The 72089-nt window shown below is 35.7% G+C and overlaps 1 protein-coding gene and 1 pseudogene across 1 annotated transcript; one reads left to right on the forward strand and one right to left on the reverse strand.

Moving 5' to 3' along the window:
* Nucleotides 1-24832: 24832 nt before the first annotated feature.
* Uprt (uracil phosphoribosyltransferase homolog) lies at nucleotides 24833-46242 on the forward strand. Its single transcript, XM_026405584.2, has 7 exons — nucleotides 24833-25379; nucleotides 36103-36145; nucleotides 39034-39103; nucleotides 40152-40214; nucleotides 42394-42555; nucleotides 43187-43285; nucleotides 45658-46242. The coding sequence occupies exons 1-7, from the start codon at nucleotides 25009-25011 to the stop codon at nucleotides 45762-45764; spliced, it is 915 nt and encodes a 304-aa protein (XP_026261369.1). The 5' UTR covers nucleotides 24833-25008; the 3' UTR covers nucleotides 45765-46242.
* Nucleotides 46243-61108: 14866 nt separating this feature from the next.
* Nucleotides 61109-62998, reverse strand: LOC113194476 (serine-protein kinase ATM pseudogene; annotated as a pseudogene).
* Nucleotides 62999-72089: the final 9091 nt, after the last annotated feature.

A 72089-nucleotide genomic window follows, 5' to 3' on the forward strand; every position in this document is an offset into this window, starting at 1 on the left:
TAAAAAGGAAAATCTAGGTCAGCATAACCTTTAGACATTTGTAGAAGAGTTGCCTGGGTACAAGTTTAGGAAATAGTTACCATAGTGTCAGTCTCTATAGGAAAAATTGCTGGAACAGCTTGCCATCTAGTACAGATAAATTAATGAAGCATTACATTTAAAAATTACAAAAGTAGGAAGAAAAGCAAAGGACAGAACTGACTGAGAACCAGAGTCCAAAGCTAGGTTGAAACAGGCATGGAGGAATACATAGAAGCAAACTTGAGGATTAAATTGATACAAGAAATAAAAGAGTAAATAGGTGAACATGTGGACAAAAATGGCTCTGAATGTGGAGGGGGCTTCATAAGAGCTTGCCTGAGAGCCAAAAATCCCTCATAACTGAATTCCAAATTAGATGGACATATTCATAGATTCCAGACAGTGATCTTTCTCAACATTCCCCAAACTCACCATTTTTTTTCATGCTTTTGCACATACATTTTCCCTGCATTCCTTAATATTTGTTCCTTTTTCAACCTTATTTTTACTCTTCATCTACCTGGTTCACATTATTCCTCCTTTAAGACCTAGTTCAAGTGACACATCCTTGTGAAACTTTGAGTAGACTCAATGCCTCATTTCTTAGTTCAAATATCTTCCTTAGTAGTTTATATTGCAATGATCTTCCTCCCTCATTAGATCTTTAGCTACTTGTTAATAAAGACTCTATTTTATTTATCCTATATTCACAGTACTTGGCATAATACCTCAAATATAGATTACAGGAAATTGAATTATCAATTACCTAATTCATTTTTAAGAAAACTTTGGCTTCAATTTGCCTTATTTTAAAGAGATCTTATTATTGTCATTGATATTAATCTTCACTTAGACATTCTCCAGCAGGTGAAATATGGTATACTCTGTTATCACATTGTCTTTGAAATCATATTAATTGGTGGATAATTCCAGATGTTTCCAATTTATCTGTTGCGAGGGTTATACAAGAAATATTGATTTTTATACCTGGTGAGTTCTCAGAAAGTTTGGGTGAAAAATCAGTGGTGGGATACTAGTGATAAAAATAATAGTTCTGGGCTGGGGTATGTGAATATTCAATTCCCCAGAGTTTTGTTTCAGATCCATACCTGCTCCAAACCACAAGGTCCTTGAGACAGCTATATTGAAATAGGAATTCAGAGTGTTTTGAACCATGATTATCTTTCCTCTTTAATCAGAGGTCTGAGTGATCATGGTGGTAATAATCAACAGATTGGGTTTAGCAAGATAATTCTCTGAAGTCTACTTAACAGTTGTGGTGCTAATGGTGGAACCAGGAAATACTGAGGATAAAAAAGATAATTCCGTGGAATAGTATGTTCTGCACTGCAAATTAGTGTTTTGTTTTTGAGAGAAAGTTGTGCATTAGAGATGATGACATTCATTTTTTAAAGTTTGAGTAACACTGAGATCTAGTTTGGATATGCATTTTGGTGTATTCTGTTTGACCATGCACCTGAAACTAATCTGCTGAGGTTAATAAAACTTGCTCCTAGAGAGGAAAATATACGTATTTTCACAAAATAATTAGAAGATGGTGACCTTGATTGGAGAAGATCTGGTTCAAGACCTAGTGGTGCATTTTTGGGACATTTTTGTAGCCAAAGTGATGTCTTAAAGGGGAGGAAAATTTCATTTGTTTAATGTATTGAGTAGCATAAAGAAGAGTTTTATTACAGGCTGGGGTTGTGGCTCAGCAGTAGAGCGTAGCCTAGCACATGTGAGGCCCTGGGTTCAATCCTCAGCACCACATAAAAATAAATAAAGGGATTGTGTCCAACTACAACTAAAAAAATAATTAAATACTTTTTTAAAAAGGAGTTTTATTACTAAAATTACTATAAGTGGAGTTTTAGCATAATAAAATTCATATTGTAGCACAAGAAGTTAAGGCCTCAGAGTTTTTGAAAAGACTTTCTGCTTGCTAATTGAATACTCTGCCTAGTGGCACATTTCATTTGCCTTTAAATGGAGTTTGATATAATTAATGATCAATAATCAACCATAAGTGTCTTGGAGAAGCTAAAGTAATTGAAGGGAAAGTTCATGGCATAGACATATGATATGGATTTATGTTTCCCCAGGGTAAAATAAAAGAAGGTGCAGAATTGGGACTTTGGTACTGTATGAGGCTGAGCATAAAAACAGAAGGTAGGCTTGCATATACAAGGGTCTGATGTTATCCTTAGATGAGAAAGGCAAAATTCTTTTGTTCAGTTTCAGCAACAGATAGACAGTGATAAGTGGGTTTCATCAAATATTATCTTTTGTTTTAGCCCCAAATTACAGAATAACTTACTCTACACTATAATAAATATAAATAAATATGAAAATTAAACCATGAATGTTTGACATTCAGGACATTCTTCCTCTTTTAGATAAGAAAGTATTTTAATGAGCAAGTGTGTACACTACTTTCAGAATATTTCTGTAACATATTGGTTGGTGAAAATACTTGTCTCCAAGTTATCGATTGCAGGGACCAGATAATTATTGATTTCCTTACCTGTGACTTGGTAGACTCACAAGATTTAGGTGAAAATCAATATCAAATGGTTCTAGAAAAAACACTGAATAATTCTATTCACATCAAGACACTTTGAGAATAATGAATTCACAGTAAGACAACATGCTGAAGCAATTCTGACACATCTACATTCTGGGCATTGATCAACATTTACAACCTGCTATATATATGCCACACATTATAATAAGCCCTGAAGATATAACATAAAAAACATGATATTTGCAATTGAGGTGCACATAGTCTAAGTAATGACATTCCAGACAAACCTTGAGATAGGCCACTACCATGAGTTCATTAATTAATGTAGGCAACTTTTTGAGAAATCTGACAATTCATGTTGGCCAGTTTTCTTTAATCATTTGCTTTAAGACATCATTCCTTGTCTCCACATCATTCTTTTGGCATGCCCATTTGCTTGAGGATGGTAAGGCACAATAATGACAAGGGATGGAAACAGAATTTAGGATTACTGAATACCCACAATTTACTAAGAACTATGCTAGGTACTTGATATATTATATTTTGTTTAATTCTTATAATAAACCCGTGAAATAGGGGAAGTTATATGATTCTCAATATTCAGATAAGGATAAGGAGCCTCAAGAAAATTATTTTGGTTACACAATTTGGAAGGCATTGAAAATAAAATCTAGTTCTACCTACAGAGCTCATTTATTTCTGTTACATTAAATTGTGAAGCAGGTGATGGAAATGTGAATCATATTAAAAGCCAGGCAGCCTGTGAGTAAACTGGAGTATGTCACAAATAGTTCAGAAATGAGGCATGTCTTCTGAGAATGCTACAGTTGCAAATAAGATGATTTAAAAAGAACTCTAATCCCACATTTTAATTTTTCTCTTGAATATTTACAGCATTGATTGTCTTCAAAGAATCAGCCTTTTCTTTTATTGGTTTTACTCTATTGTTTTTGTTTTTAATTGCACTACTTTCTGTGCTTATCTTTTATTATTTCCTTCCTTCTGCTTGCTTGGATTTATTGTTGTCTTCTTTTTCTAGGTTTTTTGAATTGAGAATTTAAAAGCATTGATTTGAGACATTTATCCTTTTCTAATGTAATCATTTCTTTAAAAATTTTAAGTTGTTTTAATTAGTTATACATGACAGTAGAATGCATTTATGCACTTTGATATATCATACATAGATGGGATATAATTTCTCATTTTTCAGAGTGTACATGTTTTAGAATCACATTGGTTATGCAGTCATATATATGTACATAAAGTAATAATGTCTGTTTCATTCTACTGTCCTTCCTATCCCAACATCCCCTCCCCTCCCCTCCCTTCACTTCCCTTAACCTAATATAAGGTAACTCAATTCTTCTCTAGTGCCTTACCCCCTTATTGTGAATTAGCATCTTCATATTAGAGAAAACATTTGGCCTTTGGTTTTTTTTGGGGGGGGGGATTGGGTTATTTTGCTTAGCATGATATTCTCCAACTCCATCTATTTACTGGCAAATGCCATAATTTCATTCTTCTTTAAAGCTGAATAATATTCCATTGAATATATCTACCACATTGAAGGACATGTAGGTTGGTTCCATAGTTTAGCTATTGTGAATTGAGCTACTGTAAACATTGATATGAGATACTATAAACTTTGATTGATACGTAGTATGCTAATTTTAAGTTCTTTGGGTATAAACCAAGGAGTGGGGAAGCTGGGTCAAATAGTGGTTCTACTCTAAGTTCTCTGAGGAATCTCCATACTGCTTTCCATAGTGGTTGTACCAATTTGCAGTCCCACCAGAAATGTATGAGTGTGCCTTTTTCCCTACGTCCTCACCAACATTTATTGTTGCCTGTATTTTTGATGATTGCCCTTCTGACTGGAGTGAGATGAAATCTTAGAGTAGTTTTGATTTGTATTTCTCTAATTACCAGAGATGTTGAACACTTTTTCATATATTTGTTGATTGATTGTATGTCTTCTTCTCTGAAGTGTCTGTTCAGTTCCTTAGCCCATTTATTGATGGGGTTATATGCGTTTTTTTGTTGCTAATTTTTTGAGTTCTTTATATATCTTAGAGCTTAATGGTTTATTGAAGGTGAATGTAGTAAAGATTTTCTCCCAATCTGTAGGCTTTCTCCTCACGTTATTTTTTCCTTGGCTGAGAAGAAGCTTTTTCATTTAAATCCATCCTATTTGTTGATCTTTGAATTTAATTCTTGTGCTTTAGTGGTCTTGTTAAGGAAGTCAGATTCTATGCCAACATGATGAATATTTGGGCCTACTTTTTCTTCTATTAGGCACAGGGTCTCTGTTCTAGAGCCTAAGTCTTTGATCCACTTTGAGTTGATTTTTGTACAAGGTGAGAGATAGAGGTTTCATTTCATTTTCCTACATATGAATTTCTAGTTTTGCCAGAACCACTTGTTGAAGAGGCTATCTTTTCGTCAGTGAATATTTCTGGCACCTTTGTTTAGTATGAGATAACCTTTGATTTATTTATGTGGGTTTGTCTCTGTGTCCTTTATTCTGTACCATTGGTCTACAAGTCTATGCCATTTTTGTTACTATAGCTCTGCAGTATAGTTTAAGGTCTGGTAATGTGATGCCTCCTGCTTCACTCTTCTTGATAAGGATTGCTTTGGCTATTCTGGGTCTCTTATTTTTCCAAATAAATTTCATGATTGCTTTTCCTAGTTCTACAAAGAATGTCATTGGGATTTTAATACGAATTGCATTAAATTTGTATAATGCTTTTGGTAGTGTGGCAATTTTGACAATATTAGTTCTGCCTATCCAGGAGCATGGGAGATCTTTCCATCTTCTGAGGTTTTCTTCAATTTCTTTCTTTAGTGTTACATAGTTTCCATTGTAGAGGTCTTTCACCTCGTTTGTTAGATTGATTTCCAGGTATTTTATTTTACTTGAGGCTGTTGTGAATGGGGTAGTTCTCCTAATTTCTCTTTCAGTGTGTTACTTGCTGATGTATAGGAATATGTTTGATTTGTGGGTATTGATTTTATATCCTGCTACTTTTCTGAATTCATTCATTAGTTCTAGAAGTTTTCTGGTGGAACTTTTTGGATCTTCTAGATATATAATTAGGTCATGAGTAAATAGTGATAGTTTGAGTTCTTCTTTACCTATTTGTATTCCTTTAATTTCTTTCTTCTAATTACTCTGGCTAGAGTTTTAAGGATGATGTTGAACAGAAGTGATGAAAGAGAACATCCTTGACTTGTTACAGTTCTTAGAGGGAATGCTTTCAATTTTTTTCTCCAGTTAGAATGATGCTAGCCTTGGGTTGAGCATATATAGCTTTTACAATGTTGACTTATGTTCCTACTATCCTTCGTTTTTCTAGTGTTTTGAACATGAAGGTGTGCTACATTTTGTCAAATGCTTTTTCTGCATCTATTGAGATGATCATATGATTCTTGTTCTTAAGTCAATTAATATGATGAATTATATTTATTGATTTCCATATGTTGAACCAACCCTGCATCCCTGGGATGAACCCCACTTGATCATGGTGCATTACCTTTTTAATATGTTTTTGTATGCAATTTGCCAGAATTTTATTGAGAATTTTTGCATCTATGTTCATCAGGATATTGGTCTGAAATTTTCTTTCCTTGATGTGTCTTTGTCTGGTTTTGGTATCAGGGTGATATTAGCCTCATAGAATGAATTTTGAAGGGTTCTCTCTTTTTCTATTTCATGGAATACTTTGAGAATTATTGGTGTTAATTCTTCTTTGAAGGTCTTGTAGAACTTGGCTGAGAATCTGTTTGGTCCTGGGCTTTTCTTGGTTGGTAGGCTATTGATGGTATTTTCTATTTCATTACTTGCAATTGATTTGTTGAAATCATGTATGACCTCCTCATTCAGTTTGGGTAGGACTCATGTACTCTAGCAATTTGCTGATATCTTCTATATTTTCTATTTTATTAGAGAATAAATTTTCAAAATAGTTTCTAATTATCTTCTGTATCTCAGACATATCTCTTGTGATATTTTCTTCTTAATCTTGTATTTCAGTAATTTGAGTTTTCTCTCCTTTTCTTTTTATTTGCATAGCCAGGGGTTGATCTGTTTTATTTATTTTTTCAAATAAACAACTTTTTGTTTTGTCAATTTTTTCAATTATTTCTTTTGTTTCAATTTTATTGATTTCAGCTCTGATTTTAATTATTTCCTGTCTTCTACTGCTTTTGGTGTTGATTTATTCTTCTTTTACTAGGGCTTTGAGATGTAGTGTTAGGTCATTTATTTGTTGACTTTTTATTCTTTTAATGAATGCGCTCAATGTAATAAACTTTCCTCTTAGTACTACCTTCATAGTGTCCCAGAGATTCTTTTAAAAATATTTTTTAGTTGGTTGATGGACCTTTATTTTAGTTACTTGTATGTGGTGCTGAGAGTCGAACCCAGTGCCTCATGCATGCTAGGCTAGTACTCTACCACTGAGCCACAACCCCAGCCCCATGTCTCAGAGATTTTATGTTGCATCAGTGTTCTCATTTCCCTCTAAGAATTTTTTATGTCATCCTTGATTTCTTATACTATCCATTCATCATTCAATAGTGTATTATTTAGTCTCCATTTGTTAGAGTAACTTCTATTTTTTACTTTATCATTGATTTCTAATTTTATTCCATTGTGATCTGATAGAATGCAGGGTATTATCTCTGTCTTTTTGTATTTACTAAGATTTGTTTTTTGGCATAAGATATGGTCTATTTTAGAGAAGGAGGTATGTGCTTCTTAGAAGAAAGTATATTTGCTGGTTGATGGATGAAGTATCCTATATATGTCTATTAAGTCTAAATTATTAATTGTATTATTTAGTTCTATAGTTTCTTGAGTTTTTTTGGAAGATCTGTTCAGTAGTGAGAGACATGTGTTAAAGTCACCCACTATTACTGTGTTGTGATCTATTTGATTCTTGAAATTGAAAAGGGTTTGTGATGTATATAGATGCTCCATTGTTTGGGGCATAAATATTTATATTTGTTACATCCTGCTGATACATACTTCCCTTAAGAAGTATGAAATGTCCTTCTTTGTCTCTTCTGATTAACTTTGGCTTGAAGTCTACTTTATCTAAGATGAGAATAGAAACCCCTGCTTGTTTATGTAATCCATATGAGTGTTATGTTTTTTTTCTCATCTTTCACCTTCATCCTGTGGATGTCTTTGCCCATGAGGTGAGTCTCTTGAAGACAGCATATTGTTTGGTCTTGATTTTAAATCCAATCCACCAATCTATGTCTTTTGATTGATCAATTTATGCTGTTAACATTCAAGGTTATTATTAAGATATGATTTGTATTTCCTATTATTTTGACTTATATCTGGTTTTTAATTTGACTTAGTTTCTCTGTTGGTTGAATATTCCTTTAGTGTAGATCCTCACTTTGCTGCTTTTTGCTTTTTCTTTTTTACCTCATCCTCATGGAATATTTTGTTGATAATGTTCTGTAGTATAGGCTTTCTAGTTGTGAATTCTTTTTTGTTTCTCATGGAAGGTTTTAATTTCATCTTCAAATCTGAAGCTTAATTTTGCTAAATATAAAATCCTTGGTTGGCATCCATTTTCTTTCAGAGCTTGAAATATATTATTCCAGGACTTCCTAGCTTTGATGGTCTGGATTGAGAAATCCTTTGAGATCTGAATTGGTTTCTCCCATATGTAATTTGATGAAAGTCAAGATTCCCTACTTACCTTTTGCTAATGAGTGTGGTCTCAGTTTTCCCAGTGATGTTTGACTGGACTAGACTGTCTGGCTAGACTCCCCACTCCCTGACTAGAGAAAATAGACTTTTATTAGGGCTTTTTGGTTTGTATCTATTGATGTTTCTGAATTGTTTACCCCTCTAACACTTAGTTATATGAGGTAAAAAGAAATTCAAAGCTGATCACAGCAGCACACACCTGTAATGCCAGCTACTTGAGAGGCTGAGACAGGAGAATTGCATGTTCAAAGCCAGCCTCAGCAACTTAGTGAGGCCCTAAACAACTTAATGAGGCCAAAGTACACTGTTATATTGAGTTCATGAATGAATATGTAACAATGAATCCCACTGTTGTGCATAATTATAATGTACTAATAAAAAGGCAAAAACATAAAAAATGCAAAAGCCACCAGCTGCTGAAATGATGTTCCAGACGTTGGCCCACTTACCTCCTGAAAGTTGACCAATCTTTAAACTCCAATCTTCCCCAAAACATATACGACATAAGCAGGCTGTTGTGTTAGATTGTGCCCAAATGGCATAAATCTGTTTTACCACAAAAAGCAATAAATTCAAAATTGTCTTTTTTTTAATGACCTTTCTTTAGGGGTTGGTGATGTAGTTCAGTTGTAGGGGACTTTCCCAGCATGTGTGAGCCTCTAAATTCAACCTGGTTCCACAAAAATGAACAAAATAAAAAGCCTTCCCTTAGTATTTCTTGAATGTTGAGTCTTCAAGCAATAAGTTTTCTAAATTTTTGTTTTTCTGGGTAAGTCTATTTTTTTAATTTAGTTGCAGATGAACACAATATCTTTATTTATTTATTTTTACGTGGTGCTGAGGATTGAACCCAGTGCCTCACATATGCTAGGCAAGCGCTCTACCACTGAGCCACAACTCCAGCCCTGAGTAAGTCTATTTTGACTTTATCTTTTTAATAGCCTTACTGGATATAGGATAATTGGTTGAGTTTATTCTTTGAGGACTTTGAATATATTATCCCACTGTCTTCTGGCCTCCATTGTTTCTGTCTGTGAAGCCAGCTGTAAATTTACTAGGGTTCCCACATAAGTGACATGTGTTTTTTCTTCTTGTCGTTTCAAGATTTTCTGGTTTTGATTTTCAGCATTCTTAATATGCTGTATCTGTTTGTTAATATACTTGCATTTATTCTACTTGGAGTTCATTGATCCTCCTGAATGTGTAGGATAGTGTCTGCCAATAAATTTGGAAAATTTTCAGCTATTATTTCTTCAGGTATTTTTTTTCAACTTTATCTTTTTTCTTTTATATTCTTCATTTTGTATATGTTTGTGTGATTAATAGTATCTCACATTTCTCTAAGCCTGTTTAATTTTTTCCTCTCTATTGCATAATCTCTACCAATATCTCTCCAAGACATTAATACCATTAGCAATTTTCTTCTACCAGTTCAAATCTAATATTGAGGCCCTGTGGTTTTTCCCATGTTCTACATTTTATTTATTTATTTATTTGGTGCTGGGGATTGTACATGTGAGGCAAGCATCCTACCAACTGAGCTATATCCCAGCCCTTATTGTGCTTTTAAACACAGAATTTTTATTTGGTTCTTTTAAAAACTTTATTGATATATTATACTTGATGCAACATTGTCATTATATCTTCATTTGCTTCTTTATCAAACTTTACTTTAATTCTATGGATATATTAGAATGAGTATTTTGAAATCCCTTCCTGTTGAATCCAGTATCTGTTCACTCTCAAAGGCAGTTTCTGTTCCCTGGTTGTTGTTTCTTTCCCAATGTGTGGGTTATACTTTCCTGTTTCTTTAAGTGTCTCATAGTTTTTGTTAAAAACTGGACATTAGAAAATATTTTGTAACAACTCTGGGCCCTCACAATTTTTATTATTTATTTCCTTATTTCTTTAAAGACTAGCTTAAGTATTTAGGTGGTTTATTTGCCCTTTCTCCTTGTTGTTTCCCACAGTGAAGTGTCTGATGTTGTTCCTCAGTGGGGGTGTAGCTTTGGGTATGCCACAGTTGCCTTAGGGATAACAGTGGTACTAGTAGAAGTCTTTTCCACTCTTTCCCTGACCACATCCAGTAGTTAAGTCCCTATCATTACTGTAATGTCTTGGGGTATAAATTCCACTACAAAATACAGTAGTCTTCCTTTATCTACAGTTTTGCTTTCCATGGTTTCAGTTGTGTGTGTGTATGGTCCAATGCAGGCTGAAAATATTAAATGGAAAGTTCAGAAATAATTTGTGCATTTTAAATTGCATACTATTCTGAGTAGCATGATGAAATCTCTATCTTGTCCAGGATGTGACTTGTCCCTTTGTCAAGCATTTCTATGCTGTACATACTACCCTCCCACTAGTCACTAAGTAACCATCATAGTTATTATATCAACTTTTAGGTATTGCAGTGCTTATGTTCAAGTAATCCTTACATAGTAGCTATGTAAAGCCTACATCTTTCATCTTACTTCATTTCATCACATAGGCACTATATAAGATATATATAAGAAGAAAAATGGTGAGTACAATATTTTGTAGATATTTTTGAGAGACAGAAAGATCAAACTCATGTAACCTTATTGCAAGTATGTTGTTATAATTGCTCCATTTTATTAATCCTGTTAATCTCTTACTGTGCTTAATTTATAAATTAAACTTTATCAAACTCCTGTCAAAAGGAAGAGGTTATGACAAAGGGAATTTAGAGAAGACTGTTGGATCTAAAGAAAATACAATTTAGACTATACATAGCAAGTGTGCAGGAGAGAACCAGGGGAAAAATAGCTGCAGGACCCTGTTTGAGTTTAGAACAAGTAACAAATACTGAGTTCATAAAATATTTCTTAGGAGCCACAATCTGATTAATTACAGTAATCCCCCCCATTCATAGGGGGTGTCATAGTCAGCTTTTTTGCACTGTGACTAAAAGATCCAACTAGAACAATTGTGGAGGAGGAAAAGTTTATTTGTGGGCCCATGGTTTCTGAGGTCTCAGTCTAAAGACAGCAGGCTCCATTCCTTATTTCCAAGTGAGTAAGGACATCCTGGAAGAAGAGTGTGGCAGAGGGAAGCAGCTCACATGTTGATCAGAAAGGAGAGAGAGAGAGAGAGAGAGAGAGAGAGAGAGAGAGAGAGAGAGAAAGCTTTTTTTTCTTTTCTGCAATACTAGAGTACTAGGGGTTGAATCCAGGGGTGATCTTCCCCTAAGCTATATCCTTAACCCTTTATTTATTTATTTTTTAAATTTGAGACAGGGTCTCCCTAAGTTGCCCAGGCTGGCCTCAAACCTGGAAAATCCTTCCTCAGCTTCCTGAGTAGCTGAAATTACAGGCATGCAACCACCACATCTGGCATAAAGTTTAATTTACAAATTAAGCACAGTTTAAGATTAACAAAAATAACAAAATAGAGCGATTATGACAGCATAGTTGCAATAAAAGTTATATGAATTCAATCTTTCACTCTTATCCCACAACCAATTTGCTGGCAAAATTTATAGGCTTTATCTGTAAAATATGTCAGCATTTGGCCACTTTCCACCCCCTCTAGCCAGGTCTAAGATACTATTATCTCTCCCCTCGATTGTTACAATTGCTCTCTAATTGATCTTCTTATGCCCATCCTCAACATGGTTCTCCTTTCTTCTATCTCCTAACATGCCAGCATGATACTTTTAAAACCTAAATTGTATTAGGTTACCCCTCTTCTTAAAACCATCTTATGTCTCCCTATCTCAGGGGAAAAGCTTATGCTATTACAATGGCCTAAATGACTCCACAATGTCTGCCTGCTTCCTGCCTAGTTTACTCTGACCACATATGCTATTACTGTTGGCTCTCACTCACTCTGAACCATCCTACTCACTCTGCTCTTTTCAAAAAATTTTTTGGTACCAGGGACTGAACCCAGGGTGCTTAACAATGAGCCACATCCCCAGCCCTTTTATTTTTTATTTAGAAACAGGACCTCACTAAGTTGCTGAGGCTGGCTTTGAAATTATGACCCATTTGCCTCAGCCTCTGGAGTCCCTGGGATTACAGGCAAGCACCACCATGACCAGCTCACTCTCCTCTTTTATACTCGAACCTCTTTTTCTCAGGACCTTTGTATTTCTTATTCCCTCTGCTAGGAACACTCTTCCTTCAACTATCTCTATAGATTGTATCCATATTTCCTCAGGTCTTTGTCCTTATGGTATCTTTTCAATGTGTTTTTCTCTAATTACCCCCACTTGAAATTGATCTCCTATCTCTCCCATTTCTCTGTTCCCCTCTCTGCTTGCTACTATGTAACATCATGTATATTTCACTTAGTTACTTTATATATTGTCTGTATCCCTGCCATTTGACTGTAATCTCCATCATGGCAGGGATATTTTTCTTTTTCTCATCAGCCAACATTTAAGAAGAATGTTTGATACAAAGTTGTTTTTTGATAATATTTGTTGTGAAAAAGAATTAAAGTTCACAATGTAAGGAGGGTGCATAAGGGCACTTTCTGAGCTGGGAGAGTAGGGCATAGAAATAAAGATGTGGGGGCTGGGGATGTGGCTCAAGTGGTAACGCGCTCACCTGGCATGTGCAGGGTGCTGGGTTCCATCCTCGGCACCACATAAAAATAAAATAAATATGTTGTGTCCACCGAAAACTAAAAAATAAATATTAAAAATTCTCTCGCTCTCTCTCTCTCTCTCTAAAAAAAAGATGTGGAACAAAGCCTCCTCTAATAAAGGGTATAGAATAAATCCCTCTTTATTTTCATCATGAATTGGGCACAAACTGGCTTTGTGCATATATATGAGCTCCAGAGTGCCCTCAGGGCCCAACATGTTCCTTCTCCCTCCATCCCCTATCATCCAGTCAAACCATTAGGTATTTGATTGCCAAATCACTTGGGCCGTGACAATACTTCACAATGTCCATGAGCATAAGCCCCCCCTTACTTAGCAGGTTGATACACTGGTAGATTTCCAATATTTTCCATATTGTTATAACTGTTGTAGTTACATGACTTCACACACTTGAGGTTAAGAGAAGAGGATGAGAGTGGTAGAGATGGTGTTTGGAATATAACTGTTTTGGACCTGGAGCCAGAGCCAGAGTTCAGCTCTCATCATTATTTACTCAGAACTATGTGTCCCACATAGGAATTTTCCACAGACATGCTATTGTACAAATATTTTAATAATAGAAAAATATGAGAACTTCAAGGGACCCTGAGACCCTATTTCCATATTTCATGATAGAAGAACATGAGACCCAGAGAGGGGACAAAACTTACCCAAGTTCCTACATACAGCAAATTAGAGAAATTGAATTTTTGCTCCTTGTTTCCTAGGCTAATATTCTTTCAAGTAGTAGACATTGAATTCTTTCTTGTGGGATACCAAGTTAAATACCCCTAAAATCAGCAAAAATATTGTAATATAAGCCAAATGCAATATAGTAATCCCCTTTACCTGCAGGAGATATGTTCCAAGACCCTCAGTGGATGCCTGAAACCATGCATAATACCAAGCCATATCTATACTATGTTTTTCTTATACCTACATATCTATGAAAAGCTTAATTTATAAATGGGCATAGTAAAGAGAAGAGGTTAACAACAATTCTCTCTCAAAATATCTTGTTGTACTGAACTCACCTTTCTTCTTACCTATAGTTGATCATAAATAACTGAAACCATGAAAAATGAAACCGTGGAAAAAGAGTATAATACATGATTCCTTTACTTACCCAGAGAATTTTATCTCATCAATAATTAAGTGATATGTGTCAGGACTTTTGTCAGCAGGTGCATGTTAGTTCATAGTCTTATAACTTCATCTTAACAAATCAAAGCCAGAACACATTTAATTAATCTTGTCAATCCAATTCACTGGTAAGTAGTTCTGATACTGCAATTTGCCAAGTAGGAGTTTAATCAACTGCAGCATTATCTCTTTCCTTTTGATTTTTTTGACAGTTTAAAACATCAGGTTCACACAGGCACTTTTATAATGGGGTTGTTTGGAATTGTGTTTCTTTCTGTAATAGATTGGGTATCTCTGGAAACAGACTGAAATAGAGATTTGTGTGCAGGAAGTTTATTGGGAAGTGCTTTTCAGAACAACATCTGAGAGGGAATAAAAGAAGAAAGGCTGAGTAGAGGGAGAAGCTGCCACAAAGGACTCAGTAAACTTAATGGAAATTCTGAGGTTGGAATGGCCCTCCAAAGACATTTCAAATTAAGGCAAGGGTATGGGTCTTTGTGTCACCACAGGGATGTGTCAGTGGATGCAGTCTGCTTCCATAAAAGAGACGGGTGTATAACACTGAGTAGGGCAGATCTCTTAGCCTAGGACAATTCCTGGTGAGAGATATATTTCTAAGTCTTAAATGGCAACATTCCGGATAGCTAAAGAATGAGTGCCTAAGTCCTGACTGGCAGATGAGGTGGCACACCAGAGAATGTATCACACTTTCTCTTCCCTTATAGTCAACCCTCTCCCACTTACCCAAATGGTTTCTTTCATTCATTCCACGCATTACTCTGTACTATTAAGCCTATAACAGGGTTCAGCAAAATTGTACTTCCTCTTTGGTTTTGGAATATAGATTCTGTTGATAATTAAAATCTACAGTCAAGAAGAAATGAGTGTCTTTGCCTGGTTTTGGGATCCAGGTGATATTGGCCTCATAGACTGAGTTTGGAATTACTGTCTCTTTTTTTCTATTTCCTGAAATAAATTGAAGAGTATTGGTATCTTCTTTAAAGGTCATGTAGAACTCGGCTGTGTATCCATCTGGTCCTGGGCTTTTCTTGGTCGGTAAGCTTTTGATGGCTTCTTCTATTTCCTCACTTGATATTGGTCTGTTTAAATTGTGTGTATCTTCCTGACTCAATCTGGGCAAATCATATGACTTAAGAAATTTGTCGATGCCTTCAATGTCTTCTATTTTATTGGAGTATAAGATTTCAAAATAATTTCTAATTATCCTCTGTATTTCTGTAGTGTCTGTTGTGATATTACCTTTTTCATCATGTATGCTGGTAATTTGAGTTCTCTCTCTCCCTCTCTTCATTAGCATGGCTAAGGGTCTGATAATTTTATTTATTTTTTCAAAGAACCAACTTTTTGTTTTGTCAATTTTTTCAATTGTTTCTTTTGTTTCAATTTCATTGATTTCATTTCTAATTTTAATTATTTCTTGACTTCTACTGCTTTTCCTGCTGATTTGTTCTTCTTTTTCTAGGGCTTTGAGATGTAGTATGAGGTCATTTATTTGTTGACTTTTTCTTCTTTTAAGGAATGAACTCCATGCAATGAATTTTCCTCTTAGTACTGCTTTCAGAGTGTCCCAGAGATTTTGATATGTTATGTCTGTGTTCTAATTTACCTCTAAGAATTTTTAATCTCCTCCTTGATGTATTCTGTAACCCATTGTTCATTCAGTAGCATATTGTTTATTCTCCAGGTGATGGAGGACATTTTATTTTTTATTTTGTCATTGATTTCCAATTTTATTCCATTATGATCTGATAAAATGCATGGTAGTATCTCTACTTTTTTGTATTTGCTAAGAGTTGCTTTGTGGCATAGATAGTCTACTTTAGAGAAGGATCCATGTGCTGCTGAGAAGAAAGTGTATCCGCTTGATGCAGGTTGAAATATTCTATATATGTCAGTTAAGTCTAAGTTATTGATCGTGTTATTGTGTAGTTTCTTTATTCAACTTTTGTTTGGAAGATCTACCCAATGGTGAGAGAGGTGTGTTAAAGTCATCCAAGATTATTGTTTTGTAGTCAATTTGACTCTTGAACTTGAGAAGAGTTTGTTTGATGATCATAGCTGCACCATTGTTTGGGGCATCTATATTTATGTTGTTATGTCTTGTTGGTGTATGGTTCCCTTGAGCAGTATATCTAATGAACATAAATGCAAAAATTCTCAATAAAATTCTGGCAAATCAAATACAAGAACATATCAAAAAGATTGTGCACCATGATCAAGTGGGATTCATCCCAGGGATGCAAGGTTGGTTCAACATATGGAAATCAATAAATGTAATTCATCACATTAATAGACTTAAAAATAAGAATCATATGATCATCTCAATAGATACAGAAAGCATTTGACAAAATACAGCACTCCTTTATGTTCAAAACACTAGAAAAGCTAGTAATAACAGGAACATATCTCAACATGGTAAAGGCTATCTATGCTAAGCCTCAGGCCAAGATCATTATAAATGGAAAAATAATTGAAGGCATTCCCTCTATAAAAACTGGAACAAGACAGGGATGCCCTCTTTCACCACTTCTATTCAACATAGTTCTTGAAACACTGGCCAGAGCAATTAGACAGATGAAAGAAATCAAAGGGATATGTATAGGAAATTAGCACTAATTGCTGATGATAGGATTCTATACCTAGAAGACCCAAAAAACTCCACCAGAAAACTTCCAGAACTAGTAAATGAATTTAGCAAACTAGCAGGATATAAAATCAACACCCATAAATTAAAGGCATTTCTGTATATCAATGACAAAGCCTCTGAGAAGGAAATGAGGAAAACTACCCATTCACAATAACCTCAGAAAAAATAAGATACTTGGGAATCAACGTAATGAAAGAGGTGAAAGATCTATACAATGAAAACTACAGAACCCTAAAGAGAGAAGTCAAAGAAGACCTTAGAAGATGGAAAGATCTACCTTGCTCTTGGATAGGCAGAATTAATATTATCAAAATGACCATACTACCAAAAGTACTATACAGATTTAATGCAATTCTGATCAAAATCCCAATGGCATTCCTCATAGAATTAGAAAAAGTAATCATGAAATTCATCTGGAAAAATAAGAGACCCAGAATAGTTATAGCAGGTGGCATCGCTATGCCAGACCTTAAACTATACTACAGAGCAATAGTAACAAAAACAGCATGGTATTAGCACCAAAACAGACTGATAGACCAATTGTAAAGAATAGAGGACACAGAGACTAACCCACAAAATTATAGTTATCTTATATTAGACAAAGGTGCCAAAAACATGCACTGGAGAAAAGATAGCCTCTTCAACAAATGGTTCTGGGAAAACTGAAAATCCATATGCAACAAAATGAAAGTAAACCCCTATCTCTCACCATGCACAAAACTTAAGTTAAAAAGGATCAAGGACGTAGAAATTAAACCAGAGACTCGGCGACTATTAGAAGAAAAAGTAGGCCCTAATTTTCATCATGTGGGATTAGGCCCCAACTTCCTTAATAAGATTCCTATAGTGCAAGAATTAAAACTAAGAATCAATAAATGGGATGGAATCAAACTAAAAAGTTTCTTCTCAGCAAAAGCAACAATCTGTGAGGTGAACAGAGAGCCCACATCCTGGGAGCAAATTTTTACCCCTCACACATCAGATAGAGCACTTATTGCTAGGGTATATAAAGAACTCAAAAAGCTAAGCACAAAAAAAAAAAAAAAACAAATAACCCAATCAACAAATGGGCCAAGGACCTAAACAGACACTTATCAGAAGAGGATATACAATCAATTAACAAATATATGAAAAAAAATGCTCATCATCTCTAGCAATCTGAGAAATGCAAATCGAAGCTACTCTAAGATATCATCTCACTCTAGTCAGATTGGCAGCTGTTATGAAGACATACAACAATAAGTGTTTGAGAGGATGTGGGGATAAAGGTACACTCATACATTGCTGGTAGGACTGCAAATTGATGCAGCCAATATGGAAAGCAGTATAGAGATTCCTTGGAAATCTGGGAATGGAACCACCATTTGACCCACCTATTCCTCTTCTCAGACTATCCCCAAAGGACTTAAAAACAGCATAATCCAGGGACACAGCCACATCAATGTTTATAGCAGCACAATTCACAATAGCTAAACTGTGGAGCCAACCTGTTTGCCCTTCAGTGGATGAATGGATAAAAATATGTGGCATATATACACAATGGAATTTTACTCAGCAAAAAAAAAAGAGAATAAAATCATGGCATTTGCAGGTAAATGGATGGCGTTGGAGAAGATAATGGTAAGTGAAGTTAGCCAATCCCAGAAAACAAATGCTGAATGTTTTCTCTGATATAAGGAGGCTGACTCATAGTGGGGTAGGGAGGGGAAGCATGGGAAGAATAGATGAATTCTAGATAGGGGAGAGGGGTGGGAGGGAAAGGGAGGGGACAGGGGATTAGCAAGGACAGTGGAATGTGATGGACATCATTATCCAAAGTACATATATGAAGACTCGAATTGGATGTTAACATACTTTATAAACAGATATGAAAAATTGTGGTATATATGTGTAATAAGGATTGTAATGCAAAAAAACCCAAAGTATATGTATAAAGGCATGAATTGGCGTGAACATACTCTATATATAAAGATATGAAAAATTGTACTCTATATATGTGTAATAAGAATTGTAATGCATTCTGCTGTCCTGTATTTAAAAAAGTAAAATCAATAAAACTTTTAAAAAAGAAGAAGAAGAAACGAGGGAGACTGACTAGCAACTATAAACTGGGAACCATGACACTTCTGTTCTTTTGGGGGGATACTGGGGATTGAACTCAGGGGCACTCGACCACTGAGCCATATCCCCAGCCCTATTTTGTATTTTATTTAGAGACAGGGTTTCACTGAGTTGCTAAGCACCTCACTATTGCTGAGGCTGGCTTTGAACTCACGATCCTCCTACCTCAGACTTCAGAGCTGCTGGGATTACAGGCATGTGCCACCGCTCCCGGCCTTCTGTTCTTAATATGTCAATTTTAAAGGTTTTCTTTTATACAAGTTCTACTCTTTTATACAAGATCTGCTAGTCCTGCCTCCCACACTTTACCAGGAACTATTTAGGATCTCTATGGAAGGTGTAGTATTCAACAAGTAAGCTAACTTGCAAAGGCTGGTAATATTATTTGAAAAGTAATTAAACATTTTTAAAGTCCTGAGATGTGTTGCAACATGGATTAACCTGGAGGACATAATGCTAAATGAAATAAGCCAGGCATTGAAATACTGAATGATCTCACTAATATGTAGAATCGTAAAGAGTTGAACTCAATCAGAGACTGTAATGTTGTTTTCCAGGGACATGGTATGAAGAAATGTTGGTCAAAGGATATTAACTTTCACTTATAAAATAAATGAGTTCTGGGAACATAATTCTCAGCATGGTGACTATACTTAATAATATTATACAGTATACTTGACATTTGCTAAAAGAGTAGATTTTAAGTGTGCTCACCACACACAATATGGTAACTACTTGAAGTGATTGATGTGTTAATTTGCATTATTGTAGTTATCATGTTATTATGGTTTAGATATGAGGTTTCTCACAAAAGCTCCTGTGTGAGACAATGCAAAAAAAGTTTAGCGACAAAATGATTGGATTAGGAGAACCCTAACCCAATCAATTCATTAATCAACTTGAAAGGATTAACTGGGTGGTAACTGTAGGCAGATAGAGTGTGGCTGGAGGAGGTGGGTCATTGAGGGCGTGTCTGTGGGGTTTATATTTTGTCCATGGTGAGGGGAGCTTTCCGCTTTCTGACTATCATGTCTTGAGCTGCTTTCCTCTGCCATACCCTTCTGCCATAATATTCTGCCTTATGGGCCCAGAGGAACAGAGTCAACCATTAATGGACTGAGACCTCTGAAACCAAGAGTGCTGAATAAACTTTTCTTCCTCTAAAATTGTTCTTGCTATTTCTTTTGGTCATAGAAAAAGCTGACTAAAACACATGCTATAATGTATATACATATAATGTATATACCTTTAATGTATACAATAGTTTTGTCTGTTATATCTCAATAAGGCTGGAAATAAGCTAACAAACAGAATAACAGGATTGGGCATTAAAGAAAAATATTTGAAAGTAGGAGAAATAAATAATAAATAATAAAAGTTATACATTTAAAAAGACACCCAAATAGACATTTTGAGATTCATAAGAACCAAGGTAAGATATACGTCTGAAAGGTGATACAGATATTCATTTGGAAAGGAAAGTTAATCACAGTATTTGTTCATTGTTTATCTTTTAATTAATATATTTTGTTCATAAGAAATTTAAAAATTACAGCGTAGTGGCTTAGAAGCATCCCCAAAGTCAACTTGAATTAAGTGATTCTAGGAGTTAGCACACAAAGCAATTGCCTAAGAGTTCATCAGAGGACTGAGTATCAATAAAACATTATATTAGGATTCCTCAGCTCTATTCTATAGTACAAATTTTTGGTCATAGTTTAGATATAGTACTATAGGTGAGATAATATCTAGTGTAGCATAAAGTATATGAATGAACTTGGAGTAATCAGAGGATTTGGGTTAAAGAAACAATCTGGTTGAGCTGATCAAACTTAGGGTTTGAATGCCAGCTCCTGTACTTAACTGCCTACATGACATTATCAAATTAATTAAATCTCACTAGGTCTCAGTTCTTATCTGTAAAATGGGATTAACAATAAGGCCTATTTCCTAAAGTTAATGGAATATTTAAATGAGATGATTGAGGTATATTACATAAAACATAGGGTTTAATATTAGTTTTATTGTTTCCTCACTATGCTACTACTACTTAAGATATGACTTAAATTAGGCTCCAAAGTCTCAATTTTCTCACCTGTAAAACAGGAATAAAAATACTGCACCTGACTTCTCCACAATATCAAATGAGATAACTTACATAAAAGTGTCTTGTAAAGGCACTATGTAAGTTGCACGTGAAGGATTCCTATTAGTACATGCAATTGTATTGTTGTTTCCCATAACTGTTAGGGATCATCTCAAATTTAGAGCTTGAAATCTAAAAAGAAATTCATAGTCATCTCAGTTATTGCAATTTTCCAGCTTTTTGCTTTATCTGTCTCTGTACCTCCATCAAAAAGTGGGAAAAGGAGCAGACATGGTGGTGCATGGCTGTAATCCCAGTCACTGAAGAGGCTAAGGCAAAAGGATTACAAGTCCAAGGCCAGCTTGGGCAACTCAGCAAGACCCTGTCTGAAAAAAAATATGAAGGGCTGGGAATACAGCTCAGTGGAAGAACATCTTAGGGTTCAATCCCCAGGACCACCAAAAAGAAAAGCAAGCAAGTAAGTAGTGGGAAAGGGGCTAGGGGTACAGCTCAAGCAAGTTGGTTCTTACTGATCTCAAAATGTCTTGGTAGAACACTTGCCAAGCAAGTGTTCTGGATTTGATCCCCAGCCCCACTAAATAAAGAAATAAATAGGAATCAAGAAAGCTAAATTAAAATTAGTCAATTCTACTGTTAGTATCTATGGTGAAGGTTTCCATGCTGCCTTATCCTTTGGTTATTAAAGATTCATGCTATCCATGACCTCTAGGAAATTCCAAGATCTTCTCTCATTTTTCTTTTTTTAAAAAGTGTTTTTGAGATTAAAAAAGTATTTATTCTAATTGGTTACACATGACTTGTACATTGCATTTTGAAACATCATACATAAATGGAGTATAAATTCTCATTCTTCTAGTTGTACAATGTAGAGCTACACAGGTCATGTAATCATATATGCACATAAGGTAATCATGTCTGATTCATTCTATTATCATTCATACCCCCATAAACCCTCCCCTCCCTTCATTCCTCTCTATCTAATCCAAAGTATCTCTATCTACCCCACCTTGTTGTGAATTAGCATGTGCATATCAGAGAAAATATTTGGCCTTTGTTTTTTTTAGGATTGGCTTATTTTGCTTAGAATGATATTCTGAGGTTCTATTCATTTACCAGCAGATACCATAATTTCATTCTTCTTTATGGCTGAGTTATATTCCATTGTGTGTATATATACCACAATTTCATTATCCCTCATCTGTTGGAGGGCACCTAGGTTGGTTTCATAGTTTAGCTATTGTGAATTGAGCTGCTATAAATGTTGATGTGGCTGCGTTACTGTAGTATGCTGATTTTAAGTCCTTTGAGTATAAACTGAGGAGTTGGATAGCTGGGTCAAATGATGGTTCTATTTCAAGTTTTCTGAGGAATATCTATACTGCTGTCCATAGTGGTTGCACCAATTTGCAGTCCCACCAGCAATGTATGAGTGTACATTTCACATTTTTGCCACATTTATTGTTACTTGTATTCTTGATAATTACCATTCTGACTGGAGTGAGATGGAATCTCAATATAGTTTTTTAAAAATTATTTTGAAGTTGTAGATGGACAGAATGCCTCTATTTTATTCATTTATTTTTATGTGGTGCTAAGGTTCGAACCCAGTGGCTCACACATGCTAGGCAAGTGCTCTGCCACTAAGCTACAGCCCCAGCCCCTCAGTATAGTTTTGGTTTGCATTTCTCTAATTGCTAGAGATGTTGAATATTTTTTTCATATATTTGTTGATTGATTGTATTTCTTTTTCTGTGAAGTATCTGTTCAGTTTCTCATTTTTCTTTTTATGTGTTCTAGCACCTGGCAAATAGTAAAGGCTCAATCAGTATTTGTTATATGAATTATTTCATGAATCTATAGGAATGTGTAAAGAAGACTAGATTTGGAGTCAAAAGAATAAGGTTCATGTTTTGACTCTGTTCCTTTTTGGATGTGTAATCTTGGACAAATTCCTTTAGGAAACAGAATTATACAGATATTGTCCATAAATGGGTATTGGAAATCCTAAAGATTTTTTTGAAATTTAAATGAGACTGTATATGACTCTTTGTAAATTATAAAACATCAAGCTTAGAGTGTTGTTATGATTAATAATTAGTGAATTTTGCCTTTAAAAAGCCTTAAATGGGGACTGAGGTTGGAGCTCAGTAGTAGAGCACTTGCCTAGCACATGTGAGGCACTGGGTTCAATTCTCAGTACCGCATAAAATAAATAAATAAAGTTATTTTTTAAAACCCTTAAATAAATTTCCTATATAAATAGACCTGTTAATGCTTATTTGTTAATATAGGTAAATGTATGCACAAGGGCTTACTATGAAAGTGAAAAGAAGACATACTGACAACTGTACTGTTCTAATTCATATTCTGTGGTATTCACAATAAGGTCACATGCCTGATTAGACACTGGACAAGACTACATCGCAGTTTTGGTTCTGGGATGTCTTATAATACCATTTTAAATTCTTTACTGCATTTAAATTACTGCTAATGATAAAATACTGCATTTCAATGTTTTCCCTCAGAGTATTCATGTGCAAAATAGCCATTCAATTGTTCCTGCCCACTTCAAGTTAGCAGATGCCACTTTGAAACCCAGAGACTCTTTCCTTTGTATTATGTACTAGGTTAATAGATGTACAATCTTACAAATCAGGATTACAGTTCTAGGTTGTAATTCTTATCATCCAATCAAATTTAAAGTCTACACTATAGTTACAAGTTAATAGTATACAGACCTGGAGGGTGAGGTACAAAAAAGATATTGAAGGAGGAAATAGCACTAATAACAATACCAAAACAACAAATTAACACACAGAAAATGAAAAACACAGAGCCAGATCAAGGCTCAAGTCCTGTTAAAGAACAGGATGTTTCTACTATTACTCATACTTCTCTAAATCTCTTCACATGTGGTCATGTTCCTCTGTGGAAGGAGGAATTTTAAGAATTGACTTTTTGAAAGGCAAAATAGAATTACAGAATGTCAAAAGTGGAAGGACATTCAGGGGCCAAATAGTGCTTCTCACTTTATAGATGGGGAAAGTCATGCCCAGAGAATGGAAAGGGCTTGTCAAATGTTGTCCAATAATTTTTTGGCAGAATTAGCACATTTCTGACTTTCAAATTGTAGATCTTAACAAAAGCAGCGTATAATGTGCTCTCAAAGACTACCATTTTAAAAAATCACAATCACTGAGTTGTTAAGAACAAAAATTCTTGGTTCCCATTTCAAATCTTCTGAATCAAAATCTCAAAGGTGGGTCATGAGAACCTGCATTTTAACAAGCTCTACATTTGTTCTCATATACACCGAGTTTTGAAAAGTAGTGAGTCCACACACTTAAGAAAAAAAGCATCTTTTCACGTATTTAAAAGAAACAAATTGGTAGTGGATCTGAAATGGCATCAGAATCCCCATGGTAACGTGTGCAATGAAGGGCCCAACCAATCCAGGTAAGAAAAGCTTTAGCAGTCAAGCACACTTATGAAGCTGCAGCTTGTTCAACAGTCTAATAGGGAACAGGCCCTTCATCAGCATGCCAGGTGTTTTTTTTACTTCCTCCTTTAGTTACAAAGACAAACTATTCTGAAGATGCCTTTAATGAAGTATATTTTCTCTGCCTAGACAAAAAGTCTGAAAACATGTGCCTTAAGTGGGCGATCTGATCCCCACTTCTCCTGGCTGTACCCATTACCCCAAATGTGGAAGACCTATAAGCCCCTGGAAGACCCAGAAACCAGGCGTTCCTGGCAAAGCAGCCTTTGCAGGCTATGTGCTGGAATCCACGCAGCATAGTTGACTCAAAAGAGTTAACAAGCAGCCTGCTTTAGAGTGGCAGGGAGAGAGGCCAATAGGGTGTCTACGTGAGCAGTACGTCCGGTGTGGGCAGGAGTGAGGCAAAGCTGGTGAAAGGAAACTGTTAGTGGCCTAGAGGTGAGAGGGCAGGCAGGGTTAGGGATTTCCAGAAGGTGGGGGACGACTGGGAGAGCACCGGGCCTCTGCCCCTTCTCCCCGCTCTCCTTTGTTCTTAGAGTTCCGTACTAGCGGGGACAGCCCGGGGCTCGGTGTATGGCCACGGAGTTACAGCGTCCGGACTCCATGCCCTGTCACAACCAGCAAGTAAACTCTGCATCAACCCCATGCCCGGAGCCGTTGCGACCTAGCGACCAGAACCCGGATCATGCCGAGGGAAATAGCGCTTCTGTGGCCAAGCTGACTCTCCTCACCGGGCACGCCCATTCTAGCGTGCCGGCTGAGCAGGCTTCTCAGGTCTGCGGCAGCGCCAACCTTAACTCTGAGTGCAACAGTGACAGTGGAGACACACCTCAGGGCGACTCCCTCCTAGGGGATTGCGAACTCTCCAGGCAGATTGGGGCGCAGCTTAAACTACTGCCTATGAACGATCAGATCCGGGAACTGCAAACCATCATCCGGGACAAGTAAGCCCAGAGCGGAAGGGAAAGGGAGGTGGAAGGTCCACACGGGGTGGGCGGGGTTTGGAAGTAAAACTGGGAAGGGATAGTGTTCTTGAACTTGGCACAACTGGTTTTAGGAGAGTAGGACAGGGCCTTTTCTTTGGAGTGTGTAGTGTGTGCCTGTACACGAGGTGACACATTCCTCCAGCCCTTTCCTAGTTCCCGCGTTCAACCTGCTTTATGTAGTGACCTTTCAAGTAGCCTCAGGTCTCTTCCGGCCTCTTTGTTTTTCTCAGGGATGACGAATCTCAACCTTTCCAGGCAGTGAACGCCCCTAAGTTATCTGCCCAGTGACTGTCCACGTGATAAATTTATAATCAATAAATGGTTACTACCTATAGTTATGCATCAACACCAAATAACTCAGGCTCATGAATAGAAGTAAAACAATTTCTCGGAAATTCTATTGTACTCCATTAGCTTTCAGACCCTTCAGTTTTTGTTACGGCAAATATGTCATTTTGTTTTAGGTCTTGGAATTCAGATTTATCTGATCACATGAAAGCTTATCATCCAGCTCTTATCAAGTTAGTTTTATTATAAACTTTCACAACATAGTTAACAGATCAAAGGGACCTAAAGAAGCCTTTAACCCCTCCTAATCCCACAAACCAATGTAGCCAGAATATAATTCTAAAATGCTATTTGAAATTTTACAAACCCATGTTGTATATGGGTTTTTTCAAAGGTAATAATGCACCATAATGAACTACAGCTGATTTCTTTATTAACAGCACTTTTCCTCTTCCTTTTTTTTTTTCTTTTGAGTCTTGCTATGTTGCCCAGGGTTGCCTCCAGCTCCTGGGCCTCAGTCTTCTAAATAGCTGGAACTACAGATGCATGCTTGCTGTCACACCAGACTCCAATTAGTAGCACATTAAATGAGTAGCTACAGCATGTCAGAACACTATCTTTTCGGTGGTGGGGGAATGCCTTAGTCTTTTTAAAATCTACTGTATGTCAGGATACCATAAGGCTACTATTCTTTTTAAAATTTTTTTAATATTTACTTTTTAGTTATAGGTGGGCCCAATATCTTAAAAAATTTTTATGTGGTGCTGAGGATGGAACCCAGTGCCTCACGCATGCTAGGCAAGCACTCTACTACTGAGCTACAGCCTCAAGGCTATCTATTCTTAACGTACAGCTTTGATTTGGTAACTGCCCTACTCAGTAGCCTTCTTTGGCTTCTCAATGCCTACCAAATAAAGTCCAGGATCCTTGGCTTGACTTTAATCCCCCCCACACACCCCCCACATAGTTTCTAGGAACTATTATGAAACATCTCTGCATCTGTTTTCTTCTGGAATTCCCTATATCCCCTCCATACATGTTCAGATCTTACCTGTTTTTCAAGGTCAAACCCACTTCCATCCACCTTTGTCTCTGCCAGGAAGCTTTCCTTTTAATCATTCATTCTGGCCTATCTCCCTTGGCCTTTTTAATGCACCATTGGCCTTCTGTTTTGCATATTGTTACTTGTGCATTGATCTTTTCCTGCCTATGAGGTTTTAAGCCCCTTGAGGGCAAAATTTTTTGTTTTTGAGTTCCAACCATGTCTTGCGAGAAACAGATACTCAATTACTAAAGATTTTTCTAGCTCTTAAAATTATATTAAACTATCCTAGTAACTGTTTATAATGAATCAATGGTAAAAACTTCTGTATTATGTGACCTAATAGATTAAGTAGTGATCTTAAATGCTTTGCTAAATTAAAACATATGTGACACAAAGAAAATAGGATGAAAATTCTTGTTTCTGTAGAACAGGAGTTAACTAACATTGGGTCTTGTGTCCCACTTCACCTGTGGATGAATTTCAGGGATTTAGTCAATCCTAAGAAACTGGCTGGAATATTTTATTTATATGTGCATTTTTAATGGTTGCTTTAAAAACAATATATTTATTGAGACATAACTCATTCACCATACAATTTAAGCATTTGAAGTGCATAGTTTAATGGTTTTAACTATGTTCATGGCTGTGTATCATCATATTCTGCAATTAGTTTTTGAACATTTTCATCACTCCAAAAAGAAACTTCATACCCACTTTCCATTTCCCTTTAATCCCTCCCCAAGCTCTAGACAATTACTGATCTACTCTGTATCTGCTTTGCCTCTTCTATACATTTCTTTTTAAATTTGTTCTTAACTGATACATAACATAAACATTACACATTAATGGGGTGCCATATAATGTTTAATACACATACATACTACATGATGTTTCAATCAGATTAAATATATCTATATATCCAAACATTTGTCATTTCTTTATGGCAAAAACTTTTGAAACCCTTTATTCTAGCTTTTTGAAATGTACAGTATATTACTGTTATTTATGGTCACCCTACAGTGCAGTAATAGTATACCAGAGATTCTTGGTCCTATCTAACTTACATTGATCAATTTTTTTCTTATCCCTTCTCCCATCCTATTTTTCCTAGCCTCTGGTAACCACCATTCTATTGTCAATTTCTACAAGATCAATATTTTTTAGATTCCACTTATGAAAAAAGATCATGCAGTACGTCCTATTCAGAACATTTCAAATAAAAGAATCTCTTCTGGGCATGGTGACACATACCTGTAATATCAGCTGCTCTGATGGCTGAGGCAGGAGGATCACAAGATTGTGACTGGCCTGGGTAACTTAGCCAGACTCTGTCTCAGAATTAAAAAATGAAAAAGGCTAAGAATGTAACTCAGTGCTACGGCTCTTGCCTAGCATGTGTGAAGCCCGGGTTTGATCCTATACACATAGAACACAAAAGGAATCATACTATATGTGATTCTTCTGTGACTGTTTTCTTTTAGCATAATATTTTCAGGGATCAGCCATGTTCTATCAGTTTATCATTTCTTTTTATATCTGAAGGATATTCCATTGTATTATATACTGTAGTTTGCTTATTCATTTAACATTTGATGGACATTTGGGTGGTCTTCATTCTTCTGCTATTCTGAAAACTGCTACTATGAGCAGTTGCTTATGTGCCTTTTTTAATAAGGTGAGGATCCTTAGATTTCATTACATTTCAGAGAATCATAGTAATGTAAAGGTCAAGAACCATTACTATTGAGCTGGGAAAGAGCATGACATTCAGCATTTACATATGACAATATCTGTACATACCTGAATATATTTCAAGGTTTTTTTTTATCTTTTGTGTTCACTCTCTCCCCCTCCCTCCCCCCACCCCCCTTCTGCTGAGGATAGAACTCTGGGCCTCTTACTTGCTAGGCAAATGCTCTACTGCTGAGCTGCATCTCCAGCTCACCTGATTGTACTTTATTACAAAAGCCTGGGTTAGATAGTAAATCTGGGTGTAAGTAGAATCTTTTTCTGAGTTTGGAAGGAGACAGCAGGATTCAGAGGATCCTGCAAGATGTTTTAGCATCTCTGTGCTTCAACATATTTTCATTTGTAAATTAAGATTTTGGGTACTACCTCATGGAGCTCTGGGCAGGCTAAAATAAGATACTGTCCATGAACATTTGTTATTATTTGTGAGGAGCTGTGTACATTTAAGGCATTCCAAGCCTTCAAATTTGGATTTGTGTACTTTTCTTATTAAAACAATAAAAGGGGGCTGGGAGTATAGCTCAGTGGCAGAGCACTTGCCTAGCACATGCAAGGCCCTGAATTTGATCCCTAGCACCAAAACAAAAAACAAAAACTAACAAGGCAGTAAAAGGAATTCAACTGCTGATAGAACTCACATTCTTCTTTTGAAAATTACTGAGATTCCTAGATAAATGTTATTATACTTTGCCCTGAATTTGATCCCTAGCACCAAAACAAAAAACAAAAACTAACAAGGCAGTAAAAGGAATTCAACTGCTGATAGAACTCACATTCTTCTTTTGAAAATTACTGAGATTCCTAGATAAATGTTATTGTACTTTGATGCAGTGCAGAAAGACCCACTATAATTTTTGATAAGCCGAGGCTTATTTAGACTGGGGACAGTGTTTTTAGATTTGTTTTTGTTAACTGAATCTGTTAACAGAGGATTTCTCCTCTGTCCCTTTTCTTCAAAAAATTGTCATCCCTCACATAAACAAGACCTGTTTCAGCTTCTGTATCAGGCTGAGGGGGTGCTTATGATAAGAAAAGCTATATTTATGTGGGTCTGGTTATGGAAGTTGCCGTTGATTGTCATGCCCTGTTCAGGCATGTGAACAGCATATGTGTGCACTATGGAGCCCTCTGATAATAGAAATCGTTGGAGTTCATGTTGTGTTTTTTTATTGTTCCTGATCTTCAGTATCCATCTAGTGAAGGGATTGCTTTATGAGTTGACTTTGGCATGTGAAACAAATTGATCCAGCAGGACTGTGTGTGTGTGTGTGTGTGTGTGTGTGTGTGTGTGTATGTGTATATATATATATATATATATATATATATATATGTATGTATATATATATATATATATATATATATATAAACAAAATTGAGAACATTGTAATGATTTAAAATGACTTTTTGTTTTGAAGTGTGATATTTGAAACATAATATGTTGGCCATATTATTAAATTTCACAGAAATTATTTTCTCTGTGAGAGTGCAGCAGTCCAAACACCAAATGAGCAGATAATTTACTCAGCCATACATACATGGGTCACTGGTGAACTAGGTAAAAGAAATGACTCCTTCATTTCCTTGTGTTTTTATTGTTGGAGTTTTTCTTCTTGTTGTTGTTGACATGGTTTAAACCACATCTCCTTCCCTTCTTGCCTCCTTTATATACTAAATCAGTACAGTCTGAGTGTACTGTGCTTTTTCCCTTGAAGATAGTTCATGGCATCATATTTAAAGCAGTGCAGTATATTTAAAATTTCACCTTCCTTGCCCAGTTTTTTGTTTTCTTTTGTTTCCTGGAAAATTATAATAAAGCTGTTTTGTGAGCTGTTGAATATATCCTATGTATATACTTGTCCTAGGAGGGGCTTTCATATGTCCTCTACAAGTTGCTTGGATGAGAGTTGAGCAACCTTGAGAGTATTTTAGTCCATGAAATAGCACTAAAGAAGGAGTGCATTCAGCCTTATAAATGTTTTTAGTCACCTGGAGAGGAGACAATTAACCTCGGGATAGATGAACATTTTTGCAACTCCTTTTTGTTGTTGTTGTTGTTACTGGGGATTGAACCCAGGGGTTCTTAACCACTGAGCCACATCACCAGCCTTTTAAAAAATATGTTTTATTCAGACAGGGTCTTGCTGAGTTGCTAAGTGCCTTGCTGAGTTGCTAAGTGCCTTGCTAAGTTGCTAAGTGCCTTGCTAAGTTGCTGAGACTAGCTTTGAACTCCTGCCTTAGCCTCCAGAGCTTCTGGGATCACAGGCGTGTGCCACCACACCTGGCTTCTCCTATGCTACTCTAATGTGAGTGCAGCCTAATGTGATTTGAGTCATCAAAGCGATATAATATTCTTAACCAAAACATTGTATCAGTATTGCCTGTGGAGTGTTTTTTTTTTTTTTAATATGAGTAGATGGTCTTCATCCTTAGAGGTTGTTTGAATAGTCTCAGGTGGAATCTGACCCCATGTTCTGGGAGAATAGCCAGTGTCCCCTGTGTGATTTGCCTGGCTTCAGATTTGGGTACAGAGTGGTCCAAGGATTCCACACACTAAACCAAATCAGCCTGGAGAGTCTAGCCTGGCATTATCCCAAGACTGGAGGAATATCAGAACTTTTTCCTTAAATTTGTACAAAACCAAAATGTTCACCAAAGAAAAAACCTGACCTGCAAATTGTTTAAAACATAGACATGTCTTTGGTTTTCATGTGTTTCCCAGGCAAATTTTCTAACTGGCTTTTAGTGCAATATGGAGGAAATCACATCTTTAAGTCATACAGACAGACAACTATTATTGGGCCTATTATAGTAATGTCTCACCAACTAGACTGGTCACTGAGGAGGCAGAAATAGGATCTGGCCTGGTACAGAGGCATTAACATAGCAATCATAATAAGAGGTAATGATGATTTCTCTTGCTTTTCTATCTGATCTTGAATGTTTACATTGAATGCTGCTTTGAGGTGCAAATAAATCATTAGTGGCACTGTTTTATGAGCTTATTAAGAAAGTTCTAAATATCTTGGCCTTGATGGCTTGCACCTGGAAGGTAGTAAAAGCTCTGTAGATTTGTCCTAGGAGAGGTTTGGTATGGCTTCCACAGATTGCTTGGATGAAAGTTAATCCAGTAGGACTACTATTGTTGTGTTGTTGTTTGTGTGTGGGGGGGCAAGACTAAGAACGTTGTCATGATTTAAAATATGTTTTTTAGTTGTAGATGGACACGATACCTTTGTTTTATTTATTTATTTGTAAGTGGTGCTGAGGATGAAACCCGGTACCTCACACATGCTAGGCACATGTTCCACCACTGAGCCAAAACCCCAGCCCCTAAAATGACTTTTTATTTAAATTTTCACATTGAGTTAGGTTTGTTCTGAGTACTTCTTGTTTTTTTTTTTTTTTTTTTTTTTGTGTGTGTGTGTGTGTGAAAGTGAAGGAAGGAGGAGTAAAAACATTTATAAATCACTTGCATACCATGGCACATGTTTGGGCTATTCTTTATTTTAGTGATTATATAATAGCAGGGGGGTAAAGCTATGTCTTCATATCTTTCACTAAACATTAACTTACATAATTTTGATTTAAACCTGCCAAAAAAGATTTAATGTTTCATTTCCCTTTAACCTGTTACTTAACAAATAAAAACATGTTAGAGTGAAAACTCATATTCTTATTTTAATATTTTTACTTTTAAATTCCATTTAATTCTTCCTCCTCAAATTAAGTTGCCAGATAAAATACAGCAAGCCTAGTTAAATTGAATTCAAATAAATAATGAATAACTCTTTCATATAAGTGGAACTTAAATATTGCATGGGCTTTATGAAACAGATTTAATTGGGCATCCTGTATTTTTATTTGCTAAGTGCCCAACTCCAGCTTCCCCTGCCCCAAATGCTGCAGACAATCCTTGTGTATGATCTTTCTGGAGAAAGGGTGATACGTTTATACTTGAAATAACACCTAATGCAGTGCTGCGAGGATTTGATAAAATTAAATTGTAATGAGTCAGAAGATTTTGCTTGAATCACTTTTGGAAAGAATAAATTCTTATATGCGATGTGCTTATTACATAAACTTTACAAGCCATATTATAAAAACTTCTCCCTCTTCAGAAGGAACATTTTGATTATGTTTTATTGCTTGAAAGGCTCTTTATTTCATTGTTTGCATTGTATATGCATGCCAATTTGATTCTCAGGGAGAGAAATATCTTAAGAATTGGCCACCTTTTAGTAAACTTTCTTTTATTAAAGCAAAATATAAATAAGGGATTTACTCAGGGACTTGGAATCCGAGAGCTTCCGGCAAGGAAGAGCCTTGAGATACTTCACTTCTATAAGCCTCACTGCTCCCCTTGCTAAAGTGGTAGTAATAATAGAATCTATCCCTTAAGGGTGTGTGAGGATTAAATAAGATAGTGCACCAGAAGTGCTTAATACTTGACTCCAAAGAAACTTTTTTAATAAATGGAGGCTCTGAGAAAGAATGGGGTAATGTAAAGTGTGATGTTAGGTACCTCCTATAACTCATGGACTTTCAAAAAGCTTTATAATTAAGTTGTTGGGAATTTGTGATGTAAATATATTTATACACAATGTATATATACACATGTGTGTACATACACACATATGTTGTTATTGATTTTTGTGAAAAAAATGGTGGGAGATTTGTCAGGTTTATTCTGAGTAGATAGAAAAACCAGAGTAGAGTGATTAAATTGAAGTTTCTGTTACAAGAATCAAATTGATAATCATCCCAGGAAAAGATGTCCTCCAACAGTCTAGAGAGCCCATCCGGTGGTAATGATGTGGTAGTGGTAGTGGTAGTAGTGAGCTTATTAAGAAAAAGGAAGAGGCTCTTTACTTGAAGTCTTAATTTTTTTAATGTTATAAAAATTCCTTCCATATTTCTGTATCTTATGGATGATACATAAATATCCAGCCTTTTAAAGGAAAGGTTGTTCAAACTGTTAAGAGGTTTCATCTTGGTTTATATTTGCTATGAGATATATATGTTTTAAAATACACACGATTGCTGTATTCTCTCTGGATATTTTAAAGTGCTTTATAGACAGTCTTACATAACAAGCAGGGAAGATGCAGATTTATCCAGTCCACATTAAAATGAGGATTTGGTTTCCAGTATGAATCTTGTTCTTTGATTGTTTCTATGCAAAGTTCATTTTTTAAAATGTCTGCTTTGGGCTTTTATCTTGTTGCTTAAGGTTTGTGACATATTTGTGTTGGGGGAGGTGTCAAGAAAAGTGTATTTTCAGGTATGATTAAGTCTCCATTGTTAAACCTGTCTGGGGTTTGCACAGTTTAAAAGATGCTCAGTTTAATATTAATTAGATTTCCATGCATTGAAATATGAATGCTTGAATATGATTGTTTAAATATGCAATATTTGATTATTTAGATATATATTTTAGAATTTTTCCAGGGATGTGTTTCTGTGTGCTTTTGCTTTGTGATGATTTTGCATTAGATCTTTGAGGGGCACTCTTATCAGATAGAAAATGATTGTTGTTTTCCAAAGCTTTGTTTCCAGTAGGAGGGATTTGTTTTAAATGGTTTTAAGACAAAATAATTATGATTTAAAACAAAGTGTATGGAATGAATAAGAATGAGGGTCTGGTTTACATTAAAACATCTTCACTAACAAATAATTTTACCCAGTGTTGAACCTAAAGCAGGGTCTCAGAAAATATGTGCAGGTTGATTGATCCAACAAGTCAATATCTGCTTTATGATACTCTAGTCTCAACAATGTTAAGGATTAAATGTGATATCAAATGCTACTATGATTTTTTTAAAATAATTACCTTATTTTATTCAAGCTTGAATCTCAAAATTAATTTAAAGTAAACAGTATGAGTCTGAAGTCTGCCTTTGAAAGGACAGGAGGAAGATTAGTAATTACTGTTTGTAGTGGGGTAACTTGGAGCAATGAATGGTTTACTTGTAGGCCAAATAATTGTCAGGAGGTATAACAGTTCATATTAGGTTTCATGATGTATACCATCATACAAAAGTTATCAGGTGAGGCTTATTTTTTTAGATGATCTGAAAGATGTTAAAGTGTCTGATTCCAAAATAAAATAACAAATTTGGGCAGATCTGATCACTTAAGCTAGTATAACTTTTCTGTGTAATATGTAGATGTGTAACTTAAGAAACATAATACAATTTAAGTGTGTTCTAAAGATATAGCACAGCATATTTCATTAAGGCAAATCCAGATTTTTCTTCCCTTTTGAAAAACTCAATTCAGGCTGCCTAGACAAGTTTGTATAGGTCTCACAGAACAGTAGGCTTCAGTATTTTTTATACAGTTTACTGCTTTTTCCTTCCTTGACAAGCATGTTGTGAAGATTAATTATAGAAATGAAAGGTGCTGGTGAGTAGTCTCATTTGAAAGCCACAGCACACAAAATGGTGTCTGTTTTAAATGGGTTCTCTGTATGTATAGGGGTGTGTGTGTGTGTGTGTGTGTGTGTGTGTGTGTAGAGTTTTTTGAATTTGGGGAATATTTGTACATAAAGAACACAGATCTATATTCTTGCTATTGCTCAATTACAGTCCATATTTTAGAGAGTTAATATCTGTAATGTGATATAATTGTGGCTATTCTAAACCTAATACCATTTGTATCAGTGATATTTCATTGCTTTCCTACATCAGAAAAAGTGAATGCAGCTTGAAAAAAAATGGTGATTAATGATATACTGAGATAATATGTGCTTGCAGTATACCATTTTTGATGTTGTGTTGGGGAAAATTTTAGGTATGCTTTAGATAGGCCGGTAGGGATTTTTAGACACTTAAGGTATAAATCAGTGCATTCAGAACTTACATGGAAGAATGTGGAGGAATATTAATAGATTTTTACACATGGAAAGAATATCAATCATTCCCTTTTTGGATAGTAAACAGCTTGTGGGTACATGCAATCCTGGTTTATTAGTACTTGAGTGTCTCAGGATATAAAGGGAATGTATATAAAAATGGCAGAAAGATCTTGTGTATGAAAAACTTGTTAAAAATTATCTGAGAAAAAGGCCTTGGAAATTGGGTTACACATTCTTGAAAGAGGTGGCAAAAATAGATTTATTTGTCTATACCATTATACTTCCAAAATGGATTAGAGATAAAGTGGATAGGTCACTTATCTCAATAATATAGGGCATAGATCAAGGTGACTTAAGGGGGAGCATTGGGAGAACTTGGTTTTCTTACTGCAAAATTTCCTTGTTTAAGCTTTGGTCTTGTTGCCATGTTCTAGAAGGAACTTTGTTCATCTCCTGATTGAATAATATGTATTTGGGTAGTTCAGTGGGGGACTGCATGATCTTTTCAATTCATATCTTTTATGTTGATATCAAATAAGCATTTTCAATAATATTTTTCAAGTCATCCCATTTTGGTGTCAGTATACTAGTAAAAAATATCTTGCTTTAGTAATAGTTTGTATGCATAAGCATTTAAGCTTTTAGAATGTAATAGGTCTTAATATCAATATAACTATATGTATTAAGCAAATATTTTACCTTAAAGCTCTAATTTAGACTAAAACTTGTACTATTTTTTTTAGGACAGCCAGTAGAGGGGACTTCATGTTTTCTGCGGATCGTTTGGTAGGTGGAGGCTTTCCATTTTCATTTCATTGTTGAACCTAGTGATATACTCATGGTAGGCTAGGGGGCTTTTTGTTCTGAGCATTCTGGGGGTGAGATAGATTGGAAGAGGTAACCATCATCTTGCTAGGCTTCTGAAGTGTTTTTCCCACTGTTGCATTAAAGTTCTGCCTCAGTCCCTTTCACCTCAAAGCATTGCCCATGAACTCATTCCCTATTCAGGTACTCAGGTACTACTGCCTCTCAGATGGAATTTGGTAATTTGGTGCTCAGCAACTCTTAATTGCCTCATCTTAGATCAATGAAGTAAAGTATATTTGAGGAAAACCAAAGATGTAAAGAGAACTAGTGAGTGATGTCCATCTAACACACAAAAACTAATACATTCTTTTGTAGTTTACATGGGAGCAGGGCTGTGTTTATTTTGCCTCTGTTCTTTACTATCCTCACATGTGATATACTAAGTTGAACTCTCTTCACTTTCCTCGGGGTCGTCTTATTAAGGTTTGGCCAAGCCCAATTCTGTTTAGCTCGAGTCATCAGGAAGGATCTCGGGTCAAATTGTTTAGTTTTGAAAGTAACCACTGTTTTCTATTTGTATGTATATATATCAGTGTACTCAGTGTTTGGAATGAAGTTGACCCTTTTCCTCTCTAGTTATTAATCGTCATCATTCATGAATATATGCTGGACTCATGTGAATCAGACACTGTGCTAGGTTGTGTTGGGAGGGAGGAAATATAGCAACCAGGAATATATACATAGCTTCTGATCTTGTGGAGTTCACAATCTTAATACTGTTGTCAGTTTGTAGTTTGGGAAAGAAAGAAATGTGGCTTAGTAACCTTGCAGTTATAATCAAATAGAAGAAAGTAGATTATTAATGGAAATGCGAGGGGGATAAAACATGAAACTTTTCACTTAGATTTTCCCTAGAGAGTTTATTCCAAAAGAATGTAGATAGTTCCTATTTTGCTTTTGGTTTTAAATATTCTTGGTTTAGAAACTAATTCTACATAAAATTATTTGTGCTTTCAAGGGCAGTAATAACCCTTGGATAGAACCAAGATAAATGTGGGTGACATTTCTGGGGCAATAGGTCATGTTTTTTGTTTTTGTTTTTGCTTTTGGTTTTATCTAACCAAAAGAATAGATTCAAGAAGGAAGAAAATTGTGTTTTAATGGCCACTTGGAGAGAAGAGTGATCTTCATGTTCACTGATAGAAATTATTCCTCTTTTTTTCTGTTTTCCTTGGGCTCTTTTTTCTTTTCTTCCTTTTTTTTTTTTCTTTTTGAGAGAGGACCTTGCTCTGTAGCCCAGGCTGGCTTCAAACTCCTGGGCTCAAGCAGTCCTCCTATCTCAGCCTTCCAAGTAGGTGGAACTAAAGGCATGCATCACCATACCAGGCACACATGCACTTTTGTATAGGAAGTAGGAATTAAGTTCATGGTTATTATAAAGTGCTTTCCTGAAATAACAGGTATTACATTCTAACCAAATGAGATAATAAGAACCTATGACATAATTCACCTGGGGGGGGGGGATGGTGATTTGGACCTCTGTTCTTTGCACTTGGCTTTGAAGGATCCCATATGTGGTGGGGGAGGGTCTGATGTGATTGTGGTGGGGACTGTAGCTGTTTAGGATTCTATAGTTCAGGATTTCTAATATATCATCTCCTTATAGTGGACATTAAGTCTGTCCTGCATTTGTAAGGGTTGACTTCCCTGGCCCTCAGATCCTGGAGTTTTTAATATTTTATTTATTTATGTTGGGGTGCTGGGTATTGACAGGGACTTGCATATGCTAAGCATACAATCTACTGCTGAGATATACTCCCAGACTCTTTATATTTTAGTCACCCTTCTTCTGATTTTATGTAAGATTCGTACACACTAATTTCTATCCCAGGGTGGCAGGGGATGGGGCAGGAGACAGGACTCTTTAGACTAGTGTTACTAGGAGGAGGTGGTCTAAGGTCTTCTTCAAAGAATCCTCTGTAATGTGCTCATAAGAATCATAAATCTCCACAAAAAGTGGTGGCTAGAGGTGAGTGTGAACATGTGCACAGTGTTCATGAAGTTTTTGGACCCTCTCTCTGATTCTGCAGGCTGACAAAGTGCTGGGTCGTTTAGAATTGATCATTTTAATGGCAGCAGGGTGTTATGTTGTGATAACAGAGCATGGAGCCTGATGCTTCACCCTGCTGTTCCTGATTCTTAATCAGTAATGTAATATTGATTGGAGAAAATGTGCTTTGTAGGCTCAACTCTGCCTTTGTTATAATAGGCTTTGGTTGATCATGGGAATAGCATGCCTGGTTTAGTTTTCCTCTGTATCACACATTATGATTCTTGTAAGCCTTTTCAATATCTGAGAAACCCCCAAGACATTCTATTGGATCCTCCTTCAGACTCAGCAGACGGAATCAGCCTATCCACTCATTTATTTCAAACTCACAAGAACTTTAAGGCATTATTTCCATTATGGTGAACCTTTGTTTAAAAATGATCCAGCTTAACAGTTTGAAAAGTACTGAACGAGGCAGAGAAGGTTCCAGTGGGCACTGTTTCTAAAGTAACCAGGGTGACTGTCATGACTCTTGTCACTTACTGGAGTTTTGCATCTCTCAGGGCCTGGACTGATTGATTAAGAATCAGAAGGCATATTGGAGCCCTTTGGTGGCAGTCATGTGCCCATTGGAGGTTAAATACCTAGCAGCAAGCAGCCTGGCATTTAGACCTATTCTGCCTCTAATACATCATGGGGGCACCCTTCCTATCTACATAAAAACTAAATCCTTGCCTAGTGTGCTACTGACTCTGCCTACTGTCAGCAGGAGATTCTCAGCAGGTTCTTTCAACTTATTCTTCCTTTGACTCTCTAGATCAGACTTGTTGTGGAAGAGGGATTGAATCAGCTGCCATATAAAGAATGCATGGTGACCACGCCAACAGGTAACCAGACCATTACTCTCAAATTTTCCTCATAAAAATTTTGAGCTAGATTGTGGGAAAATGGAAGGCAAGCAGTTTGAGTAAAATCAGTATGCAAAATGAGACGTCTAGGTGGAATTGTTCTTTTAAACATCTTTAAAGAACTCCAAGACATTTAGTAAAGAAATTTTTGTAGGTGACTTTTTGTTAGTGGTTTGCTTGTCAATTCAAATAAAAGGTTAATAAATATTCTTCAGCATACATGATTGCCTCTGATGATGGGTCATTGGGACCAGATTTAGGAATTGCTGGCAGCTTATCTTCACCTCTGTTGAGAAGCTGCTGGTGTTAACAAATGGGGAAGCTGGTTTGGCATTGAAACTCCAGGTTTAAAAAAAGATGAGAAGCAAAAAAGAAAAAAAGAAAAATGATGAGAATTGGAGAAATTACCTTGTTCTAATAAGAAATAGCCAAAGATCCTTTTTTCAGGATTTGAAATTACACTTTGGTTCTATAATAGATAATAGAAAACTGTTCTATTTGAAGGGTTGACTTTATGGAAAATTGGGGGTTGAGCTTATTGCATCATAATTGACATAAATTCAGGAGCAGACCAAGGGTTGAGTAGCTTGATAACTACTCCAGCCTCTTCTGCTTTTAAGGCAGAATGGAGGCTCATAAAAAGAGATGGAATAAGGAGCCTTCTGCCATGGCTCTCAGTGGGATCCCAGTTTGAATCGATGGGGTACATAGTATTCTCAGAGTGTAGTGATTCTTCTTTGAATTCAATTTGAGGAACGTGTATGTGAATATCATGCTATAATAAGTTCTATTCCCATTTGATGAAGTCTGCCTCTCCCAATTATCACCACAGGTTTTATATGAGGAATTAAGAAATAACTATGAAAAATCATGACTCATTACTTTCACAGGGAACTTAAGGCATTATACAATGGGTCTGGATAAGGATTTCTTTGTACCCATCTGCTTTAAACCATAGGTACTTTTATAGAATAAGTAGGTTTTTCCATTGATGAAAGATAAATTCTTTGGTTTTATATCCCAACAGGGTACAAGTATGAAGGAGTGAAATTTGAGAAGGGAAATTGTGGGGTCAGCATAATGAGAAGTGGTAGGTTTGCATGTATGTGATTTTATCTCTTGCATGCATAGAAATGGCTGCTGTTTTCCAGGAGACATGTGAGTTTGTCTGTCATAATTGTGGCCTGCCTTCCCTTAAATCTTACCACTTGTGTTGTCTATTTTCCTGCTGTCTTGAAGTCGTGACCTATGTCCTGCTAAGTTTGGCTGACTTTAACTGCAGAACATCTTCTCAAGTGGCCTGCTCCCATGGACAAACCAGCTTTCAAAATGATTCAGGGGAGGATGGGAGGACAGGACGATGTGATGCTGCTGTCTTGAGGAGAACAGGGCAGTTTAAAGACTGAAGGAATGTGACATAAATTTAGGCTTGAACAACTTGAATACCTGGCCAGAGAAAATATTTGTTCAGTTTTCTGTTGCAGGGAACAGTACTACTCTGCTAAGAGCGGGACTTATTTAGTATTTTTTAAAAATTTTATATTGATGGCTATGTGACTGTGTAGACAAAAGCAACCATCATTAGCTCTAGGATTCCCATTTGCTGGTTGTATTGTGTCTGAGTCTCTCTAAACCAACCTTTGCACAGCAAAATTGCATGCCTATAACTAGAACCTATATCTGTTATGTGGGATTTTTTTCCATTCAGCAAGCATAATTTTTTGCACAAAATTAATTTTCTTTTCTTTTTTCTTTTTCTTTCTTTTTTTTTGGCAAAAGTGGTAGAAGTCCCACTTGCTTGTGTTGAAAACAGTTGAATTTTTTTTTGCGGGGGGGGGGGGAGGTACTTGGGATTTAACCCAGGGGCCCTTTACCACTGAGCTACTTCCCCAACCATTTTTGTTTTTCAAGACAGGATCTCACTAAGTTGTTTAGGGCCTTCCTAAGTTGCTTGGGCTGGCTTCACACTTACAATCCTCCTATCTCATTCTCCTAAGCCACTAGGATTACAGGCATGGACCACCCTGCCTGGCACAGATGGATTTTTTTTAAATGTTTATTTTTTAGGTGTAGATGGACACAACACAATGCCTTTATTTTTTTTTTTGTGGTGCTGAGGATCAAACCCGGGTCCCACCCATGCTAGGCGAGCGCTCTACTGCTGAACCACAATCCCAGCCCACATATGGATTTTTTTTAACATAAAAATTGACTTTGCTGCTGGGTGCTCCACTGCACCCTCCTGTAATCCCAGCGGCTTGGAGGATGAGGCAGCAAGATCATGAGACCCTGTCTCTAAATAAAATACAAAATAGGGCTGAGGATGTGACTCAGTGTTTGAGTGCCTCTGAGTTCAAAACCCAGTGCCCAAAGAAAAAAAAGATCGACTTTTCTCTGGCTGTAAAGTTGAGTTTGTGAACAATTGAATACCTTCAGTAAAATAGGCATGTGAAGCTCCCTTTGTAAAGAAGGTATCTCTTAAGCAATGTTATCATTCTCAGGACAATATTATTCATCTTTTTTAATGGGTGAAGACAATGGATACAGTTTCTTTTGTTTCAATCCAACTCCTTCCCTAAAGGCATAAGTATGATGCTTGAACCCCTAAAGAGCACCAGATAATTTAAGGTGATATGGACAGAATTGTTGGGGTTTTTTTGGTGTGTGTGCATGTGCTGAGGATTGAACCCAGGGTTTCCAAATGCTAAGCATCCACTGTATCCTCATCTCCAACAAAATTGCTTTTAGCCTTAATAGCCACCTGTTGATTTTCATGTATATCTTAGGAAGAAACTGTTTTTTTTTTTTTTTGGTACCAGGGATTAAACTTGGGCACTCGCCCACTGAGCTACATCCTTAGCCCTATTTTGCATTTTATTTGGAGACAAGGTCTCATGAGTTCTTTTTGCTGAGGCTGGCTTTGAACTCAGGATCTTCCTGTTTCAGCCTCCCGACCTGCTGGGATCATAGGTGTGCACCACTGTGCCCGGCAAGAAACTGGTTTTATGTTTCCACTAGTGATATAAAGTTTCCTCTTAAATTTAAATGAAAACAGTTAATTTTAAGAAAAAAAAATAGTACTGGTAGAATTCTGATATGGCCTAAAATCTCAAAGATTATAAGAGAATGACTATTTTGTCAAACACTTCCTTAAAGGAATTCACACTCAAAAATAGCTCATATACTCTGCTTTAGCCTATTCTTGGACTTTGACCCTCTCCCCAAATATTTTTTCCTTTTCCTTGTTTTTATTTCTTTCTTTCTTCAAGGTGAGGCAATGGAACAAGGTTTACGAGACTGTTGTCGATCCATACGAATTGGAAAGATCCTGATTCAGAGCGATGAGGAGACACAAAGAGCCAAAGTATATTATGCCAAGTTCCCTCCAGACATCTATCGGAGAAAAGTCCTTCTGATGTATCCAATTCTCAGTGAGTGGCTTGAATTTAATTTGTAAGCTTTTGTGAGGATTTAAATTTCACCTTAGTGTTTCTCTCCTAGGTACCCTGATACAAAAAGCTCAAATAGATTCTAAATGTATATTTTTCTCAGTTCGATTTGTAGTTGCTCTGGGAAGTTCACTAGGGAATTTTCATTGTGCAATAAGGAAATGTACATTAGTCAAACTTTATTAGTTGTAAAGAGCTTCTGTCTTGAAATAAACGCATTGAATAATGACCTAATGAGGCAAAATATATAGATCAGATAGTATATTGAAACATGTTTCCTCTCTAGCCTAATTAATACAGCAGTGATTTTTTTTTCTCTAGGAGGTAATATCTTTTTCTGTTATTCTGTTCTCTTTACATGGTCTTTCATGCAGGTGAGTGGGCATATGTTAGATTTGGTAATTCAAGTACTAAATGAATTTAGGGATTTTAGGTATTTAAGAATTTTATGTGTCATGTCCGTTATTGAAAATAACACTGATAAAGAATAAGCACCTTTAAATGAATCTTTGCCTAGTGATCTCATATATTAGATTGCTATATTGCTCTTACTTCAAAAACATTTTTTTAAAAGTTAATGTTGCTAATATATTTTGTTGTCTTTTGATTTCAGGTACGGGAAATACTGTGATTGAAGCTGTAAAAGTTCTCATAGAACATGGAGTTCAACCCAGTGTTATTATCCTACTCAGTCTCTTCTCTACTCCTCATGGTAAGTTCAGCAAGAGGTAGTAACTGGAGTTCTCATGTAATCATGAGATGGATATGTGTGCATCTTTCTTGCCTCTCATTCTGAGAGAAAGTTTAGTTTCCTCCATATTAAATTTCAATCTAATTTTGGTAGTTGTAATTTTTGTCTGTCATCTCTGAGCTTAGTGATAATATTTTACAACCATTTTTTGAGATGGAGTCTCACTATGTTGACTAGGCACAAGTGTTCTTCCTGAGGTGTGGGGCTCCAGGCACCCACCACCATGCCCAACTTATTTTACACCATTCTGATGTTCAAATTCATATGGAGAAGTATGAACTAACGACATGCAAAAGAATTTCAGTTATTTTCCTTGTGGCCCTGATTGGGTAGAGCCTGCAGATGGCTGAAAGGTCCTTGTTTCCTCTGGCTCCCCATTGGAGACTGAGAACAGCTTTAAGACACAAGAAATTTGAGATTCTATCTCGTCCTCTGCCCTTATATCTCGTCCTCTGCCCTTATATCTCGTCCTCTGCCCTTATTGAAGTAAGTTTTGCAGTGTGTAGAAAAGAGCAGAAGTTTTAAAAGTTAGACTTCTATTCAAGGGGTGTGATGAGAAAACTCTGTTCTTCATTTCCTGTGAGAGATGTGCCTAGTTTAAGACTTTAGCTTTTTCACCATACAATCTAGGACAAATGGTAATGTGTTCTAAGAAAATAGTCATAAATACACATAGGAATTTAGTTTCTAGGATATGCATTATAAGTTTACTTACTAGGAAAAATTTTCAAAATATATAAATGACTAACAAGGAAATGGATAAACAAATAATACATACTCAGAGAATATAATATAGAAATATCAAATCATGTTTTTATAAAATATTTAATGACATAAAAAATATAGGCAGTAAATGTAAAAAAAAAAAAGTATAATCAGTAATAGCATTAGAATACCATGGAATGTTATCACCAAATTTAGAGATGACCAATACAAATTATGAATATTTTAACTACCAAATTCAGACTTTAATTTAACATAATACCTAATAAATCTTTTCTCAGCATTAGAGGCTAGGCAGATACATAATAATATTTCAATTTTGGTTTAAAAGTAAATGCACACTATCAGTAGTGGTTATTTTATGATGGAGAGATTCTGAGTGACTTTCATTTTATTTTCAAGTTATTTGAGGAACTTTTGAAGTGTTCTACAATGAATTTGTATTTGCTTCATAATTGAAAAGAAAGAGAAATAGAAGGCTCCTCTAGTCCAGGTGTTTCCTTATTTCTAAATGTTCTATGTCTCAACCAACCATAGAGAAGCTACAGGGTAACTGGTTAGGAAAGCTACTTTTCTGTAGGCTATTGTATAAAAATTGTGGCCTTTTTGATTACTTTGTTGTTTTGTAACCAAAAATTACCTGTAATTTAAACATTGATGGTGATGGAGGGTGATTTGCTTGATCATTATTATATGTAACACTGGTGGCATTGACAACATTGAGATAATTCAGTAAAATGCACCTTTGCAAATAGAAAGGTATTCTCTTTTGTTCCAATAGTATTTATTAGAATAGGCGTACTATTCTGTTGCATTATAGCTGAAAAAGTCCCATTCTGTGACAGGTTTGCCATACCAATTTAGATTGACTAGGTTCCAACCAATTTTAATTCCCTGCCTATCCCCTTTCTCCAAAGCTTAAGTCATTACTTCTAAAAAAAAAAAAAAAAGAAAAAAAAGAAAACTGTCTTGCTCTGACACACAAAGAAGTCTTTGTACTTGTTTCACAAGTACTTGTTTTCTCAGTTGGGAAACCTTCATTTTATGTGTGATCCTCTTTTTAGAAAGGACTGTAATCACTCTATGCCAGCCACCTTTAAAATAAAACAACTGATCACTATGGCACACGCCTGTAATCCCAGCAGCTTGGGAGGCTGAGGTAGGAGGATTGTGAGTTCAAAGCCAGCCTCAGCAACTCAGCAAGATCTTGTCTGTAGATAAAATATTTAAAGAGGGCTGGGGATGTTGCTCAGTGGTTAAGCACCCCTGGGTTCAATCCTGTGTACCAAAAAATAAAAAATGAACAAAAAACTCTTCAGGGGAACAGTTACTATAACTGAATAACTCTTTTTCAAATCTTGGATATAAACCATTTGATCCTAAAGATGTATTAGTGAGAGGGCAAGGTCATATTGTGTCTACTATCATATTTTAAATATCAGATATTACATAAATGAAGAGATAAGCCACATCTGACTAGGAATCAAAAGGCCATTGCTCTCTATCTTCTGTCAATATTAGATTTAGTGACAATAACTATAAAATTCCTGAATTCCAACTAGCCCTACCCAAAATTCCTGCCCTAACAATTTTTTTTTTATTTTTTGAAGGTGCCAAATCAATCATTCAAGAATTTCCAGAGATCACAATTTTAACTACTGAAGTTCATCCTGTTGCACCTACACATTTTGGACAGAAATACTTTGGAACAGACTAAGTTACTGAAGGAAAATGAAATATCTTGTGTAATATTACAGTTATGTTTTGATTTTCTGTTTGTTTTACTTTGCTTAAAGACTGGTGGAAAAATAAACATTAAAAATCCTTTGTAACTTTGGAAGTGGGTATAGTGAAAAGGAAATATTTGAGTTTTATTAATTTTATTTGGTTATTTCTTAACAGCTGATACCAAATTTAATAATGAAACACATGCACAGCCCTTAGAAAAGATGGAAATTTTAATAGCATGCTAGTGAAAATTGTTGAACCTTCATTGCATAGAAATTATTCCCTAATTTATGATCCTCTTAGTATGAAGGTTGCTCACAGCCACAAATGAAACCTCAATGAGAGTCAGTTCTTTGGCCCACTAGAGTTTGGATTTCACTTAGTGTGCTTTTAGCTCTAGGGAGGTTTCATGTTATGTTGCTGTTGTCACCTTCTTCTACTCTTCCTAGTACTATACATGCTGGTAACTTGGACAGGAGAGAAAAAGAATGCCTCCTGAAATATTATATTTCCATTAATATCCTCATTTAAATGGTAGACACAGGATGTATAGTTAATTCTTCAGTAAGGCCATTATGTTGCTCATGGGTCACTGCCCAAACTGTGCATGGTTGATAGGTGCCTTGCCAAGATGTTATATGGTGAAGAAGATGGTTGGGCATTTTTAGTACCTGGAACTGTAACATTAATTTTCACAGGCTGAACCAGGAATGTCTGGATGCCAACAAGGGAGAGCTAAGGTATGATTAATGCCACCAATCCTCTAGAAAGGAATTAGTGGCAGCTATTCTAAGGAGTGGGGAAAAGGGAAGATTGTTGCTGGATTTCATAGCCAATAAGTAAATCAAAGTAGATCATTTTTAATTTGCATATTTCTACTAAGGCCTTTGATTGGATAATTAGTTATTTTGCATGTTTGTCAACTGTAGATGTTATGAAATGGAAAAGAAAAACATATGCTCTTTAAAAAATTCCTAAGATTTTTTTTGTGTTAATATTTAAATTTTAGTGAAGGAAAGAAACCATTTTAAAAATCAGTCTTTGTGTTCTAAAATCTGCTTGTAAAACCATGATCCCATTTTACATTGATATTAAAAAAAGTTAACAGTGGTAACTGGCTGACTACTTGATTAATTCTACTTTCCTGGTGCTCTATTGTGGGCCTCTGTTCAAAAGCACCTAAAAGAGCAAAAGGCAGTGTCTTGGAAAGAACTGAAGCTGAGGAAAGTCCACAAAGATTAGAGGGGAGGAAAGAAAACTGGTATATGATGGATTACACTTTACCTTTGCAATCTAGAACACTAGAACTTTACTATATTTTCCTTTTATTTTTGAAGATTACCACATGATAAACAGATTAATACATTACTCATGTTACCATTCTCATAGGGCAAATGTTACTTTCAGGTTATCATTGAAATTCTCATCTATATTTGTCTGTCAAGTATTTTGATACAATGTGGATTTTGTTCACTCCTGATCAGCAGAAGCTGTACTGAAGCTCATCAAAGTCAAAATTATCTCAGGAAAGATATGACCCAGCAACAGATTTGCTAGAGATTGTTGTATTAAATTAGATGGACTACCATGACACTTGGCTCCATCTTTACTTTTAACCTATTTGGGTTTACATTCAATCTGGGTTTCTTATAAGCAGTCTAAATTTGGTCTTGCTTTTTAAAAATTAAATGTGACAGTCTCTGACTTTTAACTTGGATGTTTAGACCATTCATTTATTTATTTTTTATTCTAAATTGTTATATATTACAGCAGAATGCATTACAATTCATACTACACATAGAATACAATTTTTCATATCTTTGGTTGTACACAAAGTATAATCACACCATTTGTGTCTTTATACTTAGGGTAATGATGTCTGTCTCATTCCACTGTCTTTTCTACCCCCATGCCCCTTCCCTCCCCCTCCCTCCCCTTTGCCCTATCTAGAGTTCATCTACTACCATGCTCCACCCCCCAACCCCATTATGAATCAGCATACTTATATCACAGAAAACATTTGGCATTTGGATTTTTGGGATTGGCTAACTTCATTTAGCATTATATTCTCCAACTCCATCCATTTACCTGCAAATGCCATGATTTTATTCTCTTTTAATGCTGAATAATATTCCATTGTGTATACATACGACATTTTCTTCATCCATTCATCTACTGAAGGATATATAGATTGGTTCCACAGTTTAGCTATTGTGAATTGTGCTGCTATAAATATTGATGTGGTTTTGTCCCTGTAGTATGCTGTTTTTAAGTCCTTTGGGTATAGACCAAGGAGTGGGATAGCTGGGTCAAATGGTGGTTCCATTCCCAGGTTTCCAAGGAATATTCATACTGCTTTCCACATTGGCTGCACCAATTTGCAGTCCCACCAGCAATGTCTGAGTGTATCTTTTTCCCCACATCCTCACCAACACTTATTGTTATTTGTATTCTTAATAGCTGTCATTCTGACTGGAGAGAAATGAAATCTTAGAGTAGTTTTGATTTGCATTTCTCTAATTGCTAGAGATGTTGAACATTTTTTCATATATTTGTTGATTGATTGTATATCATCTTCTGAGAAGTGTCTTTTCAGTCCTTGACCCATTTATTGATTGGGTTATTTGTTTTTTTGGTGCTTAGCTTTTTGAGTTCTTTATATATCATAGAGATTAGTGCTCTATCTGATGTGTGTGTGGTAAAGATTTGCTCCCAAAGTGTAGGCTCTCTATTCACCTCACTGATTGTTTCTTTTGCTGAGAAGAAGCTTTTTAGTTTGAATTCATCCCATTTATTGATTCTTTATTTTAATTCTTGCACTATACGAGTCAGGGCCTAATCCAACATAATTGAGATTTGGGCCTACTTTTTCTTCTATTAAGGACTCAGTGTCTCTGGTTTAATTTCTATGTCCCTGATCCACTTTGAGTTGAGTTTTGTGCATGGCGAGAGATAAGGGTTTAATTACATTTTGTTGCATATGGATTTCCAATTTTCTCAGCACTATTTGTTGAAGAGGCTGTCTTTTCTCCAATGCATGTTTTTGGCACCTTTGTCTAATATAACTGTAATTATTTAATGTGGTTATTAATATGATTGTTTTTAAATCTACCATCTCACTGTTTGCCTGCCTTCTATTCTTTATTCACTTTTCTCTCCTTTTTACCTTGAATTATTTATGATTCCATTTTACCTCTTGATGACTTATTAGATATAATGCTTTGTTACTTGGTTCTTTTAGGGTTTATAGTATACACCTTTCACTTACCATAGTCCACTTCAAGTATAAGAACTTAAAATAATGTTCTTCCATTCCCCTTACTAGCCTTTGTGCTCTTTTTGTTGTATATTTCATTCCATACATATTGAGCCCTATAATGCTTTATTTTTGCTTTCAACAGTTATTTTTTAAAGAGATGCAAAAATAAGAAAAATGTTGTTTTAATTTATTCATGTGTTTATCATTTTAGTGCTTTCAATTTTTTGTATAGATCCAGATTTCCATCAGGTATTATTTTCCTTCTACCCAAGGCATATCCTTCGTATTTCTTGTAGTGCAACTCTCCTCCTAGTGATGAATTATTTCAGTTTTTGTATGTCTTTTTAAAAAAGAACAAAGTCATTTAAAAAGTCAATGAAATGTTTTTATTTCACCTATGCTTTACAAGGATATTTCATTATTATAGGATTTAGATTGGCAGATTTTTTCTTTTAGTACTACAAAAAAGTTGCATTAAATCTTTCTTGCATCTCTTTGATGAAAAAAACTTGTTATTTTCCACTTCCATTTAATTTAATTATTGATGAACTGGGATTTATATCTGCCATTTTTTGCTATTTGTTTTCTATATCTTTTCTCTCCATTACTGCTTTCTTTGATGTTAACTAGACATTTTCTTTTTCCTTTCTTGGTTACTGGGGATTGAACCCCTAGGAGTGCTCTACCACTTAGCTATATCCACAGCGCTTTTTATTTTGTTTTGAGACATTAAATTGCCCAGAGTGGTCTTGAATTTGAGATCCTCCTGCCTCAGCCTCCCTAGTCTCTGGGATTATAGGCATGTATAACTAGGTATTTTCTTGTGTATCTGTGATGGGGATCCTCAAGAATACCTTCAAAACTCATAGGACTCAGAAGTCATTATACTCATGGTTTATTACAGAAACCAGATACAAAGCAAAATTAGTAAGGGTTTATGGTTATGTGGGGCAAAGTCTGGAAGAAACCAGATGCAAGCTTGCAAGAGTCCTTTTCCAGTAGAATTTCACAGAATGCACTTAATTCCTCTATCTACAACATGTGTGAAATATGGTCTTTCACATAGCTCACTTGAGCCTAAATATTCCAGAGGTTTTGTTCATGTGGGTGTCCAGTGCCTGCTTGATGGATTGTAGTTACCAAAACCATCAGAAGGAAAGCAGTCGTTCCCCATAAATCACATTGTTTATGCACACCACAACAAATTGTTAGTGTGATTCAAAGCTCCAAGTATGCAAAATAATCTTATCAGTTAGAATTTTCAAAGGCCGTAATTCCTACTTCCTAGACAAGGGCTATTTGTAAGAACAGATAACTCTGGGAATGTGTAAGGTGTGAGCAAATCAGACCTGCTGAGTCAACTCTTTCCTGTAAGTCCACCCAAAATAGGCAAAGACTTGAAGAAGCAACTAATTCATCCTATCAAGGTATTTTATATATATATATATATATATATATATATATATATATGTGTGTGTGTGTGTGTGTGTGTGTGTATCCATATTTGTATTAATTTGATTGTTTCTTCCCTTGGTCTACCTTTATACTTTATGATAAATACATCAAGGTATTTAGCAATTAATTAGTTGATGGTTAACTTGATCTGGTCCCTCCTCAAGCCAAGCATTTTCCATTGATATCACGTCCTGAGGAAACTTTATAGTTACATTTACTTTATATATAATTATCAATATCTGAATTGTGTCTTATTTACATAAGGTAATTGAATCTAACCAGCAAATTCTAACATTACACCATATTACACAATGGTTATAGTACTGTTATGTATCATTCCACAAGTAGAATTACCTATTTGTTATACCTTCCCAACATAATTGGCCCTTGACCACATGCCAGATGTTCTTTTTTTTTCATGCAAGGGAACTTTATTAGAAATAAAAATAAAGTAAAAGTGAGGCTTAAGCAAAAAGCACTCTCAAGAGAGACAGTGGGCCATCTCCAAGCTGAGAATGACAAAGGAGACAATGCTGTCCCCAATTTTATTTGTTTGATGTTTACCAGGAGAACTGGGAGCCACCTTCTGTGCTTCTTGCCAATCAGGTGTTCAGTTCCTCCTTCACGTCAGGTGGTGGAGTTTTTGACCTTAGTTGGTCCTCTCCGGAACTGTCATGGTAGCCATCCTATTTAGAGGGTGCTACCAGATGTTCTTATAGAAAGATGCTGTCACAATTTACCAGGATTTGGATACTTCCAGGTTCCAAGTTAGATAATATATTGGTTTGCTTGGACTGTCATTATAATATACCATGGACTAGGTGGCTTTAACAATGGACATTTATTTTGTCATAATACTGGAGGTAAGTCCATGATTAAGGCATTGGCAAGTTTGGTTTCTTATGAGGTCTCTCTCTGACTCTCAAATGACCACCTTCTCATTGTGTCCTCACATGGTCTTTCCCCTGCATAATAGATCCATGGTGTCTCTTTATATGTCCAAATTTTCTATTATGATACCAGTCAAATTGGATTAGGCCCTACCTAATGGCCTCATTTTAATGAAATCCCCTTTAAAAAGACCCTATCTTCAAATATAGGTACTAGTGGTTAGGGTTTTAACATTTGAATGGTGGGAGAGAGACAATTCAGCAAAGCTAGTCATCCTGTCTCAATTCACATGATTTTACTAAGACTGTTTTCTTTGTTGTGCCGTTATGTAGCAAGGCCCATCTGTTTCTTATGACATGTATAAGGGTACAATTTAGAATGATTTCTACTGCTAACTGCTGCAAGGTACAATTTATTTGATTCATTCTTGGGTTGAGGGTAAACATTTATGTAAATTAATTTTGCTTCTAGAGAACTTAGAAGTTTGGAGGTCAATAACATTTCCAGAAGTGTTGATGAAGGTCATTACCTATGGTGAAAGGTAATTAACCTATTTCTAGTTCAGGATCTGTCTGTTTTAAAAGAGTCAGAAGACCCTCTTGGGTCAGTGTATAAGCCCTTTCTGAGCACCGAGTCCTAGAATTCTGCAACATTTTTCAATGAATCTGCCTGAGTTTGCTAAAACTTCACCATCTTTCTAGGCTGATTATCATCCTCTTCCTTTCTTCTGGAAGTGTATCCCATTCTAATTGGTTTATTCTACCTAACATCTTTTTTCTTGTAAATACCATGCATTAAAGGAGAACTCAGTTTGATCCAGCAAATACCACTACTTGTTATATCTCCACATAAAATCAGTATGTTCAAGAGACATCTGCACTTCCATGTTCATTGTGGTATTATTCGCTATAGCCAAGAAATGTAAACAATCTAAGTGTACATCAAATGACTAAAGGATTAAAAACATTGATACATATGCACAATGCAATATTATTCATCCAAAAGAATGAAATTCTGTCATTTACAACAACATATATGGAACTAGAGATCATTATGTTAAGTGTAATAAACAAGGTACAGAAAGACAATTGCTTCCTGATCTCTTATGTGGAATCTAAAAAGCTTAATATCATGGATGTTGAGAGTAGACATGGTGCTTAGCAGAGGCCAGGGAGAGCAGTGAATAGTAAGGGATTGGGGTTGATCTGTGGATACTAAGTTAGATAACAAGAAGTCCTGGCATGCTATTTATTGCATGGTAGGGTAACTATAGATAATCATACTGTACATTTCAAAAAGCTAGAAGAAAGTATTTTAAAAGTTTTCACAATAAAGAATTCATAAAAGCTTGAGAAGATAAATATGTTTAACCCAATTTAAACATTATACAATGTATACATCTATTGAAACATCACATGATACTGCATTAATATGTATATTTTTATGTTTTTATATATTGTTAAATCCTTTTTCATTTATTTAATTTTATCTTTTGATGTTTAAACTTGGCATCTATTGCTCATATAAGCTCTTTTCTGTCTTGTTGACCAGTATTTAATCCATCAAGTGTGTGGTTGCCATCATGTACAAATTGCTTGAGTGCAATTAGGACACATTTTGTACCCCAAAATGTTGGGTCTCCATACAGAAGTTATGTAGCTAGTAATCACATTTACATGTAATTTACTCTTGAGTTTGACATAAAGACCTTCCTTGCCTCAAGGTGGAGTCAATTCCTATGGGAATTTGAGCCTACCATGTGCTGCCTACTACCTTTCCATCAGAAACTCATTGTTTTTTATTTTATTTAATAGCTTTATACCCACAGAGACAAGGGTGAATTGCATTTATACATAATATACTTTGTTTTTTAAATATGTATGTAAATTTAATAATGAAGCTATAGGAAGTTGCAGGAGGTCTAAACAAGAAGCAACTAACTACTTGTAATAACAGAGCATCAGTGTGGTATCTCAAAATACCCTGGAGCCTCCTGAGGTTTATACATAATATGCTTTGGCATCATGGGCAAGTGACTGTGACATTCTGTTCAAAATAACCAAAAACCTTTCTTAAGTATTTAGTGATCAAAGTTTGCAATTACGCAGTGATCTGTGTGTCAACTATAAACTGCATGGTTCGATGATTTGACAGGGAGTAATTCCTAGAAGATTATTCCAAAATGATACTGTTTTTATTATATTTAACATGAATTTTAAGAATCAAAAGATATTACTAGAGACCCATCAGAGAACCTGACCAGAATATTTTCCAGCATGAGTCCCATTAGGGCATCTGATGTAACTGTGGTAAGAGAGAATTGTATTCTCTTTCTCTGAGCCTTGCTTGAAGAACTAATGTAATATTGTATTTCCCTCATTGCATAGTGGAAAGGAGCAAGAGGGCAGCTGAGTTAAGATCTTCCAGTGATCACCCCTGTAAACACATCAAGTCAAACAGCTACTCATGCACCAAACTACCTTCACAGAGCTAAGGAAATCAAATGAGAGACCATATTGCCTGCTTTTTGTAAAACAAAATGAAAAGACAAGAAGGCAGAAAGGAAAGAGTTGACCACATAACCCCTCCCTCAACTCCAAGCAGCCCAGTGTGGAAAAAAGTGCCTCCTGCTTGGAGGGAGAGGGAATTAATTCCCTCATTGTATAATCCATCTATCTGTTCTTTTACCTGCAGCTATATTTCTTTTATTTGTCATTGATTTCTTAAAAAAAATTAATAGTTATTGATGGACATGTATTTATTTATTTGTTTATATGTGGTGCTGAGAATAGAACCCAGTGCCTCACACATGCCAGGTGAGCACTCTACCACTGAGCCCCAACTCTAGCCCCTTGTCATTGATTTTAACCTTAAATATTTATCTTTGGAGGACAGAACTGACCCAGATTGATGGCAGCAGCAATGTGAGCCTAGTGAGTGCTTCCATTTTAGTCCATTCCTACCTATATAGAGTTACACATATATATAACTAATGGCTTATCTTGATCACTGAGCAATACAGCTGCTACCATTGTTGATCCCACTTTTATAAGATGGGTATAAAGTTTAATCCATTCCAAATTCCAATAGTCCCCCTCTTATCCAGAGGAGTTGAGTTCCAAGACCCTCGGTGGATCCTGGAAACCACAAATTTAATGCCTTTTTCCATTTGTCATGCTGTGCCCATATTTTTTTTTTTTTTTTGCAGTTTAAGATGTGACAGCAAAACTAGCAGATTTCTTTTTCCTTCTTCACCAATTCACAGATACAAGATTCAGTCTTAATGTAGATCTTAGCAATTTCAGCATACAGATTTTTTCCCCCTTAAGTCAAGAACTGTCACCTTTTCACTTAAAAGAAGCACTTTATGGCTTCTATTTGGCATATTAGAATTGCCAACATCTACTCTTGCACTGTGGGGCTCTTGGTAAGTATAATAAGGGCTAGTTGAACATAAGCACTATGATAACCTGAATACTCAATCTGATAACTAAGAGTGATACTCAGTGATAGTGTATATAGCATGGATAAAATGGACAAAAAGATAATTTATGTCCTGGGTGGGACAGAGCAAAACAGCATAAGATTTCATCACAATATCCAGAAGAGTCACATTTTTTTATTTGTTTATTTTTTTATAGTGCTGGATGTTGAAACCAGGGTCTTTGTACATGCCAGGAAATCACTCTATCACTGAGCTACATCCCTAGCCCAACTCCACATTTTTAAACCTATGAATTGCTTTTTAAAGAATTTTCCATAAATTTTTATCACTGCTTGTAACTTGAACCACCATAGAAAGCAGTGTGTTAAGGGAGAATGTTGTTTCTTGCTTAGGGATCAACACTGCTTTTCATAGGCATAATTGTATCTCTGGTCCCAAAATCATTACCTCAGGTAGGAAATAAGAATGGTAGGGTAATGTGTGGAAGAATGATATAGTTGTAATAGTATTCTCCCTGCCCTCAATACCCCATATCACCCACAAAAGTGGAGGAGTCTATCTAGTGGGTGCCTTTCTTTGGTTTTTCTCAAGTTGAGTGTGAGCACACACGTATAAATGGAAACTTTCATGCCTTTGTCTCCTGCCAATATTTTAGAGAGAGAATTAACACACCATAAAGTAAAAGCTTTAAAGTGTTCAAGTGGATGATTTCTAATATATTCACAAACCTAAGCAACTATCACAATCTAATCACAGAATATTTTCATCAATTCAGTAAGAAACTCTGTATTCATTAGTAGTCATGTCCCATTCCCCCTCCCCCAGTCCCTGGCAACCACTAATCTACTTTCTGTTTCTATGGATTTGTCTATTCTGAGCATTAGTTATAAATGGAATCATATAATGTGTGATTCATTTCAGTTAATTTTCATGTATGATATAAGGAAAGAATTTAACTGTATTCTTTTGCACATGGATATCCAGTTCTTCTGGCACATTTGTTGAAAAGATCGTTGATTCCCCCATTTAATTGTCTTGGCACCCTTGTCGAGAATAAATTGGCCATAAATATAAGGATTTATTTCTGGACTCTCAATTCTATTTCATTGCCCTGTGGGTCTATCTTTATGCCATTTTATTACTATAACTTTGTAGTAAGTTTTGACATCAGGAAATATGTGTCCTCCTATATTGTTATTCCTTTGGAAGAGTGTTTTAGCTATTTGGGACCCCTTGCAATTCCTTATGAATTTTAGGATCTGCTTTTCCATTTCTGCAAAATGAACCATTGGGATTTTGATAGGGATTACCAAGAATCTGTAGGTCACTTGGAGTAGTAGTGACATCTTAATATTAAGTCTTCTACTCCATAAACATGGGCTATGTTTTCATTTACTTAAGTCCTCTTTTATTTTTTCTACAGCATTTTATAGATTTTAGGTTATAAGTATTACACATTCTTGCTTAGATTTATTATTAAATATTCAATTTTTTGATGTCATTGTAAATGGAGTTGTTTTCTTTATTTTCTTTTGGATTGTTAATTGCTAGTGTAGAGAAATAGTGATTTGTGAGTTGATCCTATGTCCTGCAACTTTGCTGAATTAATTTATTAGTTTTTTTGTGTGTGTTTATTCTTTGGGATTTCCATATATAAGACCATGCCATCAACACACAGAGATAGCTTTACTCCTTCCTTTTCAATTTGGATATATTTTTTTCTTTTTTGCTTACCATGGCTAGTAACAATGTTGAATAAAAATGGTTAAATTAGATGTCCTTGTCTTATTAAAGGTCTTAGGGAAAATAATTTCATACTACCATTATTGGGTACCATAAAATGTACCTTTTTATCTCCATTAACATTTTTTGTCTAATGTCTATTTGAGCGATCATAGCACAGTCATTCCAGTTTTCTCATGGGTGTTCTTTGTATGATACATTTTTTCAACATTTTGCTTTCCATCTATTCTCATCTTTGAATTTAAAATATCTTTCCTATAGACAAGATATAATTGAATGTTATTTTATCTACCCTAACAATCTCTGAATTTGTTGGATTGCTTGATCCTTTCACATTTAATATTACTTTGATATAGTTGGATTTATGCCTGTCATTTAGTTTTACTTTTCCATATATTTCATGTCGTTCCTGTTCCTCTGTCTCACCATCCCTACTTTCCTTTACATTAAGTGAATATTTTATTCATCTTAATTATTTTTCATTATTGTAAAGTTATTTTATTATTGACTACTCTAGACCCTAGGGGCATTACCATATGCAGATGTTCTTCAACTAATGATGGGGATACATTCTGATAAATTGTCAGTTGAAAGTATCATAAATTGAATTTACATTTAATACATCTACCAAACATACATTTAATACATTTAAATACACCTAGCATATTGAATATACCAAAAGTACATTTAATATATTACCATACATCCTAGCTTACAATACAGTAGACTTCAGAGTATGGGTTGTTCACCCTTGTGATCATGTGGTTGATTAGGAGCTCTGTCTCCCTGCCCAGCATAGTGAGAGAGTACTGTAGTGCTTATTGCTAGCCTTGGAAAAGAACAAAATTCAAAGTATGGTTTCTACTGATACATATCATTTTTTCACCATTGTAAAGTTGAAAATTTGTAAGTCAAATTATTATAAGTTGGGAACTGTCTGTGCATCTCCACTTTAGATTCTATTAGCAATAAGAAAAACCAAAGTATTTTTACTACTCTCAGACATCCTATGCAACATTTTTGATATACTAGATATGTGGGAATTTCTCACACACCAAGAAATCATTTCTCCCATGGACACTTGTGGAGTGTCCTCTAATGCAATTCAATTCTGACACTATCTTACCTGGAAATAGCACCAGATCCCACAGATTAAGGGCTCAGTTCCCATAAGACTGCTTCCTACTTCCCACTTCTCACTTCATGATGCCAGTTACAAGCTCCAGAATGTATTATCTATTTCTGACTAATGAGCTATAAATTGAGGGTTCCCAAGACCCCATCTTTGGGTTTGATTAATTGGCTAGACAGCTCAAATAACTCAGGGAAATATTTATGTTTACTGGTTTATTATAAAGAATACAGATGAACAACCAGATGGAGGAGACACATAGGGAAAAGTGTGTGAAGGGACATGGAACTTCCAAGCTCTTTCCAGGCCTTCCACAGTCCAGAACCTTCACTTGTTCCAGTGTGGATGCTCCTTGAACCTTGTTCTTTGAGGTTTTGTGGAGGCTTCATCGCATAGGCATTATTGATTATATCATTGGCTAGTGGTGTTCAACACAACTTTAAGCCTCTCTTCTCTCCCTAAAAGTTTGGTTGGTGGAAAGTGGGACTGAAAGTTCTAACACTAATCATATAGTTGGTATCCCAGGCAATCAGCCTCTATCCTAAGGCCATCCAGGATTCCTTGGACATCAGTCATTTTATTAGCCTACCAAAGGACAAGAGATTCTAAGGGCTTTAGGAACTGTGTGCTAGGAACCAGAGGCAGAGATCAAATATACATTTCTTATTGCATCACAGTATCACAGATTCATACTAACTTAATCCCAATGATATATAAAGACATTACCCTCTGTAGCTCTATTTCCTCTTTTTCCTCTTCTCACTGATATTATTATGTATATTATTCCTATATATATTAAACACCGAATAATATACTGTTACAATTTTTACTTTATTCAATTTTATGTCTTTTAAAGAACCTATGGAAAAAATAACAAGTGTAACAGAATATGTTAGTCAGGTTTCTGTTGCAATGGCAAAAATACCTGAGAAAATCAACTTAAAAGGAGGAAAGATTTACTTTGGCTCACAGTTTCAGATTTCAGTCCATGGTCACTTGGCCTTATCACTTTGGGCCTGCAGAGAGGCAGAACATCATGGCAAGGAATATGCAGTGGAGCAAAGCTGCTCACCTCATGATGGCCAGGAAGCCAAGAGAAAGAAATGGAGGGAGAAGGGCAGGGGCCAATGCCCACTTCATGGGCATACCCCCAATGACTGAAATTCCTTCCACTAGGCACCATCTCCTGGAGTTTTTGCCACCACCCCATAGTACCTCAGGATGAACACATATGCGTTCAGAGGACATTCACTATCTAGACCATAATGCAGAAGTGATTATATTAACTTATTTGCCATTTCTTGGTATTTTTCATTGTTTATTGTGGAGTTAATATCATTTCCTTGCTGACTTCACTCTTTCCCACCACCTTTTTAAAAAAAATGTATTTAGTCTAATTTGTTATACTTACAGCAGAATGCACTTGTGTGTATGCATGCATGCATGTGTGTGCGTGTATGCTGGTAAAATAGGATAATAGGCCAAAGATGCATCTTACAATAGTTCTTTTATAATTTGCATGTGTCTCAATGAAGCTTTTACCAAAAAGAATCTTTGATAGAGCTGGATAAGATTGAAAAGGGAAAGAAATGTGAAAAGTGTAGATCATATTTATTTATTTGGTACTGGGGATTGGACCCAGGGGTGCTTTATCACAAGAACTCAATCCCCTTTTTTTAAAAAAAATATTTTTAAGTTGTTGATGAATTTTTATTTTGTTTGTTTATCTGTGGTGCTGAGAATCGAACCCAGTGTGTCACACATGCTAGGCAAGTGCTCTACCACTGAGCTACAGCCCCAGCCCCCAAATCCCCTTTTAAAAAAATTATTTGTTCCTTTTAGTTATACATGACAGTAGATTATATTTCGATAGATTTATATAAACATGAAGTATATATTATTCTAATTTTAATCCCAGTCTTATGATTGTATATGATGTAGAGATTCACTGTGATGTCTTTTATTTTTTATTTTGAGACAAGTCCTCACTAAATTGCTGAAACTGTTCTCAAAATTTTGATCCTCCTGTCTCAGTCTCCTGAGTTGCTGAGATTACAGGCATGTACCACCATGCTGGATAGTTCTCCCACTTCTTTTGTGCTGTTATTGCCAAGTTAATTTATTTATGTTATGAGCCCAATGATACATACTTATTGTTTTATAAAATCATTTCTGAAATCAGTTAAGAAAGGAAAGAAATGGTATGAATTATACTTACCAATTATATATAATTATAATTAATAATATATAATGGTGTTTATAATTTATATACATTATATAAATACCATATACTATAATAACCTTTATGATGCTGTTTGATTTTTTCATGTGTGGATTTGAAATACTCTCTGGTGTCAGTTTTTTCATACCAAAGAAATTTCTTTCATATTTCTTATTAGGTCATATTAGCATATTCTCTCATTTTTTAATCTAGAAAGTCTTTATTTCCCTTTGGTTTTTTAATACCTTTATTTAATTTATTTATCTATCTATCTATTTATTTATTTATATGTAGTGCTGAGGATCAAACCTAGTAAGTACCTCACACATGCTAGGCAAGCTCTCTGCCATTGAGCTGTAACTCCAGCCCCTCCTTGGTTTTCGTTGTGATAATACATACACACACACACACACACACACACACACAATTTGCCATTTTAACCATTATAAATGTACAGCTCAGAGTGCAATCGTCTCTACTATCCATTTCCAAAACTGAAATCTATAACCATTAAGTAATAATTCTTCATTCTTTCCTCCCTCATGCCTTTCCAGTTTTGTGTTTACTTTCTATCAGTATGGATTTGCCTAGTCTGAATATTTTATATAAGTGAATCATACAATATATGTCCTTTTGTGTATGGCTTATTTCACTTAGCATTCTTCCTTCCTTCCTTTCATCTGAATGCTTTCATTGGTAAAATTTCATTTCTTTTTTAAAATGCTTTTATTTTGTAAGTACATGACAGTGGAATGCATCACAATTCTTATTACACAAATAGAACACAATTTTTCATATCTCTGTATATAAAGTATGTTGACACCCAATTCATGTCTTTTTTTTAAAGAGAGAGTGAGAGAGGAGAGAGAGTGTGAGAGAGAGAGAGAATTTTTAATATTTATTTTTTAGTTCTCGGCGGACACAACATCTTTGTTGGTATGTGGTGCTGAGGATCGAACCCGGGCCGCACGCATGCCAGGCGAGCACGCTACCGCTTGAGCCACATCCCCAGCCCCCAATTCATGTCTTCATACATGTACTTTGGATAATGATGTCTATCACATTCCTCCATCATTGCTAACCCCCTGCCCCCTCCCTTTCGCTCCTACCCCTCTTCCCTATCTAGAATTCATCTAATCCTCCCATGCTCCCCCTCCCTACCCCACTATGAGTCAGCCTCCTTATATCAGAGGAAACATTGGCATTTGTTTTTTGGGGATTGACTAACTTCACTTACCATTATCTTCTCCAACTGCATCCATTCATAAGGAAAACTTTGACAACCAACCTTTATAACTTACCTAGGCACTTTGCTGAGATATTTCACACCAGTTTCTCACTGAATGAATATCTTTTAGTAGTATGTTGCTACAATCAGCTCCGTAAATACCATTTGATGAATCTCTCACTGTATCCATAATATAATTCAAGAGTTTTTTACATTTTAGCCTGTGTACTCTCTTTGTTGCACATTTGAGGAAGCATCTGATCAAACTACTGATTTCTTGGAGCTTTTTCTGTATGGAGGTTTGTGTTGGGGCTGATACATTTCATTTTTCTGTTCTTAGACATTCTATTTCTTTCTGAATATATTTCTGTTAAAATCTAAAAACAGCATCCCAATTCAAATATTTTCCTTGTTTGGAATCTGAATGTCTATCTAAATGTTGAGCTGTTCCAGGATCCCAAATCAGACATTTACATTTCTGAACTTTATTATTTCATTCTGTAGCTCTATCATGTTCTAGTTGTCAGTAGCAAATAATCAGATCATTAAGTGCTAAACTTGTGGTTTTGATTTTAGAACATATTATCTCTTCTTGCTTCTGGTTTAAATGTGGTATGCTAGCACAATAATTTCAAGGTTTATGCACGTTGTAGTGTATATCAGGGCTCATTCTATCACTGGTATTCTATTGTATGTATATGCCACATTTTTAATCCATTCCTCTGATGATGGAAAATTTAATTGTTCACACTTTCTTTTGCTTATTGTTTGATTTTTATTTTTTTAGTGGGGTCTCACTATGTTGCCAAGACTGGCTTCAAAACCAAAACACTTTCTTGCTATGGGGAATAAGGCTGAACTGAGCACTGACATACAAGTATCTGTCAAGTCCCTATTTTCAGTTCTTTTGGATACATTTGTAAGAGTGGAACTGCTAGGTAATATGGCAATTCTATAGTTAAAGGAATTGACAAAGTGTTTTCCACAGTGGCTGTGCACCATTTGATATTACTAATAGCAAAGTGTGAGTTCTGATTTATCCACATCCTCGCTAACACTTTCAATTTCCTGGTTTTCTAAGTATGTATATTGTAGCATTTCTAGTGGGTGTGAAATAGTATCTCATTGTGGTTTTGATTTACAATTTCCTGATAGTTAATGATTTTGAATATTTTTTTCTTTTTTGAATATTTTTTCATGTATTCATTATTCATTCATAAATCCTCTTGGAGAAATTTTATTCTAGTTTTCTTTTTTTTCCTGGTTTTGCCCATTTTTAAATTGGGTTGTCTGCTTGTTGTTCAATTGAAGAAGTTCTTTATATATTAAACCCTTATCAGTTATGTGGTTTGCAAATATTGTTGGTATTGTGTTGACTGTCTTTTTGCTTTCTCAATAATGTTCTTTGATGCACAAAAGCTGTTACATTTGATGAAATCTGAGTGATGTATTTTGTTGTTATTGCTTGCACTTTTTGTATCATATCTAAGAATATATTGCCAAATGTAAGGTCACAAATATTTTCCCTATGTTTTCTTCTGTTTGTATGTGATTTTCTAATGGGATGATGTGATGTTGGGAGCTTAAGAGGTGGAACCCAGCCTGAGCACAGTTTGGTCACTGTGGGTCACTGTTATTTCCTTCCTAACTTTGGAAGGAAATAATGCTGATCTTGTAGAATGAGTTCATTCTCTTAAGAATAAGTTGATATAAAAGAGTGAGATTGTCTCCTATCCTGTCTCTGTTTTCCTATCTTGCCATATGATGCCTCCCCATTGCATGCCCTCCCTCTACTGTGATGCCATTCACCATGAGATCGTCACCAATGCTGAGCTGATACCAGCTCCATGCCGGTGAGCCTCCACTATTGTGAGCTAAATAAAACTCCTTTCTTTATGAAGTACCTGTCCTCAAGTATTTTGTTATAGTAACTGAAAATGGATAAATACATCTTCTAAAATTTTTAAAATATAATTTTATGCTTAGCTCTTTGATCCATTTTTGAATTAATTTTTATATGTGTAAATCCAGTTATACCAGCATCACATTTGAAGGAACTATTCTTTTCACATTGAATGGATTTGGCATCCTTGTGAAAAATCAATTGGCTACAGAGATATTGTTTATTTTGAGCTCCTCCTTTCAATTGCATTTTATGTAGGTCTAATGTGCTTTTAGTACACTGTTTTGATTATTTTAGCTTATTAGTAAGATTTGATATTTAAAAAGATGTGGATAGGGCTGGGGATGTGGCTCAAGCGGTAGCACGCTCCCCTGGCATGCGTGTGGCCCGGGTTCGATCCTCAGCACCACATACAAACAAAGATGTTGTGTCTGCCGAAACTAAAAAATAAATATTAAAATTCTCAAAAAAAAAGTTTAAAAAGATGTGGATTTCCTTAATTTCTTCTTCTTTTTTTAATACTAGGGATGTAGCTCAGTGGTAGAGTGCTTGCTTAGTAGGCACAATGCCCTGAGTTTGATCCCCAACCCTGCAAAAATTATTTTAGCTATTTGGGCCCACTTAAAATTCACATGAATTCAAGGATAAGCTTTTCCATATTTGCAGAAAAACAGCCATTGGGACACTGATAGAAATCACATTGAATCTATAGATTGTTTTAGGTTTGTATTGCCATGCTAATAATATTAAGTGTCTGTGTGCATTAGATGTCTCTATATTTTCTTTCAACAATGTTTTCCAGTTTTCAGTATGGAAGTTTTTCATCTCAGTTAAATTTATTTCTAGGTATTTTCTAGATATTATTGTAAATAAAATTACTCTATTTCCTTTTCAAATTATTAATTGCTGATTTAGAGAAATAAAACTGATTCTTGTGTATTGATCTTGTACCTTGCAATCTGGATAAATTCCTTTATTAGTCTAATTGCTTTCTTATGGACTCTTTGGGATCTTCTCTATATAAGATCAATTCATCTGTGATTAAGGATAGTCTTATTTCTTCCTTTCTGATTTGGATGCCTTTTATTTCTTTTTTGTCTAACTACTATGGCTATCTAAATATGACCTAGTTTTCCTTTATGATTTCTTCTTTGACCCAAGGGTTATTTAATAATAAATTATTTAATTTCCACAAAATTGTGAATTTCTCTTTTTTTCTGTTATTAATTTCTACTTTCATGACCTCATAATCCTTGTTAGACTCTTTGGGCTACCACAACAGAATACCATGGACCAGCTGCTTAAACAGACATTTGTTTTCTCACACTTCTAGAGGCTGGAAGTCCAAGGTTAAGGTGCCAACAGGTACAGGCAGGGTTGTTTTTGGCAAGTTCTGTCATCCTGGCTTGCAGACAGCCACCTTCTTTCTGTGTATCTTCTAATTCTTATAAGCACAACAGTCCTGCTGGATTCAGACTCCACTCTAGAGGCCTCTAATGACTTTATTTTTTCTGTGGTGGTGCAGATCAAACACAGTGCCTTGCACATAGTAAGCAAGTACTCCACAACTGAGCTACATCCCTAACCCCCTTAATTACTTTCTTAAAAGTCTTATGACCAAATACAGTCAGATCAGTGTGTTATAGCTTCAACCTACAAATTTTGGGGGTACACAGTTTAATCCATAACATCAGGGTTTGCTGGTGTTCTGTTTTGAAGGCAGTAGTAGTCCTTTTGTTTAGTGACTTTTACAAACTGTTTTGTATAGACTGTATTCCTTTTTGGATGTGGTCAGTGAAATCACTATTTAGCTCATGTCCAACTAATATTTTGACAGACATTCATGAATAGTAATAGCTTAAAACAGGAAAAAACAAACAAAAAACTCCAAAAGAAACAAAAAAGAAAACCAAAATCAATGCCCCTAATCCAAAACACCTCATTTAGTCTTTGCAGATTGGCTCTGGGCTAAAGCAATCCTTCAGCACTTAACCAGGTTTGTTCTGAGCCTAGGGATAAGCACAACATGAAAGTTTAGATTCAAGTCTTTTCTGAGCATTCATCTTGCCAAAGGCATGCACATGGGTTTCTAAATTTCTTCCTATATGTGGATGCTTCTGAATGCTTTATTTTTTTCCCAACAATTCTCCCCAGCTTTTTCTCCCAGACTTTAGATGGTCTATTGTCTCTATCTTTTGCTTCAGTCTGTGGATTATTCTATTTACAGTATTTTCCAGCAATACAAGCCATTTTTCCAGCCTGAGTTCCAAGTTTGGAAAAACAGAGAATAGTACCTTGCAGTAATCTTTCATGTTGCTCTCAGTCAGGTTAGAACAGGCATACACAATAATTTGTGAATAAGCTTTGTTCTGCTCCCATCAGAATCAGAGACCAAGATCCTACACTGGGAACATGGTCTGCTGCCACTTCAAGGCACAAAGCTTTCCGCCATTTTCAAGTTTGCTTTTTCTTCATTCATGTTTGGTTGCTACATACAGGTGACTGTTTTCTAGATTTATGACAAAATTGGTCCTGACAGTTTTTGCTTTTTTCAATAGTTCTGTAGGGGACAAAAGAATGGAGCTATTCTGTAATTTTGTTGATACTACTTTTTCTTTTTGAAAGATAGTTTTTTTGCTCTTAAGATTGTTGATTGATAGGGTTTTTTTTTTTTTTTTTTAGCACTTTGAGTATTTCATGCTGTCTTCTGGCCTATATTGTTTCTGGTTAAAAAAAATCAACTGTTATTCTTACTGAGATTGTCTTGCAAGTGATGAGTCATTTTTCTCTGTTTCTTTCAAGATTTCTTTTGTCTTTGGATTTTGACATTTTGGTGTATCTAGATCTCTTGGCCTTATATACTTTGAGTTCATTAAAATCATAAAGTTTTTCATTATATATGAGAGGTTTCAGTCATTTCTTTGGACATTTTTTTTTTGCTTCTTTGCTTCTCTCCTCTCATTCTGGTACTTCCATTGCATTTATTGGTGTGATTAATGATGCCCCACGTTTACGTGACTCTATCTACTTTTCTTCATTCTTTTCTTCTCTGTTCTTTGGATTCCATAATCTTCATCATCTGTCTTCAAGTTTGCTGATTCATCTTCCAGCTCAAATTTACTATCAAACACCTCAGTGAATTTTTCAATTTCTTTTACTTTTCAACTTGAGTTTTCATTTTTTAAAATATCTGTCCATTTATTGGTTTTCTTTATTTGATGAGAAATTATCATCATACCTTTATTGCTTTAAGCATAGTTTCCTTTAATTCTTTGAACATACTTACTGCAGGTGTTTGAAAGTCTTTGTCAGCTAAGTCTGGCTTCTAGGCCCTCTAAAAGGAAGTTTCTGTTACGTGATTTTTTCCCTGTGTGTTACTCATTTTTTCTTGTTTCTTTGTATGTTTCATATTTTTAAGTTGAAATTTCAACATTTCAGATAATATATCATAGCAAATTTGGATATCATTCACTTTGCCTTTTGAGCCTGTTTTTGTTTTTTGTTTTTTGTTTTTTTTTTTTTTAGCTTAGAAATTCAGCAGGGCTATTTTAGTACAGTCTATTTCCAATGTAATGTGAAGCATATGATGTCACTCTTCAGATTCAGCCTTGGGCATGCACACAGTCCCCATGGGATTACATACATTAAGCAAAGCTCTTTCTGACTGTGTCTTTCCCTGATCTTTCTGTTAAGCTGTCTGCCTCTGTTAGCAATATACCCAACCATTAACCTCTACTAATTGCTGGCTGATCGCTCTATTTCTAAATCTGTGACTTGAGTAATAAATTGTTTTACAATCTGATCAGTTTGGGCATTTTTGCAATAGCAGTCTCTGGTGCAATTTTTGGGAGGGTGCTGACATTGAACCCAGAGGCTTACACATGCTAAGCATACCCTCTACCACTGAGCATTGCCCCAACCCTAACAGTAATCTTTGAAACAAATTCTTGAGGCTTGTTTCTACCACAGAAGGGCTTTTATTCACTCTTTCTGATTTTCTGTTAAACAACTATGATTTAGCTTGTTGCTCTATTGACGCTAGAGTCTTCTCTTAATTGCTTACCACCAAAATTTTCATTGTTTTTAAGAGCACCCTTACACTTGAATTCCCCTACACTCTGTTCTGAATAAATTCTCTTCTGTTGGGAGAACTTTGAACTACCTGTTCTCATGGTCCTGCCTCTCCCTTTGGGCAAAACATCTGCACAACTCTTCAGAACAGTTCACACGGAAAGTGCCTCACTTGTCTGGAGTGAATGCCCTGCTTCGTGAGGAGGGGACTGCTTTGGAATTGTAGCCTCTGGTCTTCCTTTTCCTCTTCTGTTTTGCAACCATACTGAATGAGCAAGATTGTTTGAGGGTGACTGAGACACTGATATTTTCAATCTGTCTTGCCTTGGATGCAACTTCTGCCCCATGGCTATGGGCTGATGGATGAAGGTTCCCAAAATTACAAGTCCCTTTTGGCTAAGACAGAATTTCTGCCACATGAAATTAAAGGGGTGGGATGAGAAATGTTAGTGGCCTGCCTCTCCAGAGCAGATCCTGGAGCCTTCACTGGTAACTGGAGGGGGGGAGGGAGCCCTGTGATGCATCCACATGAGGAAGAGCTTGGATCATGCTAAGCTGGGGGTAGTGCAAATGGAAGGAGCATGCTGTGTTTCAAATGCTATATATTATCACTGTTCATAGTGAGATTTCATAGATTTTCTGGAATCATTGTATGCTCTTAGAACAATTTCCAGAGATTTCAAATGGTTGTTTTTTAAAAAAAAAAATATATATATATATATATATATATATATATATATATATATATTTACCAGTTATGGTTCTTTTGCTGGGGAGAGCAAAAGATGATATTAACTCCACCACTCTGGAGTTAATCTCCTTTGGCCATTATTTCTTCAAAATATTTTTCTGCTTCCTCTCCTTCAGGAATACAATTACACTTATGTTAAGCAAAATGAAGATGTCCCACAGTCCACTGTCTGTTCTTTTTGTCTTTTTTCCCTTTTCTGCTTAATTTTAGACAGTTTCTAAGCTACCTACACTTGCTGTGTGATAAAGTTCATTGATCATTTTTTCCGAAGTGTCGAATCATACCATCAAGCAATTTTTTTCATCTGTTATCTTTTTTAACTCTGGAAGCTCAGTATTTTAAAATCCATGTTTCTTCTTAACATACTGAGGTTTTCTTCTACATTTTTGAACATATGAAATAAAGATGTAATAACTGTTCTAATGTTTTCCTACAAATTTCTTTATCTCTGCCACTTCTGGATCTGGTTTTCCTGATAGAATTTTGTTTATTGGTTGTATTTTATGGCTCATTTGAACATCTGATAATTTTTATTGGGTGCCAGATGTACATTTCACCATGTTGCACAATACATATCTTTGTTACCATTAATATTGAGTTTTGTTCTGGGACACAGTGAACTTACTTTGAATAATCTGATCCTTTTAATACTTGTTTTCAAGGTTTGCTGGGCAGATCCAGAGCACTGGTTAGTCTAAGCATATTTTTTCCAACCATTCACTGCATGAAATCCTTGTGAGTATTCTAGCCCATCATCCACAAGCTATCAGATTTTCCCACTCTAGCTGGATGCAAAGTAGACTGGTTCTGGACCTGTGGGTGGGCCAGTGATTGTTTCCCCTGCTCCTTTTGTGTGGTTCTTTAGGTTCTCCACTTGGAGAACCACCATTGTGTAGCATTCATTTATACACAATTAAAAGAGATATTAAAATTTTAGGCATGCAACTTGTGAGATCTAATAAATGACAAAGTAATTTGTCATTTGAGTAAAAATGAGTATAATGCTTGTAATAGAAAATTCTCTTTAAAAACCTATTTCTGACATTTAAAAACCAATGTCAGTATCACTAAAAATAACACTGAGATGAGCTAAATATTCCAAGAGCTGTCATCTTAAGATTTATTTAATTTGATGAGAAGCATTTGGTCCCCTGTTGTCTGAAGAGAGGACTTTATATAGTACCTGCTGTGTACACAGCCCATCTCTCTGATATCCTTAGCAACAACCATACTGCTGCTCACCCAACTGCTTCGAAGCCTCAGGTAATGGGGTAGAGGATTATGGAAACAGAAAATTCTGAAAATATAATAAGCTCAGCAATAGACTTTGGATTAATTGGTAACTTGTAGCCAAGTTTCATTATGTAGTAGAGGGTCACATCCAAGTACACTTATTTGATTTGATGATTGTATAAAAGTGGAACACAATTTAAGGTAGGAAGTTTGTGTGTGTGTGTGTGTGTGTGTGTGTGTGTGTGTGTGTGGTGCTGAAGATCAAATCCTCCTATATGCTAAGCATGTACTAGCTACACCCCAGCCCCAAGTTAAAAATTTGAAACTAGGATATGTAAATGTGTTAAAGAGCCTCTCAAAACCTTCTGAAATTATAAAATTTGTTACTTTATGTGGAGGTTGTCCATAGCTTTTTCCAGATTCTGAAAGGAGTATCTGACCAAACTAAGGTTTAAAGCAACCTCAAATGATTTTTTTTGAGAGAGAATGTTTTAATATTTATTTTTCAGTTTTCGGTGGACACAACATCTTTATTTTATTTTTATGTGGTGCTAAGGATCGAACCCAGCGCCCCGAGCATGCCAGGCAAGTGCGTTATCACTTGAGCCACATCCCCAGCCCTCAAATTATTTTAAATATTGTTCCTCTCTTCTTTCCTACCTCCTTCCTATTCCTCCTTTCTTTCTTGTCAACAGTGTTCACAAAGATGATAACTTTGGCAGCGAAAATTATTATGAAGAAGTCTATTTAAAACTATATTGGTAATCCTAGCAACTCAGGAGACTGAGGCAGGAGGATTGCAATTTTGAGACCAGCCTCAATAGCTTAGAACCTAAGCAACTTAGACTCTGTCTCAAAATTAAAAACATTTAAAAATGATAGGGATATGGCTCAGTGGTTAAAGGCCCCTGGTTTAATCCCTGGTACCAGCCTCCCCCTGACCAATAAAAGAAAGAAAAGAAAAGCTTGATTGGGCAGCACTAGAAAGACTCCACATAATAAATTCATTTTTAAATTGATCAACCACGACAGTAGTGTCTGCACTCTTTCAAAACAGTCATATTAATGCAAAGTTGTTTTTGATAACTTTGGCTGAACTGAGTTTGTCTGAAACTTTAAGATGAACAAGAAGTAGAAAAGTTCCTATGTTCATGATAAATAAAAGTAGCTAAAAATGTTTAGAAATAGGTGCTCCATGTGATTTCTGTTAAGATAATCAGAGTGGTTGTAATTCTGAAGTCATCTCTGGATTACTCAGCTAATAGGATAGTTGTAGCAGAGGTGAATTAATGTTACTCTTGACTAAACTGCAAATTTTATCGACTAAAAATACCTATCTATAGTATGCTGTTTTTAAGTCTTTGGAGTATAGTCCGAAGAGAGGGATAGCTGGGTCAAATGGTGGTTCCATTCCCAGATTTCCAAGGAATCTCCATACTGCTCTCCATATTGGCTGCACCAATTTGCAGTCCCACCAGCAATGTACAAGTGTACCCTTTTCCCCACATACTCACCAACACTTTGTCTTCATAATAGCTGCCATTCTGACTGGAGTGAGATGATATCTTAGAGTAGTTTTGATTTGCATTTCTCTGGTAGAGATGATGATAGAGGTGATGAGCATGTTTTCATATATTTGTTGATTAGTTGTATATCCTCTTCTGAGAAGTGTCTGTTCAAGTTCTTGGCCCATTTGTTGATTGGGTTATTTGTGTGTGTGTGTGTGTGTGTGTGTGTGTGTGTGTGTGTGTGTTTTGGTGCTTAGCTTTTTGATTTCTTTATATACCCTGGAGATTAGTGCTCTATCTGATATGTGAAGGGTAAAGATTTGCTCCCAGAATGTGGGCTCTCTGTTCACCTCACAGATTGCTTCTTTTGCTGAGAAGAAACTTTTTAGTTTCATTCCATCCATTTATTGATTCTTAGTTTTAATTATTGCACTATAGGAGTCTTATTAAGGAAGTTGGGGCCTAATCCTATATGATGAAGATTAGGGCCTACTTTTTCTTCTATTAGGCACAAGGTCCCTGGTTTAATTCCTAGGTCCTTGATCCACTTTGAGTTGAGTTTTGTGCATGGTGAGAGATAGGGATTTACTTTCATTTTGCTACATATGGATTTCCAGTTTTCCTAGCACCATTTGTTGAAGATGCTTTCTTTTCTCCAATGCATGTTTTTGGTACTTTTGTCTAATATAAGATAACTGTAATTTTGTGGATTAGTCTCTGTGTCCTCTATTCTTTACCATTGGTCTACCAGTCTATTTTGGTGCCCATACCAAGCTGTTCTTGTTACTATTGCTCTGTAATATAGTTTAAGGTCTGGTATAGTGATGCCACCTGCTTCACTCTTTCTGCTGAGGATTGCTTTAGCTATTCTGGGTCTTTTCTTTTTCCAGATGAATTTCATGATTGCTTTTTCTATTTCTATGAGGAATGCCATTGGGATTTTGATCAGAATTGCATTAAATCTGTATAGTACTTTTGGTAGTATGGTCATTGTGATAATATTAATTCTGCCTATCCAAGAGCAAGGTAGCAGCACAATTCACAATAGTTAAACTGTGGAGCCAACTTAGATGCCCTTCAGTGGATGAATGGATAAAAAAAACATGTGGCATATATACACAATTGAATTTTACTCAGCAATAAAAGAGAATAAAATCATGGCATTTGCAGGTAAATGGATGGCATTGGAGAAGATAATGCTAAGTGAATTTAGCCAATCCCCAAAAAACAAATGCTGAATGTTTTCTCTGATATAATGAGGCTGACTCATAGTGGGGTAGAGAGGGGGAGCATGGGAAGAATAGATGAATTCCAGATAGGGAAGAGGGGTGGGAGGGAAAGGGAGGGGGCAGGAGATTAGCAAGGATGGTGCCATGTGATGGACATTATTATCCAAAGTACATGTATGAACTGGTGTCAACATACTTTATATACAACCAGAGATATGAAAAATTGTGCTGTATACATAAGAATT

The sequence above is a fragment of the Urocitellus parryii genome, chromosome X (genome assembly GCF_045843805.1).
Source record: "Urocitellus parryii isolate mUroPar1 chromosome X, mUroPar1.hap1, whole genome shotgun sequence".
NCBI classification, from domain to species: domain Eukaryota; kingdom Metazoa; phylum Chordata; class Mammalia; order Rodentia; family Sciuridae; genus Urocitellus; species Urocitellus parryii.

What these genes read in the sequence shown, in the direction of transcription:
- Uprt (XM_026405584.2), top strand. Translation starts at nt 25,009, where the DNA reads ATGGCCACGGAGTTACAGCGTCCGGACTCCATGCCCTGTCACAACCAG. An exon ending in CATGGTGACCACGCCAACAG is followed by an intron (nt 39,104 to 40,151) that starts GTAACCAGACCA and finishes ATATCCCAACAG; the next exon opens with GGTACAAGTATGAAGGAGTG. An exon ending in TCTGATGTATCCAATTCTCA is followed by an intron (nt 42,556 to 43,186) that starts GTGAGTGGCTTG and finishes TTTTGATTTCAG; the next exon opens with GTACGGGAAATACTGTGATT.